This window comes from Natator depressus, chromosome 1 (genome assembly GCF_965152275.1).
Source record: "Natator depressus isolate rNatDep1 chromosome 1, rNatDep2.hap1, whole genome shotgun sequence".
Classification (NCBI taxonomy): domain Eukaryota; kingdom Metazoa; phylum Chordata; order Testudines; family Cheloniidae; genus Natator; species Natator depressus.
Window position 1 is genome coordinate 33,166,124 of NC_134234.1, and position 55,866 is coordinate 33,221,989.

The 55,866-nt window shown below is 43.2% G+C and overlaps 1 protein-coding gene across 1 annotated transcript; it reads right to left on the reverse strand.

Annotated features, from left to right (window-relative positions):
• Positions 1-8,823: 8,823 nt before the first annotated feature.
• Positions 8,824-43,485, reverse strand: TMEM123 (transmembrane protein 123). The gene is made up of 6 exons (XM_074957183.1): positions 43,208-43,485; positions 32,633-32,695; positions 28,275-28,304; positions 20,896-21,072; positions 18,105-18,258; positions 8,824-12,291 (listed from the first exon to the last, which is right to left on the reverse strand). The coding sequence occupies exons 1-6, from the start codon at positions 43,290-43,292 to the stop codon at positions 12,267-12,269; spliced, it is 534 nt and encodes a 177-aa protein (XP_074813284.1). The 5' UTR covers positions 43,293-43,485; the 3' UTR covers positions 8,824-12,266.
• Positions 43,486-55,866: the final 12,381 nt, after the last annotated feature.

The window sequence follows — 55,866 nt, forward strand, 5'->3', positions numbered from 1 at the left end:
TTGTATCGCAGAGCTTGGCTGTAGACGATGGATCGTGTGGTGTGGTCAGGGTGAAAGCTGGAGGCATGTAGGTAGGAATAGTGGTCAGTAGGTTTCCGGTATAGGGTGGTGTTTATGTGACCATCGTTTATTAGCACTGTAGTGTCCAGGAAGTGGATCTCTTGTGTGGACTGGACCAGGCTGAGGTTGATGGTGGGATGGAAATTGTTGAAATCATGGTGGAATTCCTCAAGGGCTTCTTTTCCATGGGTCCAGATGATGAAGATGTCATCAATATAGCGCAAGTAGAGTAGGGGCGTTAGGGGACGAGAGCTGAGGAAGCGTTGTTCTAAGTCAGCCATAAAAATGTTGGCATACTGTGGGGGCCATGCGGGTACCCATAGCAGTGCCGCTGATTTGAAGGTATACATTGTCCCCAAATGTAAAATAGTTATGGGTGAGGACAAAGTCACAAAGTTCAGCCACCAGGTTAGCCGTGACATTATCGGGGATAGTGTTCTTGACGCCTTGTAGTCCATCTTTGTGTGGAATGTTGGTGTAGAGAGCTTCTACATCCATAGTGGCCAGGATGGTGTTGTCAGGAAGATCACCGATAGATTGTAGTTTCCTCAGGAAGTCAGTGGTGTCTCGAAGGTAGCTGGGAGTGCTGGTAGCGTAGGGCCTCAGGAGGGAGTCTATATAGCCAGACAATCCTGCTGTCAGGGTGCCAATGCCTGAGATGATAGGACGCCCAGGATTTCCAGGTTTATGGATCTTGGGTAGTAGATAGAATATCCCAGGTCGGGATTCCAGGGGTGTGTCTGTGCGGATTTGATCTTGTGCTTTTTCAGGGAGTTTCTTGAGCAAATGCTGTAGTTTCTTTTGGTAACTTTCAGTGGGATCAGAGGGTAATGGCTTGTAGAAAGTGGTGTTGGAGAGCTGCCGAGCAGCCTCTTGTTCATATTCCGACCTATTCATGATGATAACAGCACCTCCTTTGTCAGCCTTTTTGATGTCAGAGTTGTTTCTGAGGCTGTGGATGGCATTGTGTTCCACACGGCTGAGGTTATGGGGCAAGTGATGCTGCTTTTCCACAATTTCAGCCCGTGTACGTCGGTGGAAGCACTCTATGTAGAAGTCCAGTCTGCTGTCTCGACCTTCAGGAGGAGTCCACCTAGAATCCTTCTTTTTGTAATGTTGGTAGGGAGGTCTCTGTGGATTAGTATGTTGTTCAGAGGTATGTTGGAAATATTCCTTGAGTCGGAGATGTCGAAAATAGGATTCTAGGTCACCACAGAACTGTATCATGTTCTTGGGGGTGGAGGGGCAGAAGGAGAGGCCCTGAGATAGGACAGCTGCTTCTGCTGGGCTAAGAGTATAGTTGGATAGGTTAACAATATTGCTGGGTGGGTTGAGGGAACCATTGCTGTGGCCCCTTGTGGCATGTAGTAGTTTAGAAAGTTTAGTGTCCTTTTTCTTTTGTAGAGAAGCAAAGTGTTTGTTGTAAATGGCTTGTCTAGTTGCTCATAATGGTCCCTTTTGGTCTTGGTCTATGAATCAAGTGCAGCTTGACAAGTGTTCAAGGGCTTGGGCTAGACAACAGTTGGTGGCAAGCGGGGGTGTCACTGTACCCTGTAGTAACCTGCTGTGCACTGTGTGTGCATGTGGACCTTGCTGCTGCACACTAAACGTTTCCCAGTGTGCTTGGATCTACTCCCATTTCAGTGCAGCGTAGCTCCAAGTGCACTGGGGAACTTTTAGTGCATGCCCACAGGTTCCACCCAGGCTCTTAATGTGCGGCATATTTGTGCAAGGTAGATTTACACCCCAGCTTGCTGTGAACTAAAGGTTGGTGTAGATGACTGTGTCTGTGCCAGTTCCAGGTCCTACTGCTGGGAAAAGCAGTTAGCACTTAGGCAGATATGTGCCTCATGGTGACACTGTTGGCAAGCCAAGTGGTGTAAAATGAAACCAAAAGAGGGGGTGGCTGAAGTCCAGTGCACATCGAGCCCTACAAGACTTTCAGTGTGAAGGCAGAGGGAGTGAGGCATAATGACATTAATCTCTGTATAGTGGAAAGTATTGGTCTGTGGGCCGAGCGGTTTCTGTTCTTTTTATAAACCAAGTAACTATTGTTCTTATTTCACGCTGTACCCGAAGCCTTGTTTGAAAGTTACCAGTCAGCTTTGAAAATGTTTCTGAGTGCTGTCTCTTGGCAGAGCTTCAGTTGCTGATACAATAATAGAAAAGAACAGTTTCTTCTCAGCATTGAACTTCCTTCGACCCTTTGTGCAAGAGGTTTGCCGCCGACAGTGGTAAACAAAAAAGGGACTATAAACACCAACTTCCTATGTAACGCTGCTGCTCAAGAGACTCAAGGCTGTTGTAAAATGTCAGCATTCCGAACCCACTGCCCTTCGTGTACTGGCAAGAGATGTGTTTGGGCTTTTGGGAAATTTTAAAATGATGTCAAACAGCAGCCGTTGAACCTGATGATCTGATTTGTCATCAGCTGAAGTCAGAGGGCAAGATTCTGAACCGCTGTAAATCAGCACAGTTTCATTGACTTCAGTGGAGTGCTGCTACTTTGTCAGCTGAGGATCTGGCCCAGAAAGTCACCAAACCACCAGGCTTTTCTGCTACTGTTTTGGGATGTGACTATCAGGAAGTTGCGCCACAAGTTGTTTTGTGGTTGTATTGAATGTGCTCTCTCCCCTTCCTCATTTCGCCTGTGAGTGCTGAACAAACAAGCCCTTGGCTCAGAATGTTCCATGCTGCCGTCCATGAGGCACCAGCGTCCCTGTACTCAGTAGGCCTGAGACCAGGGACCATGAGTGAGGTACCCCTCTGACCAGCTGAATCCAAGAGCCATCCATGGAAACCTGCTCACACAAACTGAGCATGCTCAGTAACACTGCTGAAACCGACTGCTTTCACTCCACCCCCTCCTTGCCCCTCCCTCCCCCACTATCCGCAGGCACAGGTCATCGCTGTAAGCACAACCCTGGAATCACTGTATGATTTATGGATTTAGAGGAATTCTATGAAATATGACCCCCTGAACTTAATATGCGTCTCGTGGATTGAGCACCTAAGCATCCATGTGTTGCCGGCTGACTGGCAGATCAGTTTGTGGACAGTAGGTCCAGATATGAAGAGACCACCAAGGGCACTGGCCTAAGCATGGGTCCTGAGAAAGAGAACCAGTGGAGGCACCCCAGATATGGGATTCTGATAAACCCATGGGGGTGGGTGTGTGGGGGTGGGGGAACAGCTGACCCCAGTAGGCCCCCCAAGGGAGCTCAAGCACCTGAGGTGTAATATCTGTAGATGAACAAGGATAGAGCAGCCATGAGGCTGTGGCTGGTAACAGAGCCACCTTGCCTGAGGGGGCTGCCAGAGAGGGGGAGGACCCTGCATCCCTGCCACTCCAGACCTTAGGACACCAGAGATATGGCTAGGTTAACAACAACTTTGCAGGGGGACAAACCTACACCAATTCCCCCCAAATGCTCAAAGGGTCACTTCTAGGCAACCACCCATCCCTAATTGGGTGGGACAATCCTGAAAGATACTTTTTCCCAGATTCCCTGCAGCACTGCTCTGAGCCTGCCCAAGGCTCGGTGTGGCACCAGCCTCTTCCTGGTGTGTTTGTGTGTGTGGGGGGAGCTGAGGTAGGTCTTAGCTCCCCACCCCCTTACCATGAGGCCCCACTCCTCCTCTCCCCCACCCACAAGGCCCCGCCCCTAGCCAAGCCAGAGCCGGGCAGTAGTAAGAGCTGCCTAGGGAGCCTGGAACATTGTGGGGAGCCCTGGAGTCCTGGACCCATCCCCTGCCCTGGATCGCATGCCCCAGCAGGCAGAGCCAGAGGCTGTTCTTGGATTGGTTTTACTACTGTCTGGTTCCAGCTTCTGGCCAGGGGGCATGGCCTCAAGAGGACAAGGGGCAGGGCCATGGAGGGGGAAGGATGTGTCCCATTTTTGCATTTTGAAAAGGTGGTCACCCTAGTCACTTCCTACCCCAGCCTAGGGTAAGGATACCCCAGGCTGCAGCCAAGAAGGCTGACACATGGCAGAATATGGGTTCACTTGTCTCCTTGCTCCCTGGCAGATGAGTGGGAGGAGATAATTCTACAATCCATACCAGTTTCAAACCCCAAATTTTGGGTTATCAAAAGGGCTCAGGAGACTGCATGAAAACTCCCCATGTGCATCCTGTTAGTGTCAGCTAACAGACAAGACCTAAGAGAGGATGTGAAACTACTCTATCTTGTGTTATGAAAAGGCAGATTGATTGATTAGAAACTGTGCTGTAAGAATCATGAAAGTACCTGGTACGTCAGTGTGACGAAGGGGAACTGTTCTTAATGTTTCCTCTGAATAGTGTGGGGGTGCCTCAGTTTCCCCTATGCAATTCTTACGTATCTAGGTGGTGGAATAAGGGTGTATGATTGTTGCAGAACCCTAGAGGGCAGGTGTGTGCGGGGGTCTGGACAGACACAATGGCCAACACCCTGTTTCCTGGCAACTGATTGCCTGGGCCCTTCCCCCCTGCAGGTGAGAGCTAAAGGGGTTGGAGAACAAAGGAATCAGGTGACCTCCTGGCCCAGGAAAGGGACAAAGCCCAGAGGAGGAGGGGCTGGAGAGAGTTTCAGTTTGAGGCTGGCTGGGGAGTGGAGTGAAGTGCAGACGTTGTCTGGCTCACTGCCCCCCAAAATGGACCCTGCTGAGGGATCCTATTCTCTGCACCTACAAGCTCTGTTTTAGACCATGTTCCTGTCATCTAATAAACCTCTGTTTTACTTGCTGGCTGAGAGTCACGTCTGACTGCGGAATTGGGGGGCAGGACCCTCTGGCTTCCCCAGGACCCCACCTGGGTGGACTCGCTGTGGGAAGCGCACGGAGGGGCAGAGGATGCTGAATGCTCCGAGGTCAGACCCAGGAAGGTGGAAGCCGTGTGAGCTGTGTGTCCTGAAGACAGGCTGCTCACAGAAAGGAGACTTCCCCAGAGTCCTGACTGGCTTCATGGGGAGCAGTTCCAGAGCGTCGCCCAGGGACTCCGTGACAGTCAGCTACCAAGGAGATGGGAAATATGCTGTGGCATCCATGCAGGGGCATGCAAAGGAATAAAAATATGACTGGTTCTGGAGGGGCATGTTCTGTACCCCTGCCACAGCACCAGGGCCGGAGGAGCTATCAGCTCCTCATGTGGCTGGAGGAACTCACTCTCCCCCTGCTGCCCTGAGGCCAGAGTTCTGTGCCCCCACTGATTATTTGGGGGTTCATGCCCCTGCTTGCCCCCCCTTGTCCATACCCCTCCATCTATGGATAACAATTGTGGGTTCAGACATCCCCAGGACACTGGTTAAAGTGACCCTGCTCAATTCATCCTTGATCAGGGAAGACATGACATGGGAATTTTTTGTAATATTGTTATGAATCCTATGCACGCTTCCATTTCTCCCCATACTGAGCATTGCCAACCAATGGCCCCCCCGGGGGGGGGCAAGAAACACAATTAAGTTTGCTCTCAGGGTAGACTAAAAGACGGTGTAGGAGTGTCACCTCCCTGCCCTGCCCGGGTGGAACGAATAGTGTCATTAAAGAACTGGCTGACACCTACCCAGTTCAGCAGGGGATCCAGAGAGACAATGCAAACTCCAGTGACTCATGCATCAACTCTCAACAGCGGGAAGCTCCGGACAGGGAAGTTGTGAGCTCAGCACAGCACTGCCTGGAGAACAAAAGCCTGAGCTGGGGCCAAGAGTGGATATACAGTTGGCTTCTAGAAGAGGCTGGAAGCTCTGGGCTAAGGTCTAAGGACAGAGGGCCAGAAATGGAATCCATTACGGCTTGGCTGGCTGATGGTACTGGCTTGGCCTCTCTTTGCTAACCTAAGGACTTTCAGTTTCCGTAGTCACGTGACCTATAAATTGTTACCTGATTGAAAAGGCTGGCTGTTGTCTCTGCAAATACTCACTGAGAGCTTTGTGCCTTAATAGGGTACAGTATGAGCCTTCCACAGGAGTCTGGCGTGACTAGATTCGCTGCAGGGAGCCATGGAAAGAGAATGGGATCGCTGGTACTGAAGGCCCTATCCCAGAGTCTTGGATGCCACAAGGCTGCCCCTAGTGGAACTGTGTGGGCCTTTGGGACCCAGCCCATTTAAGCAGTCACTCCCAAGAGACTGGTGACAGGCTGGGGCATAGATCAGACCCTCTGAATCTGTGACAGCCCCTAGAATTACTTATTCTCCAGGGGTGTGACTCCACTCAGGTACTATGTTTTGAGAAGGGAAAAGTTATGTACCTGTAATTCTGTTTCCTTTGAAACTGTTCTGACAGGCTTTTCACTCACCTGCCTTCCTCCCCACTAGCGATGGGGGGGTGGGAGTGTTATATTTATAGAGAAAATACTAGTTGGTTTTCATTTTTTTTTTTTAAAGAAGATCTTCAAGCCTTTTTGCTTGCCTTACTTCCTTTGGGAGTTCTGCCCCTGCCCAATAAGAAACCAACTGGAAAGCTCCAAGGTCAGAGGTTAAGCTGAGCAGGAGGTATGCAACTGCTACATAACTAGGCTCTTGCACCCCACTGTTACAGTGGTTTAGGGGCTCATCTTAACAGTTTGGGGATATGCTTCAGATTTTGCCCTAGGAAGCTGAAACACAGAAGTGAGAATCCTGTTACACTATCTTCAGAGAAGTAAAGTTACAAGTCAGTAATTTTCCATTTCCAGAAGATAAAAATAGAGCAACAGGGTGAAACAGCTATGCAAGTACATGCCTCAAAAAGCAGGAACGCCACTGAAATGCAAGATTAAATAGAGGCCTACAAGAACACTTCCAGTCAGAGGAAAAAAATCACAGCAGCTAGCTTCAGCTTAAGTGTTGGCCTGGTGGATTTCATTATGATAAAGCTGGAGAATGAAAATTGCAAACGGTTTCTAAAAATCACATAATAATTCAAGTTAGAAGGGACAGATTTTTGTTTTGAGGAAAGATGTCCTCTGAAACCTACATAATATAATTCGGTTGAGATCCTGTTCTCCTGCGAGGTGTGGAAAATGGGAATGCTGTGTATATAAGGGAGAGCAGAATTTTCAGGCTATGATTTGGCCACTGGGTCTGACAAAAGGTGAATTTCGTTTAAGTGAAGCATAAACACTTTACAAAAGAAAAAATAAGGCAAACATACAGGGGTTAAAAAAACCCTGGAATAACAAACTCTAGCCCTGCCTGTTTTTTGTTGTTGGCTTTGAAAATTCTTTGCATTATTATAACATCCACAGAGACCCATAATTCTCAGATTCCTTTTGTGGTCCAATTTTGGTCTCAGTCCAAATTTTTCTTTTCTTTCTTTCTTTTTTTACTAAATGGAAGTTTGAGCAAAAACAGATTGCCCTTTTATAAGTTACCAGTGTGGGAAAAAACCCAAAATGTTGTTTTTTCCCCTTATATACATTTTGATTAGAAATTTTGCATACAAGTAATTTGAATAATGTCTGAAGGTAGACCATAGGCTCATTTTGTACATCACATTAAGATCAAAAGCTCAAGCCAAAACTGAAGGAAGTCATTTGAATAGCCATGAGCATTTAAAATCTCAAATCTGATGCCTGCACTGTAGTTTTCTTTCTCCCCCGCTTTTTAAAACGCATTGGATGCAAGGCAGCACTTAACTTTCAAGGCAACTTATTTTAGATTCTGAAAGGAAAGAGTATTTGATGACAAAAGGAAAAACATCTTTCAACTTATTATTCTCCTTCCGGGGGAGGGAGGTGCCAAAATAATTGTGCAGAGAGATTGAGCCACTGTTTATTCTAGTTTTCTTAGACACTGATTCAATAATGCATGTAAATATATGCGTAAGTCCCATTGATGTTAATGGTTGTTAAGCATGTGCTTAAGTGTTTTGTTGAACTGAGGCTTTAACATCTTGTATTTCATTATAAGGCAACCAGTTTTACAACTCAGAGACTACCTGCATATTCTTATAACATTTCCAGAATGGATGCATTGTGAGATCTTGGGAACTTTCTATTGTATGTTCTCACAATGCAGCTATAACATTTCCAGAGTAGATAAGTTCAAACAGCTCTACAATAAGGCAACACAGCCTAGAGGGCTGAGCACAGGGCTGGGATGTAATCCCCTTTTTGCCACAGATCAGCTGTGTGTCCATAGGATAGGCATAGAGGGTTAGCAATGTTCAGACAATCAGGTTAGTTAAACAGCTGTGCATTTTCAGCTGTTCTTAATTCTTCAAGTTACTCCATATGGGTAGACCCCTGCATCTACATGGCGTCCCAATGAATTCAAGTTCACCTGCATCTGGGTACAAGTGACCACAAACATGGAGCAACTTGCAGGACTGAGGTCTATGTATGTACTTTACACATATTATGGTATAGCAAAGAGTTCTGTCATTATCTGACTAGTATTATTAACAGTCAACTGACCACAAGGCTGAAATCCATTTCCCTTTCATTAGAATGTAAATTCTGAACCTTAATGGTGAGTAGGACTCAATTTTCACTTTCTACAGTATACACACACCTAAAGGAATTTAACTTTCCTTTGCATCATTTACTGCTATATCTTAACTGCAGACATTAATATTGTTTTCTACACACAAACTCCAAACAATAAAATAAAATGTATTTCAAACTACAGAAGTTCTGGCAAAAAATTAAACTCTTGTGTTCTATCATCTAAAAAGCGGATCATTAAACACCTGTATATTGTAAATTGACATTTTCATCCAACATTTTTTTGGGGAATGATTCTTAAGGAATTAAAACACTGTTTAATAAAATCAAAAATACATTGGACCTGACATTCTGGTAATAAAGGCAAACATTTCATTTTAATATTTATCTGCACAACAGAGGTCAGAGGATCTCAGTAACTCTACTGAGTAGCACTTAATACAGTAAAACTCTGGGTAACTACAAAAAAAATTCTGTAGAACAACAATTTGCAAGCTGGTAAAGTTTAGCTATAGTCTTTATATATACACATATAAAAAGAAAAAGGCAAGGTTCTCCCCCAAAACAGTGAAATTAATAATCACTTAAAATACTTCAATTTTTTTTTAAACAAGAGAAAAAAAAAGTTTTAATGGCATAGCCCTGCAAACCCTTTCTTCTGGGAGTACGCAAACAAGTAACTCTACTGATTGCAAAGGAAGTGCGTGAGTAAGGACTGCCCACAGCAGGAAAGGTTTGCAGGCCTAGATCTTATCATATACAGAAAGAATTTTGCATTTAGGACAGATTTTTTTTTTTTTTTTAAATAAAATCCTGTGAAAGTGCAAGACTTAAAAGAGTGAAACATTTCTAAACAAAATAGTAACTGGTATAAGACCTGTTTCTACCAAAGTGCTGCATCATACACTAATGGCCACCTTGCATGCAAAAATGCCCCTGGGCAAACTTTCCAATAGCTGTCTAATACCTACGTGGTTGTGTCTTGGATGGTGAATTATCATTAGTAGTAACCACCAAAGCAGCTCTCCATCAGAGGCACTTTTCCATACAGGGCCAGCTGCAAAGGGAAACTGATTGGGATTGAACATTAGCTCACTGCTGCTGAAATATTCTAAATATCCAAATTTGCAGTCTTTGAGCCTCACACGAATCTTCTTATATCAGTGTAAATCAGGATTACATCCACTGAGGTCAATACAATTATACCAGTGTAAACGGGAAGGGAATTAGAAATCAGTGTCAGGCCCCTTCTTTATGACTCCCTATGGATATGAGTCAACAGTGTGCCCTTGTTGCCAAGAAGGCCAATGGCATTTTGGGATGTATAAGTAGGGGCATAGCGAGCAGATCGAGGGATGTGATCGTTCCCCTCTATTCGACACTGGTGAGGCCTCATCTGGAGTACTGTGTCCAGTTTTGGGCCCCCCACTACAAGAAGGATGTGGATAAATTGGAGAGAGTCCAGCGAAGGGCAACAAAAATGATTAGGGGTCTAGAGCACATGACTTATGAAGAGAGGCTGAGGGAGCTGGGATTGTTTAGTCTGCAGAAGAGAAGAATGAGGGGGGATTTGATAGCTGCTTTCAACTACCTGAAAGGGGGTTCCAAAGAGGATGGCTCTAGACTGTTCTCAATGGTAGCAGATGACAGAACGAGGAGTAATGGTCTCAAGTTGCAATGGGGGAGGTTTAGATTGGATATTAGGAAAAACTTTTTCACTAAGAGGGTGGTGAAACACTGGAATGCGTTACCTAGGGAGGTGGTAGAATCTCCTTCCTTAGAGGTTTTTAAGGTCAGGCTTGACAAAGCCCTGGCTGGGATGATTTAACTGGGAATTGGTCCTGCTTCGAGCAGGGGGTTGGACTAGATGACCTTCTGGGGTCCCTTCCAACCCTGATATTCTATGATTCTATGAAATAAAGATCTGATTCAAAGTCTGTTGATATCACCCAATGGGAGTCTTTTCATTGACTTCAATGGACTTTGGACTAGATCAGGGGTGGCCAACCTGAGCCTGAGAAGGAGCCAGAATTTATCAATGTACATTGCCAAAGAGCCACAATAATACGTCAGCAGCCCCCCATAGGTTCCCCCACCCCTGTTTCCAGCGCCTCTCACCCTCCGGCAGCCCCACCGATCAGCACCTCCCTCCTCGCACCTCCCAATCAGCTGTTTCGTGGTATGCAGGAGGCTCTGGGGGTGAGGAGCGAGGGCACGGTAGGCTGAGGGGAGGCGGCAGGAAGGGGTGGAGTGGGGGCAGGACTTGTGGCAAAGCCAGGGGTTGAGCAGTGAGTACCCCCCGGCACACTGGAAAGCTGGCAGCTGTAGCTACAGCCTCAGAGTCAGTGCCTATACAAGGAGCCGCATATTAACTTCTGAAGAGCCACATGTGGCTCTGGAGCCACAGGTTGGCCACCCTGGACTAGATCATAATGTGTAAATACAGCAGCACCAGGTCCTGCAAACAATTTTAAGAATGTAGGGCATAGATATATATTTTAAATGCTATCCTACATATTATATTTTACCACTCGCATTTGGAGAGTTACTCCCAACTCTTCCTAAAATCTTACTAGAAACCCTGTATAAAGCTTCCGAATAAAACAAAGCAGGGATTTTAAATTACATTCAAGCTAGAATAATTTTCAGTGGAAATCTTCATATTCATAGTAGGAGACAAGCCTTTTTAAAAAAAAAATACAATTTTCATCTCAATTATACCATTGTGACTTGCTGGATATGAATCACTAATTTAATTCTAAATAAAACCTGTATATTATAATGATCATCTAGCCCATTTCAACTTGTAGACCATTTCATAAGAGACAAGTACTGTCATGGACTGTATCTCCTCCCCCTCCCAGTTCCCCACAGCTTGATTCTCACTATATTTTATTCTGCAGACCCAGAGGTAATGTGGTGGAAGGAGCACACAGGGTCACATGCCCCTTCAGATTTCTGCCTGGATTTATATGCTCTGCTCTGAACCCCGCTGCATACCACCAGAACCTTTACATTGTGTCCCCCCACCATCAACAGTTACGAGTAGTCTCTGGGAATATGTCCACAGATCACTGATCATCGGTAGACTATATTTTAAGTACGTTTTCTATCATCCTGTTCTGGATAGTTTACGACATTATGAATCGTAATTTGATAAATTGGAATAATCTCACATCCCTTTACTAGCATCAGCACTGAACTGAAATATTTTTGTTAAAAAACAAAGTCTGAGGTTCCCAAATCATTAACAAAAGTTCACCCCAAGTTTCAAGTTACAAATAAATACATTTTAATACAAAATAGTAGCAAAGTCACTTCCTCTTGTAGTTTACCTGCCAAGCCTATTGCATTTTTCCTTAACTGCGACTAGTATTTTTTCAGCCTGTTGTACCCGAAGTAGAGCCACCTGCATTTATGGAGTATGTAGGCAATAATCCAATGTATTCACAATTTTAATGTCACGTGGTATGTTATGGTAATGATTTGGTATCTCAAAGTTTGTATGCATTTATTTTAAAAAGCATTTCAGTTCATCATTAGGTAATGAACGTTAAAGATTTTTTTTTTAATTGCATCAACAACAGGGCATGTTTCTGCAAAGTGCTAACTTCCTCCAGCTCCCATTGCAATAAATGGGAGCTCATGGTGCTTGGGAAGATCTTGACACTGTGCAGGATCAGATCTATGGATGCATTAGAGATTGGGACTATCTTTATGAAAGGAAAAAAACTTTTTCAAATAGATGTTCTAAAAGCAGTGATCGGGTGGAATTTCCCCACTGTCTTCTCTGAAGTATCTTTAAATGATAGCATCATGTTCATCACTGTAACAGAAACACGGTAATTAATCATTTGCAAAAGCATCAATGGTCTACAATACAATATCAAAAGTTTCAGAATGTCATGACCCACTTTACTGCTAGCAAGGGTTATTTGCTAATAAAGGCACTCATCCTGGCAAGTGCTGAGCACCCACAATGCCTGTATGGGATTTTCTGTTAGTGCTTCTCAGAACCAGGCCTGGTGTTAAAACACTTACCTTTCACCACATGCCTTAAGCCTTGCTCAACATATAAGACATTGCAGTGTTTTCACATTTCATTCATCTAGCTAACTAACTACCAAAGTTCACAATGGGTACATTTTATTTTGTCTTCCCTCGCCTATATTAGTGATTGAAGCTATTCACCCTATTTCTTTCTCTTCATTTTTAGTCTCAAAAATGAAATTATTTAAAAACAAACAAGACGATTTTCTGGTGTTAATCCTACATGAATTTATCTACTGGATTGCATTTTTTTAAATAATGGTTTCTGAAAACACCAATCAAATGCAGATACCCTTTTTGGGGCAGGTAAACATTTTGAAACAAATGGCTAACAGTGTATTATTTGGACAAACAAAACACTGGGATTCTGCATGTCTTGTTCACCCAACACTCCTGTGACTTCAATTGCTATTACACATCAAATGTTTTACTTGGTGTTTTATTTACTACCCATAGACATGACCCCAGGAGCTACACAAACTAAGAGAAATAACAAGTATATCATCAGAACACAAAGAGAACATTTTTTCTTGCTGCACACAGCCAAAGAATATAGGATTGGACCTATCTGATGCTCCCTTTTTAAATACATTGGCTTTAGAAAAAGAATGCCTCCATTGACCCATAGATTGTACACTCTTCAGAGCAGAGATCATCTCTTTGTTACGTTTGTATTGTGCCGAGTACAATTGGGGTGGGATCTATAGGTCTTACTGCAATAAAAATAATTATTAATAAATAACAGGATTTTAATATAGGGCATTCTGATAACAAATTTCTTGATGTGTAATAACTGCCTGCATTAGCTGCTTTGCTCATGATGGAGAACTTGTAATCAAAATAAACTGTCTGATGTATAATAATGGTTGACGGCATTGAGAGTTTTGGTGGCAGATCGTCATCTACCTTCTCTTTAATCAATAATTTTGAAATGTTATCAGAAAAAACAATTAAGTTTATTTAGCCTGGTTTGTCGCTATAAACCTGCACTGCTTCTTGCTTACAGTTGTGTTATCCTTTTCGGCCTTGACTTTGGGAAGTGCTGAGCATCCAAAACTCCAATTGAAGTCCAGGAGGGATCTGCTGGCGCTCAGCTGCGCTGAAAATAAGGCACTTGATATCTGTTCTTTATATTTTCTCCAATTTCTTCTAGATTTTCCTAGCATTTGGCCTTAAAGATGCCAAATGGCAACTACCAGGACACCACTTCTGAGAAACACTTGTTTTTTTCCTCCTACTTGTCTAATACTTCTCCAGTTACTCACACCCCTTTCAAAACAGATTTTACTCATTTGATAGGTTCATTAACCAGCCCTTAACTTCCAGGGTGCATTTCACTCACTAATTGGTATATCATATGTTCCAATCGATCAAGTACCTCATTTTACCTGCCTTTTATCAATAGCTTTTTTGACAATGGGGTCATTATTTCCTAAATGTCCACACAGGTCTAACAAGAAAAATAAAGACAAGACCGTTTTTAAAAACAGAGGAGAGTAAAATCAGAGAGGAGTATTCCGTCGAGCGATTCTTGTGAAAGGACAGGGGCAATTAATGCTACAGTGCTTTGAAAAGCAGCGTTGCCAACTCCCAATTTCATGACGACTTCCACAAGATATGATGTTATTCTCAAAGCCCAGCCCCTGGAGTCATGTGAGTACATGAGGCATCTCAGCTTTCATTTAAAACAAAGATGTTTCTAGTCCTCATTGTTGTGGAGAAAAGGTTAAAATGCACTAATCAAAAGACTCAAAAACAAAAGGCACATAAAAAGAATGCCCATTTTTTAACATGATTTTTAAGCTAATCTTATGATCTTGGGGCTGTGGGGGGGAAGAAGGGGCTGAAACATGATTTTTGAATGCTTAGGGTTGGCAATACTGGGAAAGGAATAGCTGAAAATAAGAGCTAGTTGATGATTCTTGTATGTGCTTCTTTGTTTGGAGATGGTTGGTGGAGGCTGGCTGAACAGTGGGGTGTTGGAAGAGTCACTGATAATAAGGAGGGGGTGGAGCCGTGACTCAATGGATCCTGTGACCAGCAAACAGAATTCAAAAGAGGGAGATGTACCAGAATCCCTTGACACTATCAGAGTAACAGCCGTGTTAGTCTGTATTTGCAAAAAGAAAAGGAGTACTTGTGGCACCTTAGAGACTAACCAATTTATTTGAGCATAAGCTTTCGTGAGCTACAGCTCACTTCATCGGATGCATACTGTGGAAAGTATAGAAGATCTTTTTATACACACAAAGCATGAAAAAATGGGTGTTTACCACTACAAAAGGTTTTCTCTCCCCCCACCCCACTCTCCTGCTGGTAATAGCCTATGTTGAATTGGAATTCATTTGCAAATTGGATACAATTAACTTAGGCTTGAATAGAGACTGGGAGTGGCTAAGTCATTATGCAGGGTAACCTATTTCCCCTTGTTTTTTCCTAACACCCCCCCCCCCCCGCCCCCAGAGGTTCTTGTTAAACCCTGGATTTGTGCTGGAAATGGCCCACCTTGATTATCATACACATTGTAAGGAGAGTGATCACTTCAGATAAGCTATTACCAACAGGAGAGTGGGTTTGTGTGTGGGGTGGGGGGAACCTTTTGTAGTGGTAAACGCCCATTTTTTCATGCTTTGTGTGTATAAAAAGATCTTCTATACTTTCCACAGCATGCATCCGATGAAGTGAGCTGTAGCTCACAAAAGCTTATGCTCAGATAAATTGGTTAGTCTCTAAGCTGCCACAAGTACTCCTTTTCTTTTGACACTATCAAGTTCCAACAATTCACTGCAAGTAAAACAAACACCTTCAACTGACATGGAGAATGGAAACCATAGGGAGTAAGGCAATCCAGTGTAAAGATGTTCCAGCTTCTGACCAAGAGGGTCTAACTCCCCAGGGTGAGATTACAGTTTGGGCAGTAGTGCACAATGAAAAAAAGAGAGAAAGCAGCTTAGTAAGAAAAGCAAAAGACATTCTCTGAACTGATACCGTTCAAATATGTCCTGACAAAATAGCTGTTGTTCCCCTACAAGAAGGAGTAACATAGCTCTAACAAACCAAAAATATGCAGTAGCCTGATCACTGACTAAGAAACAAGTACTGCATGGGATTAAAAAAGAAAGCAGAGGCAAGTGATCCTAATTAGTGACTCTACAGCAGGGGTGGGCAAACTTTTTGGCCTGAGGGCCACATCTGGGTGGGGAAATTGCTTGCAGGGCCACGGCAGGGGCTTGGGGTGCGGGGGTGGAGTGCGGGGGTGCAGTGTGCAGGAAGGGGCTCAGGGCAAGGGGTTGGGGCAGAGGAGGGTTGCGGGGTTTATGAGGGGGCTCAGGAAAGGGGGTTAGGGTGCAGGAGGGATGTGGAGTGCAGGAGGGGCTCAGGTCAGGGGGTTGGGGTGCAGGAGGGATGTGGAGTGCAGGAGGGGCTCAGGTCAGGGGGTTGGGGTGCAGGAGGGGTGTGGGATGTGGCAGGGGGCTCAGGGCAGGGAGTTGGGGTGCAGGGTGCAGGAGGGGTTCAGGCTCCGGCCCGGCACCGCTTACCTAGAGCGGCTCCGGGGTGGCAGCGGCACGCACCGGGGCCAGGGCAGGCTCCCTGCCTGCCCTGGCCCTGCGCCATGCCACTCCGGGAAGTGGCGGGCACCACGTCCCTGCGCGGCCCCTGGGGGGGGGGGGGGGAGAGGGCGCAGAGGGCTCTGCATGTTTCCCTCACCCGTTGGTACCTCCTGCGAAGCTCCCACTGGCCGCGGTAACCTGTTCCTGGCCAATGGGAGCTTTGGGGGAGGTACCCACAGGCAAAAGCAGTGTGCGGAGCTCTGTGCTCCCCCAGCCCCACCCCCAGGGGCTGCAGGGAAATGGTGTGGCTGCTTCCTGGAGTGGCGTGGTACGACAGCGGTGGCAATCCCATGGGCCGGATCCAAAGCCCCTAGGGGCCGGATCCAGCCCACGGGCCATAGTTTGCACACCCCTACTCTACAGCAAGGAACCCAGCCCAAGATGTGACCCATATAAAGAAACAGGTACCAGTATGAAGGATCCTAATACTTAGTCCTGCCATGTGTGCAGGGGATTGGACTAGATGACCTCTCAAGGTCCCTTCCAAGCCTATGATCTGATAATGCATGTGATGAGAAACCTGGAAAATGATAGGGGCATTTCCACTAACTCTAACCCATATAGGAACAAGCGAAGGGAGTGTTAGGTAAGACAAACAAAAGACCAAGTTATTTGACTTCAGGGATTTGGGAAGAGACCTGAAGGCAGACTCAATACATGTGATCTCTTGGAGAGCCAAGAATAAGATAGGAGACAAACCAGTGGATGTGCCTATATTGTAGAGGGGAGGATTTGAGGTTCATTTCAACATTTTCAAACACGAGTGCCCAAAGTTAGACATAAGTTTGTAAATGTTGGCTATAGATCATTGGAATGCTTTCTGTGATGACAGATGACTGATTTAGACAGTCTCTGCTTAAGCAGGTGGGGTAATAAACCCTGGATTCAAAACTGGCTTATTAGCCAGTCTGTAAATTATGGTAGACTGTAAGGGGGAAAGAGGGATAGTCATTTAATTCCAAGAATCTGGCATGTGCATCCAACACATCCAGGAGAACATAGAAGGTAGAAATACTCTAATACAGAAAACGAAGAATAAGAAAAAGTACCGTCAAAAGCGTCTATACGCAGATGGAAAGGAATGAGAAACTAGGAAGAAGAAATAAAAGTGTTGACAAATGATTATTTATTGAACATTCAGCTAGTGGGAATGTCACCACAGATAGGTTACAATAAGTACAGGAGGGATAGAGAGGAAAGTAGAGGAAGAGTAGCTATACGCATAATACGAAGAAATGATAGGACTGGTGAGTGTGCAGGTGTGAGGGAGAGATAAGGGTGTTGGTGAGAGAGAGAATTCTTCAGGCATCAGAGTTCATGGAATAAATATTCAGCAGTGAAGAATTCTAGTAAATATTAACATGCAAAATTCTGGAAGAGGGCTGGAGGTTCTAAAAGGCAGCACAATTACAGCGTAACAGCACTACGCAAAAGAAGAATGCAGAGAACAAGAGATGATCAATATATCTTTCTGAGGAACTTCTCAAAAGATTTTAGGGGTAACCCCTCCACCCCCCCAAAAACCCAACCCTAACCCTATAGTGGAAATGGAGAAGGAAACAGGAACAAGATTAGAATCCGTCAGAACTTTCAGGGACATAAATAAGGACAACAAAAAACCAGAATGAATGAATTTAGATTAGCTAAAGGGCAGGGGAGTAAGAAAGGAATTTATAGAACAGATTAGAATTATTATTTATTTGTATTATTGCAGTGCCTAGCATAATGGTGATTGTGCTTGACACTGTACAAACAAGTAGCTTAAAATCTAAGCAAGAAAATCCCCAATAAAAAATAGGCCCCATGAATAAATGAGGATCAGTTGAGGTGAAACTGATGAAGGCTCTAAGCGGCTGAGATACTGGCCTGCCTTTTTAAAAAAAATCTGCATTGAACAAGAAAGTAGAGCATTTTCTTCTCTTCATTTCCAACAAGAAACCAACAAATTAACAGGGGAACACGCCTCCAAAAAACTTACATGGTTCTGTACTGAACACCTCTTCTCGAGTGATATGTTTTACACCCAACATAGAGAATGGCTAGCATTCCAAGTGTCAGCACAATGCCACCGAAAAAACTGCCCACATCAAATCTGGAGGTTCTGGATAGCACAGCTGCAGATTTTGGCGTGGCTAAGGAGAAAACAAAAAGAAAGTTTTTATGACGTTTGTAACTTTTGCTGTAATGTACTGTGACTGCAGTTCTCTCTGTCTAGGTTCTTATATACTCTCTGCCCAATCATAATATCATCTGAGGACCTCAGGTGATGACTTTATACTGTGCTGCTGGTAAAATATCAACCAACTCCACTGGAACCCAGAGCCACATTCTTAAGTGCCAGATTCTGGCCAGCTTCAGCACACACAGTGAGTGAGGAAGATGGCACTAGGAGCCGCTCTGCTCCCTTATACACTTGCACAGGGGCTGGCAAGAGTCCAATTGGCAGGCAACTCCCTCCACCTCAACACCTCTTTCTGCCCCAGTCAGTGGAGCTTGCCGGGCATGGAGTGGAAAGCATGACAAACTCTCTTCAAGGTTGGTGCTTTCCAGAGATCTACAGGAAGGCTGGAATTTTGGAACAGCAAACACAAACTGATCAATCATAATTGAATATTCATTTCCATAGATTCCTGAGCTATGATATATTCTTACCATACACTTTTCCTTAGAAACTACTAGTCTACCTGAATCAAGACTCAGCCTTAACTCCTAACTCAGTGGGTTAGGAAAACTTGGTTTCCCACGTGTAGATACAGCTATTCAGCCCAACAGAAACCTGCACAATCACCATCCACCTATGACAGATTCCTGTCCCAGAGATCATGCACCTGGGTAACCCACCCCACACCTTCGCCCAGGCAGATTCCAATCCCAGAGTGGTTTAACCAATCGAACATCCCAATCAAAAGATGCAATTTAAGCTGATGTGGCCAACCAAATGTGCGATGGCACTTGCTGAGGTTAACAGGCACTTCCCATGTTAAAAGACTTCACCTAACTTGAAGCACATTGATCTGCTTATAAGTGTCAATGTGACAATGGTGAAAGTGGTTTGGGTCAGCAGCTGCCTGCTAGGAAACATTGACACTGACAGCTTTATGTTCACATTTGACAACTTGTACTCATATGAAGTGCAACTCACTCAGTGTGGCACACTGTCCCCCTCTACTGGTGCCTGGCCACACATAAGGGTTCATGAGTCTGTTACAGTCTTGGCTAACAGAGCTAGGTCTTTCAGCTCAGGCAGTAGAGGCTCATGTGTTTAGATCTAGCAGTCCCAAATTCAACCCCTGCCGCCAATAACCCATCCAGGTATGTGGTATTAAATAAGCTCATTAGGGCCTATACTTCCTAAGTGGAATTGTTATGCACAGGAGCTGTATTGGGCGAAAACAGGTTATTTACAATATTAGTTGAGTTCAACTGGAAATTTAGATTTGGCACTTATGATGAAATCCTCTCCCAGACTGAATTATTGCCTTTAGATAAAACAGAACTGAAGGAATGACAGAAAGACAGAAACTGAGTTCTTTAGCCTCCTGCGGAGTTCCTGCTATCTTCTATAACAGGCTTTCACCCAACATGGCTCTCATTTAGGAGAGAGAATGGCCCTTCTTTTTAGCAAACAAGTAGAGTCTTTCTTGGCTTCAATGCCAGCACACTAACAGAATACAGAACTGTATAACTGTTGTCAGATGGTAAGATGGTGTTGTCGTTACAGCTTTTCCCTGTTATTGGCACAGAGATAATTCTTGGAAATTCTTCTCCAGCATCTGGAGGTTGTAAGTCATCAACTAATTGAATTCAACAAGTGTGACTGGCTTAGCTGGTATCAACAAAGAATACTAGAAGCTAGAGATAAGAGAGACTTATCATGTTATCTAATGTGTGTCAACTTTCCAATGCATAGTTGTTACTTATTATGTTTGTACTGATGTTTTTGTTGATTTCAATTTCAATTTTCATAGCAGTAGAGAGAGGACATATTTTGGTCATATGAAGGTCTGATGAACAGCTGCTAAAAAAGTACCCTGCTGGTAGGTCAGTATAAACGATCTAATCCATCATGAACAATCAAGCCATCATATTAGTTAACTGTTCTTGTAAAACACAAGTGCCTCTGAACTCAAAATACTGAGTCACCACTAACACAGTATATGAGATATAATTCCATCCCCTAATACCTCAACAAAAAAAGTCAAATCTTACATTAACCTTTAAGTACACTGTCCTTACTTTAGCTTGAGGATTGGATTTTCAAAATGTCTTCAAGGAGTGGGATGCCCATTTCAAAGTCCCAGGTAACATTTTCAAAACTGACTCAGAGTCCTAAGTTCTTAAGTCATCTTAACAAAACTTCCTTCTTATTTAAGTGTTGACAGGTCAGAATCTGACCTCAATTATACCTGTGTAAATCTTTCTGTGGAGTTACTCAAGATTTACACCAATAACTCAGTAGATTCTTCATTCTTTTAAGGAAATTTTGAATGCTACAGTTCGTAAACAATGGAAAAACATGTCTAAAATGCCCAATCAGATAAAACTACAATTAACTGTAAGTCTGACATGTTTATTTCCTGAATATGAATTCACCAACATGTTGTGCCATTTAAAAACTTCAAATGCACATTGGGTCAAATGGCCTTTTCCTAATGCTAAAGTAACTGGAGATACTTAGAGCAAGCTTTCAAGACTGCAGAGCGATGTAGATAACAGAAGAATGCAAGTTAGCACACTGTGGGAAACAGGCAACAGTCTATAGTATATACCTGTTACGGAGCTGGAAGGAGACATAGTCTTGGAAGTGGTCACTGTGACACTGGCTGTCGATTGTATGGTTGTTGTGGGTTTTGAGACGGTGGCTGATGTAGTTGTCTGGGTGGTTGTTGTCTGGGTGGTGGTTGTCTGGGTGGTGGTTGTCTGGGTGGTGGTTGTTTTGGTAGAATCTATAAACAGTGTACAATAATGATATCACATGGAAAATTATATTTAAAAAGATTATGCTAATTGTGAATGAAATTGCAGCTTTTGATTAACACTATTTTGAAAGATCCCCTATGTCAAAAAATAGCTATTTTTGCTCCCTTACAAAATGGCAGATTATCCCTTCAGAAAGGAGGGATCACGTTAATCGCTTTGGGTATTGTTCTGCTCCCGCAGGCACCTATGCTCCAGCACATTGTTATTGGGTTTCAGAGGCCATCTACCCACATACACTTCCTAAACTGCTAGTCCCCAGTGCTGACCTCCAGAAGTGGGTGACAGGGTCCTCTGCTGTGTAATCTGCTCTGTCTTGTGCCTAGCTAGAGCCCACATTTGGGAGTTCATTACGCATGATGCATTTCTTCATCCTGCTTTTTCTTTTTCTTAACTTGAGCTCAGAGCCATAACAGTGGTTTGGAGGTAACAGGAAGAGAGGTGGGTTTGACTTCCGCAAATTGTTAGCAACAATTGTTCACTTTCATCTGTGTCCCTTTAACATCTGAATTCCAAAGTGCTTGTGAATTCAATTCTGCTCATGTCCATTAGGTGAGAATATTGTAAATAAGAATATTATGGTGGTAAGGCCCCCCCAACCCCCAAAATAGGAAAAATTCTGATCAATTTCACAAGTGTATTTCAGTGACTCTGCTGAATTCAATAGAATTAATTTGGATTTACACTGATCTAAATGCGATAGGAATCTGGCCTTGAAAAACAATTTTGCTATAAAATACCAGTATATTTACATTGTTCCAATTAAAGTCTATGGCAAAACTCCAATGGGCTTCAGTGATTATTCCTAAATTCATAAGTTCCTCTTGAAGTGGTATGTCAAACCCTGTTTATATAAAGAGATTTCTGTGCCCAACCCTACTCCTAATTATGACCTCAATTTAGGAAAGTAACCCCAATCAGGAAAGCCCTTCAGCACATGCTTTCCTGCGGAAGTTACGCAGGTGCTTACGTGCTTTCCTGAATCAGGGCTCTGCGCGAGTGATTGCAGGACTGAGATCTTTTAGAGTTTTCAACATGACAAATCTTAATTAATCCTAGAATCATAGGACTGGAAGGGACCTTGAGAGGTCATCTAGTCCAGTCCCCCTCACTCATGGCAGGACTAAGTATTATCTAGAGCAATGGTTCTCAACCTATTTACCATTGTGGGTCCCATATGCAGCTCTCTGTGTTATGTGGGCCGCAGCCACACAATATATATACACTGTCTGTACAGCTACCATAAAAAAAAAAAAAAAAGGTTTAGTATTTGCTATATGAGAGCAATACGATTCAAATCGATATATAGCTTTCATTTCAACACTGGTAAACGTCTACCAAGAGCATTTTAAATCAGCAAAATGAGTCAAAACATTAACTGTTAAAATTAATTAATTTTAATTTGTAAGGGTGGCATTCCATGGTATATTACCACCCTCACTTCCGTGGGGTTCTGGCAGCAGGGCTGCACTGAGCGCCCGGAGAGCACGGTTGCAGAGCCTGCTTGCAAAGATGGGGAACCCTGGCTGGTGTCGGGCACCCTACAGCCAGGGACTCTCCTCCATATACCCAGCCCCCTCCACCCAGGGGCTGCCCTCAGCCAGGTAACACCACCCCATCACCCAACCCCAGCATCCAGACCCCACCAACACTGGGCTGGCACACATGCCTTTCCTGCAGAGCCAGGGTGCCCTGTCCAGGGCAAAACGCCCCTCCTCATAGGGACTGCTCCCTCCAGCATCCCGTCCCCCTCCCAGGAACTCCCCCCAAGCCACCCCAAAGACTGCCCCTCAGCTCTCAACCCCCTCATCTAGGGACTGTGCCCCAGTATCTAGCCCTCCCCCCATCCAGGGACTGTTGCCAGTCCACCAGTCCTACACCTAGAGTCTGTCCCCAAGGACCCAGCTGCACCCCCCCCCCCCGTGATCCTAGCCCCCTGCATCCTCCTCCCTGCTTCCCACACCCTCCTCCCTACACCCCCACCCCCGTGACCACTGGTCTCTTACCTCGGCAGCAGGTAGCTCAGCCATGCAGTCTGCCAGCTGCTGCTGTCCTAGGGCTGGGGAGCCTACTCCAGCCAGTGTCACTGAACCCGTGATCCTGCAGCGTGTGGGAGAGCTGAGTACCCTGGCCTCCTGCTAATGCTGCTGTGCCCAATCCTGCTAGGATGGGGGGGCTGATGCCACTGGGCCTGATACTGCATCACCCCATTTTTACACCCTCTCCGCTAGCTCTGCACCTGGGGCAGGTGCCCCTCATGCCCTACCTCTTTTCAGCTCTGATGACATCACATTGGCTGCAGTTGTGTGCTGACTGGGCCGTAAGTGGGCCATGGGTTGAGAACCACTGATCTAGATCATCCCTGACAGGTTTTTTTCTAATCTACTCTTTAAAATCTCCAATGATGGAGATTCCACAACCTCCCTAGGCAATTTATTCCAGTGCTTAACTATCCTGACAGTCAAAGTTTTTCCTAATGTCCAACCTAAACCACCCTGGCTGTAATTTAAGACCATTGCTTTTTGTCCTCTCCTCAAAGGTTAAAGAAAACAATTTTTCTCCCTCCTCCTTGCAACAACTTTTTATTTACTTGATAACTGTTATCATGTTCCCCAATTTTTTCTATCTTCCCTCATACATCATGTTTTCTAGACCTTTAATCATTTTTGTTGCTCTTCTCTGGACTCTCTCCAATTTGTCTACATCCTTCCCAAAATGTGGCACCCAGAACCGGACACAATACTCCAGTTGAGGCCTAATCAGCACAGAGTAGAGCGGAATAATTACTTCTTGTGTCTTGCTTACAACACTCCTGCTAATACATCCCAGAATGATCTTTGCTTTTTTGCAAAAGTGATACACTGTTGACTAATATTTAGCTTGTGAGCCACAATGACCCCCAGATCCCTTTCCGCAGTACTCCTTCCTAGGCAGTCATTTCCCATTTTGTATGTGTGCAACTGATTGTCCCTTCCTAAGCGGAGTACTTTGCATTTGTCCTTATTGAATTTCATCCTATTTACTTCAGACCACTTCTCCAGTTTGTCCAGATCATTTTGAATGTTGATCCTATCCTCCAAAGCACTTGCAATCTCTCCCAGCTTGGTATCATCTGCAAACTTTATAAGTGTACTCTCTATGCCATTATCTAAAACATTCATGAAGATATTGAACCGAATCAAACCCAGAACTGATCCCCGCAGAACCCCATTTCATATGCCTTTCCAGCTTGACTGTGAACCACTGATAACTACTCTCTGGGAATGGTTTTCCAACCAGTTATGCACCCACCTTATAGTAGCTCCATCTAGGTTGCATCTCCCTAGTTTGTTTATGAGAAGGTCATGCGAAACAGTATCAAAAGTCTTACTAAAGTCAAGAGATACCATATCTGCCTCTTCCCCCTATCCACAAGACTTGTTTTTTGTATCACTTCTGAAACCACAGCACAAAAGAATAGCTATTGGACATATATTAGACCCAGGATTCCTTATGGTCTTCCCTGTTATGGTGAAAATTAAACTAAAGTAATACTGCATAAAGAACAGCTATTTATACTGTCTCCTCAGAAACGGATGGTCTTGTGGAACTTCAAACAAAGAATGGAATGCTGTTTCACAAGTTCTGACTGACATGCGATCTCTCTAACTTTAATTTCACTTTTACCAAACACTCTCACTCTTAAGAAAGTGACAGTGACGTGTTCAGAATAAAAATACCATAGGGAAACATATAAAAATAGAGGAGAATAATATGCTATATCTGATATAATGAAATCCTGAATACTGAAGTAGAAGAGCAGAAAAATCTTGAGAAAAGGTCATTCCTAAAATAAAGCACTAATGTAAAACACTAAAACATTATATAACTAACATTTCCCCAAACAGATAATATTGGTCAAAAGAGTTTTCTACTTTTCTTCCCAAATTACTATATGCAAAGTTCTATTCATAGCTGGCTACTTTTGCATTATTTATATAACCATATAGCATCTAAGGTTCATCCAGATAAAATGAAATATTTATACTTATCTGGATTAATATTTTAGATTATTCAATTTTACAGTAATACTAATGTTTTCTTGAATTGACTAACAATAAAGTTAATGAAGAAAAATAAACTGGTTTCATTTTAGTTACACACATAAACTGGCACCCAGTTTCCATTCCTTGTTCAGCACCATATAGCCTCTTACAGAATGTCGTTCTTACAGAGAAGTTTTATTTAAAACTTGAGAAGCCACATTTTGATTTTAGGAATGAGGTTCTCCCAAAGATTGAGTAGCACTGCTTCAAATGCAGCTGAGAACAAGAAAAAAAAACAAGAGGCTGCAGTACAGATCTACCAGACTGTGAAATAAACTTTAAAAGGGAAGTGGTAGAAACCTTACTCCTTGAGAAAGTTAAAACTGGACTTGTCAAAATGTTAGAAAATATACGGTAGAGAACACTACACCATCCCCATAATGTATCTTATTTATCACTCTCCTTTGATATTAAGAGATGGCACATAATATTCCTCATGTGCAGTTCAAAGGCAACATTCATTCAGATTAAATATCTGGCGCTGTTCCATTCATGTGCTTACCTTGTACCAATTAGGAAATTCAGCTCCTCTCTGAAGCATGTGTAAAACACATTAAGTAAAATACAGAACACATTTTAAAAATGATATGCAAACCCTCCAAATGGCACAATCATCTGTAAATATCAAAACAGTCCTTACCATCGGTAGTATTTAAGATTTCACTTAGGGCTTGAACTTGCAGGGGAGGGTATAAGCGTTGACAAAATGTAGTGCTGAGCTACCAGAAAGGTTGCTGAATTTTGTTCCTTATAATCAGTACAGTGGAGTAAACTGGGATGAGGCTCATACTGCTGGTAGGTGGACTGGCAAGGACCACTGTTGCCAGTGTATGCTAGAGATAGATACCTTTGGGACCCTCAAGACTTTTTGGTCACCAGCTGGCTTTGCTGGCGCTGGCTTTGCTGGCATTGTCTTTGAAGAGAAGGTCTTAAACACACTTGACAGAGCCACAGCTACCGGGTGGTAGCATGATTAAAACAACTGGTGACCACACAAACGTGCATTCACTGGATTGTCACCCATGCCCTTTCTGCTCACCACATTACACCCTGGGCTCTGACAGTTGAGCTCGGTTCTTACCCAACTCTTATATAGCACTTTTCATCATCAAATCGCAAAGCACTTTACAAATGAAGGCAATATCATTATCCCCATTTTTCACATGGGGAAACTGAGGCACGGGGCGGGGAAGTGATTTTCTCAAGGTCACCCAGCAGGCCAGTGGCAGAGCCAGGAACAGATCCCAGGTCTCCAGAATCCTAGTCCAGTGCTCTCTCCACTACATGACACTGCCTCCAGGTGCTTACATGGCTTCCATCGCCATAGTATCTGAATGATACTGTGAATTTATTCTCATAACATGTATGCTACAGAAGTTGCACTGTCCCAATTTTACAGATGTGAAACCAAGGCACTGGTTGGAAATTGACTTGCCTGGGGCTACACAGGGAATCTGTCACAGAGCCAGAATTTAATGTAGATCTCGAGTCAAAATCCAGAGTCAAACAAGAGCCCATCATTACCAGTAATAGATGGTCTGCAGAGCAAATTATCCCCTGATAACAACTACACCTGCCTTCATATCATCAGTCTAGAGTGCACGGATGCCGCTGAAGCTGGAGTTTCTAGGCATGAGCCAATAGTGCTTACGCATAATAGCTGCAACAAATTCAGTATGGCTATAAGGAAGGTAACCCTTCCCTCTGAATCAGTACAGACCCAATGCCCTAACCTAGTGATGGGGACGCAGTGCTTCTGAAGATGCTGCCTTGTAAATGAGATGTGTCCAACTGTGGTCACTGAGGAGTGATATGGGGCAATAGTCTTCAATGCAGCTACCTAAATTTTGCCTAAATTCCCCGAAAAGGTATAACTGGCTACAATATTCTTCAGCTCATGACCTAGTGTTCCCATGCAACAATAAATAACGGTGATGTCTCACCCCATAGGTGTCTGAATTTCAGTGGTGGGTGAAGTGATTCTTGTGTTTTAAAAGTGTTCTGAAGTCATTTGTAATAAAAAAATACAACAATATAAAGGATGAATTTCTTATACTAATGTTCACTGTACTTTTCTATACAATGTTCACTGTACTTTTCACCACAGAGGAAACAGAAATGGAAATATTAATTATGGCAGTTATTCAGTCGTGAAAAAGACAAAATTAACATATATTCCATGCAACCATCTTGGGTTACTGCTACAACGCTCAGGTTGATAAATCAAACACCGAATTTCATGAAATGGTAAAGTTGAAACCTAACTGTAACTCTGTTCTCTTATGCATATGCCCATACTCCTTAAAATACGGTCTCTCTTTACATATCTGTTAAATAATACTCTATAGTATATAAACTAGAATTCTATATGCAGATTAACACAAAGCAAATTCGAGCACATGCAGCTAAATTCTAAAATGCAAGAAATCTCTAATGTTAATTTTTAAAATTATTCAACCGCTTTCTTGAAACTTGGCTTATTCTTTGGTTTCAGTGAGCTCCAAAGATACAAAAGAGAGCAACCCTGAACTTTGTAGCTCCAGTCGTTTGAGTAATCACTGTACAAAATGTTTCATCAGAACATATAGGGAGAAGCACGTAAGGTTTTTTCCCCATTAAAAACTCAAAAATAACTCAGTGTTTCTATTCAGTGTTCCCCCACCCACACACAAGAAATTTGTTTGAGAAAATCATGAGCAACTGAAGGAGGCACGTATAGAAGCTAGAGACCAATCTAGACAATAGCGTGCTCAACTTGCAGCCATTCTAGCAATACCATATGCTCCTTCACCTCTAAGATAATGAATCCTGTCATGGAATCAGGGTCATATGCAATAAACTGTATTTCACAGATTAATCCAAAACAGTAAGTGGTTCAACCAATCAAATATTATATAAACAAAAATAGAAAATCATAGCACTATTTATACGTAATTTAAAGGGCACAATATATGAACTCCAACCAGATCAACGGTAGGATTTTTTTTAACAGCAAAATTAGTAACGATTAAGAACTTGAATGCACCATTAAAAAGCTTAAAGCGTAATTAAAAAGGGTTATCACACAATTTAAAAATTTAACTCACCTGAAATAGTTGTGAGAGTGACATTTTTACCTAAAAGGAAGAAAAAAAAAATCAATAAATCCAAGTATGCTTAGACGTAAAAATCAAGGGTTTTTTGGCATCAAAATGCATTACAAAACCTCAGTTACCTATTGCTTACATCTTGTTTTGACTTGCAGATGGCAGAGTGCCTGGCTGCAGCTCCTTCTGCCACATAATTAATACATGGTGAAACACTGGTTTATAATCTACACTTGATGTCTTTGTGCAAGTCCCATTAACAGAAATTGGAGCTGTTGGTGTGTCCTAATGTCCTGATCCAAAGCTCACTGAATCAACAGAAGGACTCCCACTGATTCCAATGGGCTTTGGATCAGATGCTAAGGGAAGAAAATACCCCACAGATGCTGATTTTCCTTCAATACCCACAAATAAACCAATCCCCAACACGTGCCACCCCAACAACTCCACTCTGGCTATGTCTCCTATACGATGTGCAGGCTGTACTCTTGAACCCCAACCACGGGGAGAGCAAAGACGATGCTGGCTGGCAATGCAGATTGTCTTTCTTTGAAGGAGCCATGTAGCTCCTTTTCAAATGAAAGACATGTTCTTTACTGAATTCTGGGGCTGAACTGGAGCAGTGTCTCCTAACTGGCTCCTTGTTACAGGAAGGTTTCAGACATCCTCCTAGGAAGATCTTCAGACATGTAGAATTCTATCATACAGCAGTGCTAACTGCTCTCCTACTCCAAAAGATAAAACAAAACAGGAGTCATAGGTTTTTATTTTTTAAAAGTCCATCACTTCCAAACATGCCAAATTGAATAATGTGTAGTAATATATATATGTGGTTCAGTGTGTCTGCTCATGGCCTATATATATATATATATATATATAGGATTACACAGATGTGGTTCCTAGGCCATGAGCAGACACACTGAACCACAATACACAAACCTTGAGTCACCCCCCAAAAATGTCTGTGCTCTTATTCAAAGGGATTTTGATAAAGTCCCTCGGCACGTTTGCACTCTCAGTCCCATTCTGAATGTTTTTTCTCATTGTACCAAGACGATAGTGCTCAGTGACACAGTAAGCCTTTTCTTTGCAGAAAAGAGGTATATTTTTTATACGCCAGCCTCTTGCAGTTTATTTAGTTTCAATCATTTCCAAACGTGAAGGGCGAGCTTTTCAGAGGCACAAAAGGGAATTAGTGAAAGTCAATCTGAGCTGGGCACCCAACTCTTCTTTTGTGTTTTGGGGGGAAAAAAAAAAATCTTATCCGTAGTATTTTACCAACCAATCCAAGATGAAAGAACATCAGAGAGCAACAGAAGAAAAACATCTGTCCTTTTATCTTTCTACTTTGCCTGTTCATTTTCCCCTAAAAGTCCAGCTGTACTCTGATATGCATAATGATAAACATACCTAGATTGCATTATTTCATATTTATTACTTAAAAAGGGAAAACAACTAATAATGCAATTAAATGTCATATGATTTTGTTTTATTTTTAAAAGATGAATCACAATTCTTATGCTGGTATGAGCATGACAGGTTACCTGCGTTTAAAGATATATTGGACACTTTCAGTCAAATATTTAGGGTGAATAAAGAAGGCATCAATTCTGAATACTAATTTTTAGTGCATATTCCGACTCACCACAAGTGTGTAAAGATCTAGTGATACATCCAAATGCATCCATAATTTTAAGCACCATAGTATGACACGTTTAATAATTATCACTCGATTGCCTCTTAAAATAAAACCAGTCCTATTTTCTCTCAAGGAAACAGGATTCTTCTATTCACTGCTAGCAAGTAGAGAAATTTTTCAACACTGTAAAAAACATATTCTAACGAAAAACTAAATGACAAAATTTGGAGTTGAATCACTAATTAATTCAGGGAAGTTCTGTTATGCAGGAGGTCAGACCAGAGGATGACAGTGGTCCCTTCTGTCCTTAAAATCTACGAATCTGTTTCAAACAAGGTGTGTGTGTGTGTGTGTGTGTTAGGGCAGGTCTACACTACAGGGCTCAGCTGACCTAAGTTACGCAACTCCAGCTACGTGAATAACATAGCTGGAGTTGATGTAGATTAGGTCAACCTTTTGCGGCATCTACACTGTGCTGGGTGGATGGGAGAAACTCTCCTGTCGATTTACCTTATGTTTCTCCCGTCAACTCCGGTACTCCACCGGAATGAGAGTGATCAGCAATCGATTTAGTGCGTCTTCACTAGACCAGCTAAATCGACCCCCCAGTCATGCGTCAATCCTCTGGTAAGTGGAGACAAGCTCTTAAAGCTTACCTAGATTGTAAACTGAGCAGAAATGGTCTTTTTGTTAGGTTTGTACAGTGCCTAGCACAACAGGACTTTGGCCTTTACTTTACTTGCTACCACAATACAAATAATAATAAAGCTAGTACCTCTACAGGAAACCTGGATTTAAGAACCATCTAGAGTGTGAACACAATCCACATTTGACAATGGTTTCATATGTGATGTCAAGCTCTGTTGCAGACAGGATACCTGTAAGATACTAATCTCTGTGTTTCCTCTTTCATTCATGCCTATGCTTGCATGCCTGAGTAGGGATTCTGCAAACAATGAAATTAAAACATGCACCATTTCCAACACTACCCAAGGCTACCAGGCTTTGGTAAAATTATGTTCTGTTCTCCCTTTTTTTTGTACCCACTATTGAATCCCTAAGTCAAAATGCTAACGGCTATGGAGAGTGCAGATGGAGTTTTATCTGTATGAATCACCACATTCTTCAGGACAATATTCAAGACCCAACAGGAATTTCTAGTAATGAGCCAAGTGAGAATGTTCACAGCCCACTGCTCACCTCCCTGATTGCTGCAGGTCTCAGGGCTACTTGGTAATCACCAAGATCTACAGAAATAGGAGTACTTGGAACTTATTAACTGATTTAGAAGTAGCTCTTAAAGATATAACAACTCCTTGATTTACAGAGCTCCTTGAGGCAGACACTGTTTTTTTCTTCCATGCTGGTACAGCACCTAGCTCGCAGAGGGGTCCTGGTCCATGACTGAGGCCCCTACATGCTACTACAATCCAAATAATAAATAAGTAGTAATCTACTTGTGATATTAAAGCAAATAATAAGTGACAAAAATAGACATAGAGTGGAAGAAACTAGACTTCCTTCTCTTCCCTCTTTCAAGTGTAAAATTTCAGAGGGCCATGACAACAGATTATTTTCTAATGCTTCTTCAACACACAGTGGAAAGTGGTATGATGTGCTAGCTCTCAACCAACCTTTTACTGACATGGTGAAACATGTCTGTGCCAAGCTCCCACAAGAAACGACTTTTGAGTTTCTCAGTTCTCTTGCCATGATTTGTTCTTTTAATAATGTCACGTTGCAACAACCCAAGGCTGGAATGTTGCAGATCAAATGAGATGGATAATTTGTTTTAGTAGCAGATTAAAAATTGCATAGAAAATTCATACCTTCAGCCCTGCTAAGGATGGGGCAGGGGTCTAGAGTAGGGAAGCATAGTTTTACAAGTTTCAGAGTAGTTTGTTTGTATAAGGTTCTATGTCTACAGCTCCCACCCATTAATTATACACATTGACTTATTTTACCATAATACACCTGGCAATATGAACCCTCTTGCTCCCTCTAACGATAAAGCATTAAAGTCTGAATAACTTGTATTATAAACAAGGATTTGGGGGCCTCCAAGCATGAAGGCTCTTTCCCCAAGGAATGGGATACGGAAGCTGGTGGTATATCTTTAACAGAGTTACTCGCTCCTCCTGCCAATATCTTGTTTGAACTGCAGTGTTTTGTGATATAGGCCCCATGGAGACAGCGCACGTTTCCATGGCGCATCTACCCTGGAGCCTCATCCTAACAGAAATTTCTCTCTCTTTCCCTGCCCCATGACACATGGATTCCCACCTGTTGGTTACATTCACAGGCTACTACAGAGTAGGAAAATTCAAACAAATATCCACTGCTTGCATGACAGCCTATTCACTGTTCTACTGCACTAAAATGGAGTGTGTTTGCTAAAGTTCAGAACAACCAAGAAGAAAATTAATCAAGGAGCTTTAGATTTTGTTTTCTTGATTCTTCTCTTCCTATGGCATTTGGGAGCTCATGGCTTGTGGCCAGCAAGTTACCTAGAATGGTGTCACCTTTAATTTTACCAATAAAATAAAAATCTATCTTGGGAGGTCTCTTAGTTGTGCCATCCCATTGCAAAAATGTTAAAACCCCCATAAAATGCACTGTTTCAATCGCGGTCTATGGAGTGTTGTCTAATTTTTCCGTTTGGGTATTTTTGGTGCTTGCCTATATAGTACCAGCAGGAAAAGGGTTATCAGACACTTACCACACGCTGAAGTATTTGAAGTGGATTGTGCGATTGTGGTTGGAATGGATGTACTTGTAGTCCCTTCAAAGAAAAAAGAAAATAGTGAAAGAATGAACTCTTCTAGCATTAAAAACAAGCCACTTTTGCGCAACCATAATGTACTGCAATTGAATGAGCAAGTCCCAAGGGCATGCACATCTTTTCTTCATGACATCCAACTGCAGGCCACGACTGGGGTCAGGGCAGAAAGCACAGTCACACAAAGGGTGGGTCTTGTCCTATTGCAATTTTGCCATTGATTTCCCTTCCAGCAGGATCAGGGCCACTTTCCTTAAGTCCAGTGACCCCTGTCCTTCATGGGTTGGAGCCCTGCTCACCTGCCTTTTTACTAATTGCCTCTTTTTTCTCCCTTTCCCCCTTCACTTCATGCTCTGTCACAGCTGCTGCATGTGGCCACGTTCTGACTGCCTGGGTTTGGATTTTTGCATTTTGGATTTTTCCCTGTTTTGGTTTTTTCCCTAGTTTTGGTTCTGAATATTTTGGTTTTGTTTTCTCTCATGGCCCCCGTCACATTCTCTCCTCTCCTGCATTTGATTTAGGCAAAGTCTACAGTCAAAATAGTAATGTCAGTTAGGGGTGCGATTTCTAATGAAACTTCTATATTGGCAAAAGCCCTAGTGTAAACAGTGATACTGGCATAAAAGTATTTTTGCAAGTAGGGTTTATTTTGCTCAGGGAACTGGTATACAGTAGTTTATTCTTTTTGGCCATCAGAAGCTTCGTCTACATTGGAAAGGTTTGCTGTGGTAGCGGTGCAAACCTTTTCTGATGCAGATTTGGCCTTACGTCTCCATTTTCTCCTTACCCCCAGTCCCATTTTTAAAATTTATTTATTGTTTGTATTACTGTAGCATCTAGGAGCCCACTGTGCTAGGCGCTATACAAACACAGAACAAAAAGACAGTCCTATTCTTTCAGTTTTTCACTTCCTCTCTCCCAACTCTCTCTGTTTATCCCTTCTGTCTTTTCAGATCTCCCGCTCTCTACATGTTCTTTCCCATGGTCCCTCCAGCCCCCATTTTGGTGTGTCCCCTCTCCAGTCCTTGTGTCTTAATGGGGCTGTTACTCTCCACCTATGTTTGGGGCTGTTCCTTCCCTCTCTTTCCCGCCACCAGTTTTGGGCTGTGTCCCTCTCCTCATTTAAGGATCTCTGAAGCTGTGGCTACCACATGTTCTTTCTCTCTTCTCTCATGTTGCTGGGGCTACATAACCACTGCCCTCCACCTCCTTCCATAATGATTGCAGTGAGAGAGCATACTGTAAAGAGCTGCCTGCGGGGAGGGAGGGCTAGAGGTGGCAGGAGCAGGACAGAGAACCAAGCATGTCCCCCTTAAACGGTCCTGATGTTCCTAAGGTTTGGAATCTCTGCTCTAAACCTCTCCCTTCCAAGTGATTCTGTAACAGCTGCACACAGGCAATTAGTGTGTTAAGGTTTAAAAACAGATTAAGCAAATTACACACAAGCAAGCATGTGCACGCGCACGCACACATGCACACACAGTTTGCTGTGTAATTTTTATAAGACTGACTTCCAGGCATTCTGTTTGGCACATATAGAGCAATAAACAATGCTACAGAAATGCGACACGGGTATCTAATACTCAGAAAAGTGATATTAATTACTGTACTTGTCTAGCCTACTACATTTGAGAAATAGTGTGTGATCATTAATAATTAAACATACAAGGCCTGATTCTTCTTTTGGCTACAATGATTTTACATTTGTGTAATTCCACTGACACTAGTGAAGCCACCCTCACTATCACAGGCCCTGTACTGGGGGGCAGAGGAATGGGTGAGCATTCCCAAATTCTCACTTGTGGAATTTCTTGACTTCTGAGTGATTAACCTGTGCCACCTTGGTACTATGTTCTGACATGGGTTACACGCCCATGCATGGCAGTGAGAATCACCGACACCACCCTACGTGGCCTGCCTGGAACGTGGACCTGGGAGAGCCGCTGTAACTAGAGTAGCTGGGAAGGAAGTGGTTGGGAAGAGCAAGGAAAAGGACAGAGCCTTGGCTACACAGCCCTCCTTGTTGGCCAGTAACAAGTTACAGCAGCAAGGAAACAGGGGAGGAACTGATTTTGGAGTGTGCCTCTGAGTCAAAATGCTGTGTGGAGTAGTGCTGCACATATACCACCCATTAGGGTGGATAAAAATCAATGCTCTAGAAACAAACACAAAAAAACCAAGCAAGAGAAGAATTGTATTTAATTTGGATTTTTTAAATTTAAATTAAACATAGGTTTATTTAAAAAAATATTTATTTAAAATTATCTTCAAGTTAACACCTTATGTTAAGGGTTACATTTATTATAATCTATTCAAATTATTTAATTAAATAAAAAAAATATTAAACAGCACAGTACACTCCTGTTTATCCAGAACCCTATTATCCAAACCTCTGCATTATCTGAACCCCTTCCTGGTCCCCCAACATGAGAGACATGCTCTCTATAACACGTCTCTCATGCTGGGGGACCAGGAAGGGATACAGATAACATGGGTGTTCGGATAATAGAGCAGAGACCCCTATCCAGGATTGCGAGGAGGAGCAGGACAATGAGTCCCTGGCGGCAGCATGGCTCCTCCCTCTCAATTATCTAAACTCCCAGTTAGTCAAATGAAACCCATTTTCCCCAGGCGACTCAGATAATTGGGAATATACTGTACACTTTTGCTGCCAAGTTTTAAAGGAAGTCAGACCACTGAATTGGTGGAAGTCACTGGCTAAGCACCTGGAACCGGGATCTGTTGATGTGCTAAACCAGCTTTTGACTGCAGTAGCCTCGTCTACAAGTGCAGAGAGAATATTTTCTTCATTTCAGTTTATTTAACCAGTTCTGTTCAATGACTAGTTCAGTCAAAGTTAAGAAACCAACTACTCAGGAAAGTTAAGACAAATCAACTAGAGCTGTGAAGTTAATGAGCATAAATTAAATCCTAAAGAGGATTAAGCTATAGCGAGCTAAAACCAGTTCTGAATCAGAGCACCCACACAAGAGTTTAATTCACTTTAACTTCACAGCTTTCACTGATTCATTTTAACTTTTCTGAGCCTCCTCTCTGTAGCAGGGTCAGCCTAGTGCTAGCACATGGGCTACATACAACTGTTAAGAGAAAAGAGGTGAGAGAAAACAAACATGCACGCAATAGAAACTGCTAAATTTGCACAAGTGATTAGGAGACTTCTGGTGGTTACTGATTTTTGTGACTTAGCAAGAAAACAAGGACAATCGAGGAGATCAGTGATCCTGCATGGCAAAACATACTGTTTATTACTCTGACAAGGATAGTTTAGTTCTGATTATATGTGACAACACACCATAAAATATACATCAATGTCCTGTAATCCACTTCAGAAATACAATACAGGCTTAGTAATAATGAAATCTCCATTCTTACTTCCCAGTAAAGATCTCAGAATGATCAGGCTTGCAAATCAGTGGGGTGAACTAGTTCCAGCTGTATTTTAAACCTAAGGTACCCATTCAAAGTGCAGTGTAGCAAGGCACTTTGATATTATGATGGGACTGATGTAATGTGTAGAATACTTATTTACAACAACAGTGAAATTTCCCAGACTGGTTACGTAAACAGCAGCACAGGAGCAGAGTTAAATTTTTTTCCCCTAGAAAGGACCCAATCCTGAAGTTCTTACTCAGAGTGTAAGGGGGTGGGGAGTTTGCCTGAGAGAGGCCAGCAGGGTCAAGCTTCAGTTTCCCTGACAGTCCAAAGAATGGATTTTAATTCTGTTAAAAGTTAATTTATTGTAATAGTTGTGTCTCTGCTAATGTAATGACCACAATTTATAAGTTCTAGTGATGACATTTTATATGCAAGTTCAATCATCTGCTTTTTGAATGACCTACTTTTAATTCTATTAAAAAAGTGTATTCGTTATCTGATCTACCAGCTATTTTATCAGTCACTCTGCTGTTTCCCTTTGCTAGTGTCATCTGTAGATATATCTTGAAACATGACTGTTTGTGGTCTGCTCTGCTGAAGTGGATCAGCTGCATCAAGCTGGCCTAGCCTGAACGAAAGAATGTTTCCTGTGGGGATCTAAGATGGTGTCTGTCACGATGATTTATTCCCATCTCCTGAAAACACTTGTAGTCTATACCACATGCAGTGTCAAATCTCTGACACAAGCTAACTTGGATAGACCAGAAACAAAAACTTTCATACACAGAGAATCAGTCAGTTGTTCCAATTTTATGTGGAAAGGGTCTCCGAGTAATTTCCAACTGCTATTTCTATGAGCGTATCGATGAAATTGAGTGTGATAGCGTATATATAGAAAGTGGAAACCTTCATGTGTGTTAAACCTATGCATAACTAGAGGGTTGTGCACTTTGTTGCTTCTGTAGGCTAAGCTCACAGCACACACCTGGCTCCTTGCATTCTTCCATCCCCGCCACAACCTCCCTGTATCTCAACCTGCCATCCCCCTCTATTTCAGGGACTCTCTGTAACCCCAACATTCCTCCCTTATACAGTAGAATCTTCGAGTTACAACACCAGAGTTTCGAACTGACCAAGCAATCAACCACACGCCTCATTTGGAACCAGAAGTACACAACAGCACACAGCAAGTACAGTACAGTACTGTGTTAAACATAAACTACTAAAAAATAAAGGAAAAGTTTAAAAAAAGATTTGACAGGTAAGGAAACAGTTTCTGTGCTTGTTTCTTTTAAATTAAGACAGTTAAAAGCAGCATTTTTCTTCTGCATAGTAAAGTTCCAAAGCCGCATTAAGTCAATGTTCAATTTTAAACTTTTGAAAGAATAACCATACCATTTTTTCAGAGTTACAAACATTTCTGAGTTATGAACAACCTCCATTACCGAGGTGTTTGCAACTCTGAGGTTCTACTGTACCACAGGCTCTGGTAGACAGACAGACAAAATGCAGCGGAATTGCTTCACTGGGCCAAAAATGTCTGAGATATGCACAGTTCTGTCACTTGCATAAAACGAAGAGGAGAAAAATTTACAATGTGTTTTATTCTGCATATTAAAGAAGGCCCTGATCCTAAACTGTGATGGCCACTCAAACAGAGTGTGCTAAAGCTCTGCAGTTGGGGCTATAATAGACTCTTTTCCTCTACAGATCACTCACCAGCACTTTGTGATTGAAGTTATGATTGAAATGATGACTGAAGGATTACTCCTGCGCTTAAAGTTAAGCATATGTGGAAGCGTTTGCAGGATCAGGGCATGAGTCTGTAGGAGTAATCCAAGTGTTGCATAGAGCTGGTGCTATATATAATCTCACATTATGGGTAGTGAGGATGAAGTTAGTTTTCATCAGAATCCCAATCTAACTTTACCAAAACTGAAGCAACTGGTAGGAGACAATGACAAAATAGGCTAGATTCAGCCCTGAGTCACTCAACTTCTACCAACATAACTCAGAATGCAAGGACCCTGGTACTCCAAAGTTTAACCAGAACAACTTCTGATACTGTGACACCATGTTATAACAGAAAAAAGATATATTAGAATTGGAAAAAGTACAGAGAAGGACAACAAAAATGATTAGGGGAATGGAACAGCTTCTGTATGAAAAAAGATTTAAAAGACTGGGACTTTTCAGCTTGGAAAAAAGACGACTAAGGGGGAATATGAAAGAAGTCTATAAAATCTTGACTGGTGTGGAGAAAGTGAGTAATGAAGTGTTATTCACTCCTTCACCTACCACAAGAACCAGAGGACACCCAATGAAATTAATAGGCAACAGGTTTAAAACAAACTAAAGGAAGTACTTCTTCACACAACACACAGTCAGCCTGTGGAACTTGTTGCCAGGGAATGTTGTGAAGGCCAAAACTATAACAGTGTTCAAAAAAGAAATAGACGAGTTCATAGAGGATAGGTCCATCAATGGCTTTTAGTCAAGATGGTCAGGGGTGCAACCCCATGCTCTGGGTGTCCCTAGTCTCTGTTTGCCAGAAGCTGGGAGTGGATAACAGGGGATGGATCACTAGGTAATTGCACTGCTGTGTTCATTCCCTCTGAAGCACCTGGCACTAGCCAGTGTCAGAAGACAAGATACTGGGCTAGATGGACCATTGGTCTGACTCAGTATGGCCACTCTTAGGTATAAAAACATTGGGGGGAGGGACACCTCTTTCTCACTCCCATCTAGAGATAAAGAAAGGGAAGGTGGCTGTGACCACTCTGGGGCCCTAAGCTCCCAAGTTGAGAATCCACGATCACAGGAGCGATCACAGGGCTTGGTACCAGCAACTCACAAGCAAGTGCACATGTCCATATGTCAAGCATAGCATTGTACAGTAGGGGTATGTGGCTGGTTTTGCCAATGTTGAACGTTTATAATGTGTCAATGTTCAGTTATCTATCTTTGGATGTAGGTGGATGAGGACACAAACACAGAGCAGAATTTTGTCTGATATAACTTAACTCTGCATTTCCACTTTTTTGTTTTTAAATGCAACCATAACTCTGAATCTCTGGGATTTTACACATTCATAAATTGATTTTTTTTATTTTTAAACCATAATTTTCTAATAAAGTTTTCTCCTTAAATATTTGACACATATTCATAACTTAGTAGCAGATTAAAAAAACACGATCAATTTGAAATCACAATTCTATCTGAAAACCTATTTCTCTCTATTTTCTCAGGGCCCATTTACTTTGTGTATTTGACAGCATTTTGAGTACTGTCAGTTTCACACTTTCCAGTGTACTGTCAACTAGTGAATCATTTTCATCCTTGCTGAAATAGACAAACATCAACAGGAAAGCAGAAAAACCTGCCCAACATTTTTGAACAGAATTTAGATTTTTAAAAAGTCAGAACATAATATTTAAGGGGTACTCTATTAGCAACTGACAATGTTTTAAAATTACCTAATATAAAAAAAGGTCTTTACATTGACAGTGTTCCTTTATGTTACTCGTCTTGGAATAGAACTTGTAATTTCATCACTATATCATAGTAACGGCCTGATCCAAAGCCCACTGAAGTCATCTGAATCTTTCCAATGTCTTTGGATCAGGCGCTAATAGCTTATTTTTCTACACAGTCAGTTAAGCACAGCTCATAAATATCACATTTCTCAAAAAAGAAAATGCTATTTTACAGTTCATGGAAAATACAGATAATAAAAACAGAACTATCTTCTTTCAACATTTAACCAATATTTGCCAGTCAGCTTGCTTACCAGGGTTTTATATTGGTTTACAAAGACAAATCATGCTGTTCCTTAGGTAAAACAGAACCTCCTGCAGTGTTTCATTGTATGACAGGGTCATAATGCATTACAAAAAGACAATAGACAGGTTACAGCATATGTTCCTTCAGAAGAGCATTTTTTTATCCAAGGGAGAGTTGTTTTCTACTGAAATGGAGACTTTAAAGCCTGTCATATTCCTCCACCTGCTTTTTTAATTCTATTTTTCATTGCAGTTTCACCAAAGTAAACTCAGTGTAAAAACTTTTACTAACTGTTTCAGAGTGGTAGCCATGTTAGTCTGTATCAGCAAAACAAAACAAAAAAAAAACCGCACCGAGGACTACTTGTGGCACCTTAGAGACTAACAAATTTATTTGAGCATAAGTTTTATGCCCAAATAAATTTGTTAGTTAGTCTCTAAGGTGCCACAAGTACTCCTCGTTTTTTTTTTTGTTTTTTTTTTAAACTGACTGTGTATCTGTAAGACGAGAAACAATTCAGGATTGCTAGACCAAGTGATATTTCACTTTAGTTTCTGATGTCAGGTTGCTTTTTTGCAGATTATTTTGGTTACTTATTGAAACAAAATTGTTGTGTTTGTGTGGGACTCCTTGAAAGTAATTTTTCTGGGATTCTATCTGTCTAGCTTTTTACAGCCATCCTTATGGTATGAGTGTTTTCAGAGGGTTATCATCAGTGTGGACTGAATCTGGTGCTTTCACAACTTGAGTTAAAGAACTCATCTGATGTGAGACGGCAGCAATCTGTATACTTGCAGGGATCAGCCACTTGAAGCAAACATTATTATAAGCACCAGACCAGTGCAAGACAAAAAGGGGCCCTTCCTTACATAGAAGAGTAATCCCACAACTGCAGAAAGAGCAGCAGATACCAGTCTTGCCATAAATGTAGCACCGCCTTAGGGCATTTGCTGATCTTCAGCTGGGATCGGGAAACTATTTCCTCCCTCCCCCAATTTATGACACTATACTACACAACCAGCCAGGAATATTATGGCTCCCTCCTCTCCTTTCTCTGACATCTAGTGTAGGCCCCTAGGATAGTTCACTGGAAGGACCTTGATCTAGGCACCTTGTTCCATTGTTCCAGTTGCTTCTGTCAGCTATGGTTTCGATTGTACTGATCTCGTATATGAGTATCTTCTCTCCCTATTTCGTGTCCACATAAATTAGTATTTTTCTTTGTTGAAGGGAAGAGGGGATAGTGGAATTCAAAGCTGAACAAGAAAACAAAATCTAGGGGAGTTGTTTCCTTTTCTGCTTTCTTGCAATGTACAAGAAGGTTTATGGGAATTTTTTTTAAGGAAAGAAAGGGAGGGGGTTCTACTTGTTTTTTCACTTTAGCAGTATCAAAAATGTCAAATCTTGTCTCCCGTTTTGTTGGAGGTCTCCTTTAGAGGAATCAGAGTTATGGATTGAGAGCTTTCAGCTATAAATTGAAGGGGTTAGGAATTGATTCTTTAACAAAAGACCTTTCTCTTCCAATCGTTTGTTAGACATTTGAATCAAATGCATCTTAATAGAAACCAAAAAGAAAGTTTTAAACACTGTGATTAAGAGGGGAAGTGATTTTTATTCAGTCATGTTTTGCATCCTTAGTATCTGTGAAATCAAAACCTACTAGACATCCATAGGATCCTCCAAGAAAAACTGGGAAGATATGACCTGAATTTCCATTGTAAAGAAAGCAGCAGACTGATTTTTATTATTATAATTATTTTAAAAAAGGAATACACATTTTGGGCCTTTTTATACATCAAAACCACTTTTCTTTTCCTTTGCAAGACACCTTTAAAACAGACAGATGGCGATTCTCTCCAATAACATAATTTTTTGGTCTGGTTTTCTGAGCTTTTGCTTCTTTACTGACCCAATGGCTAATACAATTTTATTCTAATACAATTTTATTCCGATTTCAATTCCTACCCTAGACATCTTGCAGGTCATAGAACAAACAGGTTATGAGATTATTTCTGCAATCTCAGTGCCATGGTTCAGATTTTATTAGGAAAAAAGTTAACAATGTAACCAAACAGTAAACATGATAAAACCAAAGGTAAACTGTGTGTTTGAAATGAGGGTAATTTTGGAAGTGTGCACAACAGATTCCCAGACTCTGTACTTTAGCTATGTTTCAGAGTAGCAGCCGTGTTAGTCTGTATTCGCAAAAAGAAAAGGCGTACTAGTGGCACCTTAGAGACTAACCAATTTATTTGAGCATAAGCTTTCGTGAGCTACAGCTCACTTCATCGGATGCATTCCGATGAAGTGAGCTGTAGCTCACGAAAGCTTATGCTCAAATAAATTGGTTAGTCTCTAAGGTGCCACTAGTACTCCTTTTCTTTTTGTACTTTAGCTAATCCATCTGAAGTGGGCATTGCCTGAGGGTAAAAGCAAACCTGGTCCATTCCCTCCCTCCGTCCCTAAGGGAGTAAAATTTCTATTTGGACATAGCTTAGCATGTCATCACTTACAGAGTGGATAAGATGTGCACAACTGAGCCAATAAATATGATACCATCACTCAGTAAATGCAGATCGTAAATCTTTCTGCACACTGTAAAACTGTAATCCTGATTGCAAAGTGTGATTTTGACATAAAGTAGCCATCTACGCCTTAGATTAGATCATCCTAGAATGGTGAAAAGCATCTTTTGCAAGTGTCTTTGAAAGGCACAACACACTTCTGCTATACCTGTATTTGATCCCTTATCTTAAAAAGCCCCAGTGTGCAAAACAAACTAAGATGATGACTGCTCTAGTTAGAGACTAACACCCCCTTAGTATCCGTGTGGTATGAAAACTTGCTTTTATACACCTGCATGACCAGAGGCTCCCGGGACTCTAATGAAAGCTGGATTTACATCTCTCCAGGCTATCCCAGGCTTCGGAAATACAAGACCGTTTTAACTGGGACCTCAGTACAGCGATACCCGAACAGCAGCCAGGCAGTTGTGCCAGGACGAAGGGCTAGGTTTCTGAGCAACCGGTCCTTGGCATCTCTCGGACACAGTTTAGGAAGGCAGCAAGCCGGTCCCTGCTTTCAGAAAAGGTTGAGGAACACTGAGCTAGGTGAGCTAAGGCCACTTCCAATGTCCGGGCAGCCCCTACAAGGAGCACTCGCCAGACTGCTAGGTCTCCCCGGTGATTTGCTCTGCCAGGGGCCCTTCACCCACGTGGGAGGCGAGCAGCCGTCAGGGGCCCGGCAGGGGGCGGTTCGGGTCCCACTCGGAGCACGGCGCCGGCACACAGGGCAAAGCCCCTTCTGGGCGCACCGTTACCCACGGCTCTGACTTACCGAGCGCGGCGAGACAGGAGGCGGCGAGCAGCAGCAGCAGCGCCGCCGCGTGCAAAAGGCTGACAGCCCCCGCGGATCGTCTCATGGTCCTGGGAGGGAAGGGGGGGCGGGGGTCTGCCCCGTGCCTAGCCCTAGACAGCCCCCAGGGCAGGAGGCGAGGGCCGAGCGCTGCTGCTACCTTGCGCTGGCCGGTTGCGCCCGCCCCAACTCCGCGCCTCTCTGCGAGCAGCCAGGCGGAGAGCGGGGCCCCGCGGCAGGGAGCTCACGTGGTGGAGCTGGCGGGAGCGGAGGGGCGCGGCGCGGCGCGGCGCGGCCCGGCGGGGGGGGGACAGGCTGAAGCGGCGGCTGCCTTGGCGGCAGGGGGCGGAGGAAGCGGTTCCCGCCCCGCTGCGGGGAGCCGCGCCTAGGCCTGTGGGCTAGGGACCGAGCCTGGGAGAGAGGCCGCCGGTGGCCTTCCCACGGGCGGCGCGTCCCCTTGGGGCTGGGGGGGGCTTCGTTTCCGCTCTGCTCCCCCCTGATGTGCCCCAGCCGCGTTAGGGACGTGGCCACAGGCAGGTGGGCACGGGGAGGTGGGGTGCAGAATTCATTCCCTCGGGGCAGGATTCAGGGTGAATGCAGCCCCTCTCCTTGGAAACTTCCTCTCCGCTCTGCCTGGCAGGAGCCAGCCTTCCCTCCCTCCCTCCCTCCACCGTCCCGCCCGACCAGCCCCGGTGGAGGCTTGTCAATCCCCACCGCACCTCAGAAAGAAAAGGAGTACTTGTGGCACCTTAAAGACTAACAGATTTATTAGCGCATAAGCTTTCGTGAGGTACCGCTTATGCTCAAATAAATTGGTTAGTCTCTAAGGTGCCACAAGCCCTCCTTTTTCTTTTTGCGAATACAGACTAACAGGGCTGCTACTCTGAAACCACCACACCTCAGTCCTTGATTTCCACCCCCATGAAGTCAGCCAACCCTGGAAGGCAGCTGGCCAGCGAGGATCAGCTGAGTGCTGCCTGCTACTCGGCCTTTGCGGGTATGTCTACGCAGCGTTTTGGAGCCAGCCTCAGTCAGGGTGCTAGGTCTCTCAAAATAGCTGTGTTATAGATAGTACTTTTGGTGTGGTCTGGGCTCCAGCTCTGAAGTCTCTGTCCGCTGGGTTTCAAAGCCCCATCTCCAGCCCAAACCACAACTTCAAAGCGCTGGCTGCGTACAGCTCTTTGTAGAGCACTAGCCTGATTCCTGCTAGCCGAAGTCTGTTGACGAGGCTGAGAGGGTGGCTCCAAACTGCTGTGTGGCCCAGTAGGTCTAAAACTTTTTTTTACTGGTGATCCCTTTCACATTGCAAGCCTCTGAGTGCGAACCCCCCCCCCCCCATTAAGTTAAGCACACTGTTTAATATATTTAACACCATTATAAATGCTGGAGGCAAGCGAGAACCCCTGGGTGTAGACATACCCTGTCTGCCTGCTCCGTTCAGGTTCTCTCTCAATATGGGGACTTGATCCCACAGATCCTCCTGTCCAGTCTGAAGGCAATATTTTTTGTGGGATAGCACTGATCAGGCCTTTTAATGCACTGCAAGGGCTCAGCATATATTGCATCTACCATGTTAGCAGTATTTCCAAACCCAAGCATTACAAAAATCACAGGTCAGGCCTCAAAAAATCATTAGTTTGGCTTAAAAATCATGAGATTTTAAAGAAATAATTTAATCTTGGACTCTAATTTCTAAATTTTGAGCCTTTCAGGTGACCTCAGGTCATATTTTCAAGCTTTTCTCTGCAATCATGAAGGCTAGAAACTTACTTTTTAAAGGCAAAAACTGACTCACACATAATCATGAATCCAAGAGCTAGGGCTTTGAGGAACAACAACAAAAACTGAAAAAGTTGGCCACACTGGTTGTTAATCACATGGAACCTTGTCCTGAGAAATTCTCAGCATCTACAACTCCCACTGAAGGCAGTGGAAGTTGATGACACTCAGCCTTTTGCTCATTGCTTAGCATCTCGCATGCCGGCCTTGGGAGTTTATGGATATAGATTGAGAGCAACAGATCAGCAAGTGTGTGAGTACATTTCAAAATGCTAGCTACTCCCTGCCTCAGTGTGCACCATAAACATCAGGAATGTTAGGAAATAAAACTATTTTAAGTTGTATTTCCCAATGGTTATATTCCTACAATTTGACTCTCCAGGCATGTATTACTACACATTTTTATGGCTTGCGTCTAGGATGGGTCCCTTCCTTTGAGTAAGCTTTATGTATGTCACATCATTTCTTTAAAAGAACAAACAAACTCTCTGGGTACTGTGTATGCATGCATGCGTGTGTCTGATCCACCTGGGTGGAGCTCTCTTGATTCCTTCTATCTGTGTAGAGTACCACTGAAACAAATATAGACACACAGATCTACGTGTGTGGATCATTTTTCAGGATTAGGGCCCAGATCCATAAAGGTATTTAGGCTTCTAACATCCACTGAATTTTCATTCTGGGCCTAAGGCCCTAAGTCTTGGTGTCTGCCACCTCGGCCTGAGTTGGGTTTCCTCCATTGCAAGTATACTACGAAAGACATGGCATTTTCCCCCCTACTTCTACCATTTTCTCTGCCTAAGTCATTTTCTCCTGTTTTTTGTTTTGTTGCTGAAACTTTGAATTCTCTCTTTTCTTTTTTAAATATTGTTTTGAGTTTGAGAATGCCACCTGCCATTCTCTTTTGTTCTACTCTTCCTTCACCTGGCCTGACTGTCATTGCATTGAGTCAGCTCTTCCTAGTCTCGCCTGTTTACATGAGATGCTGCATTAAATGATGCAATACAGGAGGCAGTTTGTGTTGGCCTACGTGAGATAGTGTTATATGAATGAATTTTTTAAAATGTGTCACAGATTAAGAAAATAGTTAAAGGAGCCAGTGCCATGTTAGAGAAGATTTATCTGCAAATTGTGTTTTCCCATGAGTGCTGATTGATTTTAGGAAAGCCAGTGTTTATGAAAGATATGGGGAAATATATTACAGGGTATTTTTCTTTTCTCTACTACTATTACTACTAACAGCAGCATAGAGATTATTTATCTTGGAAAGTTCTAGACCAGTAGTCACCAACCAGTAGATCGCGATTGACTGGTTGATCGCAGAGCCTCTGCCAGTCAATTGCTGTCTCTGGCTGCTAAAAGTCCAGTGGTGCAGCAGGGTTAAGGCAGGCTCCCTGCCTGCCCTGGCCCCACTCTGCTCCCGAATTGGCCGGCACATCCCTGCATGGGGAGGAGGGGGTCTCCGTGTGCTGCTCCCACCTGTAGGCACTGCCTCTGCAGCTCCCATTGACCTGTAGGGAGGGGCAGCACCCAGAGCCACGTGCCCCCCTTTCCCCAGGGGCTGCAGGGACATGCCAGCAACTTCTGGGAGTGGTGCGGGACTGGGGCAGGCAGGGAACTTGCCTTAGCCCTGCTGTGCCACCGCCCAAGGTAAGTGCCGCCCGGTGGGAGCCTGCACCCCTTCCACACCACAACCCCCTGCCCCAGCCCTGAGCCCCCTCCTGGAGCCTACACCCCAACCCCTCTCCTACACCCCAACCCCCTGTCCCATCCCAGAGCCCCCTCGTGCATCCAAACTCCCTCCCAGAGCTTGCACCCCTCACTACCTCCTACACCCCAACTCCCTGTCCTAGGCTCAGCCCAGAGTCCCCCCCCCCCTGAACCCCTTGGCCTCAGCCCAGAGTCCGCACCCCCTCCTGCATACCAGCCCCCTGCTTCAGAGAAGGGGCGGGGTAGATCCTGGGTTGCACTTAAATTCAAAAAGTGATCTTATGCTTAAAAAGGTTGGAGACCACTGTTCTAGGCCTTGATCCTACAATGAGCTGCACATGGGGGCAAGGGTCCTCCTGCCCAAGCTCAATACAGGATTGGGGCCATGTTATGTTTGAGTATGCTCTATGTTGTAGTGTTATAGAAGACAGGAGAAAATATTGGGTGGCTAAGAGGTGTGTGAAGGGGATATTGACATATCATAGTGATATACAGAGAGACTAGCTAGGTTGTACATAAAAGGAACCTATGTTGTAGCTGTAAACATTTGAAGAGAATGCTGGAACAGCTAGTGCGTGCATTTGTGTGTGTATGCATGTACCCATGGAAATGAGGGGGTAACTGAAAGTGTTCAGAGTGGGGAAGGAACCTTGACAACTCTGAACTCTAGGGTACAGATGTGGGGACCTGCATGAAAGACCCCCTAAGCTTATTCTGACCAGCTTAGGTTAAAAACTTCCCCAAGGTACAAACTTTGCCTTGTCCTTGAACCCTATGCTGCCACCACCAAGCGTGTTAAACAAAGAACAGGGAAAGAGCCTACTTGGAGACATCTTCCCCCTCCGCAAAATATCCCCCCAAGCCCTACACCCCCTTTCCTGGGGAAGGCTTGATAAAAATCCTCACCAATTTGTACAGGTGAACACAGACCCAAACCATTAAATCTTAAGAACAATGAAAAAATCAATCAGGTTCCTAAAAGAAGAATTTTAATTAAAGAAAAGGTAAAAGAATCACCTCTGTAAAATCAGGATGGTAAATACCTTACAGGGTAATCAGATTCAAAACATAGAGAATCCCTCTAGGCAAAACCTTAAGTTACAAAAAGACACAAAACAGGAATATACATTCCATTCAGCACAGCTATTTTACCAGCCATTAAACAAAAGAAAATCTAACGCATTTCTAGCTAGATTACTTACTAACTTAACAGAAGTTCTGAAGAGCATTCCTGACCTGGTCCCAGCAAAAGCATCACACAGACAGACAGACCCTTTGTTCCCCCCCTCCAGCTTTGAAAGTAACTTGTCTCCTCATTGGTCATTTTGGTCAGGTGCCAGCGAGGTTATCCTAGCTTCTTAACCCTTTGCAGGTGAAAGGGTTTTGCCTCTGGCCAGGAGGGATTTTATAGTTCTGTATATAGAAAGGTGGATACTCTTCCCTTTATGTTTATGACAAGAGTGGATAAAGGCTGCTAAGGACAGAAGGAAACAAAACTGTATATAAGCAAATCTTATTGGAATCATTAATTAAGTAACCTTTTCTCAATAACAGTTTCAAGTGGGTCACTTAGGCCTCAATAACGAAATGTAAGTTTGTTCTCCTCATCAATAGGGCAATATATTGTTGATCGAGAACAATAGTAAGGTGCAAATACCCTCTTTCTTCATCCTTCTTAAGAATATTTTGAACCAGGATTGCAGTTTTCATACTTTGCACACCCTGTTTAAATTGGCATCGGCTCTACAGACTATTGTAGTCTGTTGTTGTTGTTTCATGCCGTTAAGCAATCAGAACAAAAGACGTGTGATGTGAAAGTATTGTGAAATTTCTCTGCGTACTCGAGAGCGTTGTACATCACTCGCTATTATACTATATGACTGAATTGTAGTCATTCTTCTGTCTTCTGTAGAGCTAAATATACTGTATAACGGGTTCTCAAACTTCATTACACTGTGACCCCCTTCTGAGAGTGAAAATTACTACACAACCCCAGGAGGGGGGACCAAAGCCTGAGCTCTGCTGCCCTGAGCTGGGGGTGGGGGGAAAGCTGAAGCCCAGGTGGAGGGCCTGTAACCTGAGTCTCGCCACTCAGGGCTGAAGCCCTCAGGCTTTGGCTCCATCCCATGGGGTCCAGGAAGTCTTACGCCAGCCCTGGCGACCCCATTAAAATGGGGTTGCAACCCACAGTTTGAGAATGGCTGCTTTATAAGAATAGCAGAGAAAAAAATCTTTAGAAGTCCTTCCATGACTAATTTTGCAAGAGTATTTCTTTAAAGTTTTTTCATGATACCTATAAATTTGAAGATGATGTTAACATTTTTGTGGAGGAAAAATATAAAAGTTAGGTAAGCATGCCTTATTTTAAAGAGTGGAATGTGTGTAGACTTTTATAGAATAGAAAGCATGAAAAAGTGTCATTCCTTGCTAGCAAACTCATAAATTAGAGGAGAATAATTTCTATTTATGTAGGTCATTGTATAGCTCCATCAAAGTGACAGCTGACTGCATCACAAATAATGAATATTTTGTCACAGCACCACTGTGCTGTGCTATCTCAGTTTTGAAGATTGGGAGTTGAAGCACAGAGAGATTAAGTAACTTATCCAGGATCACACAAACAGTTTGTGGCAGAGCTGGGAGCTGAATTCAGATTCCTGAGTCCCATGCCAGTGCTTTAACCACAAAACCATCCTATCTTCTTTTCACTCACTTTTGTTCTCTGTGACTAAGCCTCATCAAGAGCCTCTAGTAAATTAAAATGTTAAAATAAAATTACATTTTTGTTATGGGGTAGTTTGGATATATAACATGCACCAAGTCAAAATAGTTTACAGTTCTATATTTCTGGCATTCTGTTATTTCTCTGATCTGCTCTGGTTCTTGTACAGCTTTCATAATTGTACTGAGTACCTTCCAGAAATGCATCTCCCCTGTGTTTTTATGGTTCAGCTGAGAAGACAGCAAAACAAAGCCCTTCTCTGTAATTTAGATAAAAATAGTACCTGAAACTACATTGGCTAGGCTAAAAATTAAAAACACTAATAATCTCTTAGTTTCTCAGTGTCACAAGGTGACTGGCCTTTTAAAAGGAGATGGACCCAGCCCCACCAGAGAGTAGTTAGGTGCCTTCCAGCTGAAGCTGTAGGGCCTGATGATGAGCACCTGGCATATGTAAAACAAAAGCTCAGCTGAGGAGGACAGCTAGAATGGGGATGCATTACAAGGAGCAGGAGGTCTCTAACAGATGCCCCTCATGTAGGGGAGAGGACTAAGGTGGCTAACTTTCCAATTTGTGAAAACCGGACACTGAGCGAACTTCCCCTGCTCTGCCTCTTCCCTCAAGACCCCGCCCCTGCTCCACCTCTTCCCACCTAAGGCCCTGCCCTGCTTTGCCTCTTCCCTTGTGGCTCTGTCCCCCGCTTCTCTTCCCTCCCCCATCGGTCGAAAACCAGATGCCTGGAAACCCTAGAGAGGACCCAGGCTGGGGGGGGGATTCCAGAGAGAGTATAAAATGACAGAAACTGAACAGCCCCCAAGAGGGGTTGTCGAGTTTCCTTCCCCACTCTGAACTCTAAGGTACAGATGTGGGGACCTGCATGAAAGACCCCCTAAGCTTATTCTGACCAGCTTAGGTTAAAAACTTCCTCAAGGTACAAACGTTGCCTTGTCCTTGAACCCTATGCTGCCACCACCAAGCATGTTAAACAAAGAACAGGGAAAGGGCCCACTTAGAGACATCTTTCCCCAAAATATCCCCCCAAACCCTACACCCCCTTTCCTGGGGAAGGCTTGATAAAAATCCTCACTAATTTGTACAGGTGAACACAGGCCCAAACACTTAGATCTTAAGAACAAGGAAAAAGCAATCAGGTTCTTAAAAGAAGAATTTTGATTAAAGAAAAGGTAAAAGAATCACCTCTGTAAAATCAGGATGGTAAATACCTTACAGGGTAATCAGATTCAAAACATAGAGAATCCCTCTAGGCAAAACCTTAAGTTACAAAAAGACACAAAACCAGAAATATATATTCCACCCAGCACAGTTTATTTTACCAGCCATTAAACAGAAGGAAATCTAACGCATTTCTATCTAGATTACTTACTAACTAACAGAAGTTCTGAGACTGCATTCCTGATCTGTTCCCGGCAAAAGCATCACACAGATAGACGAACCCTTTGTTTCCCCCCACTCCAGAGTTGAAAAAGTATCTTGTCCCCTCGTTGGTCATTTTGGTCAGGTGCCAGCGAGATTATTTTAGCTTCTTAACCCTTTACAGGTGAAAGGGTTTTGCCTCTGGCTAGGAGGGATTTTATAGTACTGTATACAGAAAGGTGGTTACTCTTCCCTTTTTTTTTTATGACAGGGGTGGATTGCTTAGCCCAAGAGGAGCAGAAAATTTTATTTTTGGTTTGTCTGGATTTTAATCCCCTGGAAGGGTTGACTCTTATGTGACTTAGTACAGGTCTAAAGTCACCTCAGCAGCTGAGTGTGCTGAAAGATGTGTGGGATGGTGAAGACAAAGGACAGGAACTGAGGCAAGGTGTCTGCAGGAGCATGCTTCACCACAGCGGGGAACGTTCAGAGACTGCACCCTGCTACACTGGACTTATAGGCCCTGATTCCAAAAAGCACTTCTAGTCAGGAAAGTGCTTGGGTCCCACTGAAGTCCTGAGGAGGGGTGCCTTGAGTGCATGCTTGACTGCTGTAGAATCATGACTTAAGTGAGATCAGAATCTGGTCAAATTTTAACCCATTTCATTAATGTGTTGTGCGCGTGTGCTCACACCCACACACGGAAATTGCTCTCTAATTCCACTCACAATAATAGGATTGAGGTGCTTTTGTGATTTCTTCACTGCTTTGTGCAATGCTTTTACTTCTTCCACTTTCTCAGCGGTCTTAGCTTGTTTACATTTTTCCTGTAGTATTCTTCTTTCACAGACTTGACCAGCTTTCCTCTGTTTGCTTACAATTTCCAGTTACTTCCTCCACTGCATTTTGTGTTGTGTCCTTGAATAGTTCCCATCCATTCTGTAGTGAGATTTCTTCATTGCAGAGTAATGGCCTGAAACGCCCCCAAGTACTACTTTGTATGCCTCCCTCACAAGGTTATCCTTTAATTTATCAAGATCAAATTTGGCTCCAGTTGCACCCATCATTTTCTCAGACTTTAACTTAATTGTAACCTTTCCCACTAGTAGTTCATGATCACTGCCACACTTGGAGGTTAGTGCCAACGGTGATTGTCTGTGCTTTTTACTGATAACAATGTGGTGTCAGGAGTAAGGCCCTCAGCTGCGCCACATTCCTGGCACCCTAACAAGCCAGCTAGGCAGCTTGATGGACCGCCCTGCCTGATTGGCTGAAGAAGTTAGCAGGCTGGTTCTTAAACTCAGCAGCAGCAGTAGCTTGCTGGGTGCTCAGTGCCCATGGATTCTCTGCCTCCCTGTGCTCAGCTCTCTCTAAGCCCTGTTCTGCCACATCTTCAGCCTAGATCCTGTCCTACACCCAGCCCTGCTCCTGCCTCAGACCTAGCGCTGCTCCTGTCTTCCCTGCCCCCAATGATCTGGTTCTGACCCTCAGCTCTGATTCCTGACTCTGACTCTGTCTTGATTCTTGGCTCTGGCATTTGGATTCTGACTCTAGTTCTGATCTTTGGACCTGCTTCTTGGTTTTGGCTCTGTCTCAATCCCTGGTTCTGACATTTGGACTCTCACCACTAGGCATGACTCTCACTCTGACCACTATGCCTGACTGCCTACAACCCAGTCTCTTGACATGTGGTCAGTCTGATTTGTGGTTTAACCATCTGCTGAGTTCCATGTAACCTTGTGCATGTCTTTGTGAGGAAACCAAGTATCACCACTAATCAGTGCATGTTATAGCACAGTGGTTCTCAAACTGTGGGTTGGGACCCCTTTTTAATAGGGTTGCCAGGGCTGGCGTTAGACTTGCTGGGGCCCCGGGGCTGAAGCCCAAGGCTCAGATTACAGGCCCATCCCACCCAGGCCTGAAGCCCTTGGGTTTTAACTTTGGCCCCTTCTGGCCCGGGGGAGCCAGGTCTTGGGTGGGCTCAGGCTTCGGCCCCCCTCCTGGGGTTGCATAGTAATTTTTGTTGTCAGAAGGGGGTCGTGGTGCAATGAAGTTTTTGAGAACCCCTGTTATAGCAAGTTCTTACCTTTTTCTATTATCGTTTGCTATCCTAATGCCTTGTGGTCCAGCTCTGTTCATTTGCTTATCATATCTGCCACAAATCTTTGCATTCATATCTCCCATTATCAGGATCATAGCTTGATCAGGAATCTCATCTACAGTGCTATCTAGCTGTTGATAAATCTGTCCTTCTCTTTCTCTTCTCCTGCTTCTGTTTGTGTATGTAACAGCAGATCACAGTTGTGCATAGTTTATTGTAGGTAGTAGTAAACCTTGCTATGACAATCTGCTCAGACAGTTTGTTTGATGAAATTACTGTTCTCTTGCCCACTGCTGTAGCAACCTTATCTCTATGCTTCACTTGCCCACTTGAATGTCCAGAGTAAAGGACAATATAATTTCCAAGTGTCGACTTTCCTGCACCTAGGCAATGCGTCTCCTTTGTGGCAGCAAGGGAAACTTGTGACAAGTATCAGGGGATAGCCATGTTAGTCTGTATCCACAAAAACAACAAGGAGTCCGGTGGCACCGTAAAGACTAACAGATTATTTGAGCATAGGCTTTCGTGGGTCTGAAGTGCATCTGAAGAAGTGGGGTTTTTACCCACAAAAGCTTATGCTCAAATAAATCTGTTAGTCTTTAAGGTGCCACCAGACTCCTTGTTGTTTTTAAGGGAAACTTATAACTTCCTTAACTCCTCTGTTACTAGCTGAGCCTGGCCTGACGCAAATAGAGTTCTATCATTCCAGCTCGCAATATGTGTTTAGCCGTTATCCGAAATCTATGACCATTTCTATTTGCTAGTGGATCAGAATCCATTATAAATCAGTTTGGTTCGCAGTACTGTTTCTATAACAAGTGAGTTTCAGATGTAATGTCTTGTTGGGCCAGTCTGCCCTGTCCAGGTCATGGGAATGCCATGTCAGAGCCTACTGGCCTGCTAGGAACAGGTATCAGCAGTTCCACCCTCATCAGCTTGCCTTCCAAAAGCATTGCACAAAGCAGTGAATAAATCACAACGATTGGACAAGCAAAAATTTTGGAAGGAAGGGGCTCAAAAACTAGAGGAGGCATGAAGAAAACAATATACAAAAAGGTTAAATTGCATGGAAACACAATCAGGCCAATGATGAAAGCAGTAAGAAAGACTACTGGTGAACTGAGAACAAAAGCCAAATAGGTGCTGAGAGTATGGAAGGAGCATTTTGACAAAGTGCTGAACCCTGTCACTGATCCAGATGCAAGCATTTTAGGCATCCTAGAAAACAGGGCAACTTGCAAGGCAGTGTGGATATCAGCACTGAACTGTAATCAGAAGAAGAAATAGGAAGAGCAGTGAAGCAATTAGAAAATGAGAGGTGCAGGAATATACAATATAACTGCTGAGCTGCTAAAACCTGGTGGGACGAGTGCTATCAGAGCATTAGAAAAAATATTCAAGAAGGTATGGGGGCAAGAAGAGATACTAGCTGAATGGTACAACTACTGCCTTTAGACAATCATGAAGAAAGGAGTTACTGATGATCCCCAATAATTATAGTGATGTAAGCTTATTGTCAGTACTGGGAAAAATCATGATGAAAGCAGTTATTAACAGATTAAGGCCAATTTTAGAGGAAATAGGCGAGGAACAGCGTGGGTTTAGACCAGGCCAAAGTTGCATTAATCAGATATTCATGCTCAGATAGTTGATGGTGGGGGAAAATGAAAATGGGTTTTAAAGATGTTTGCAGTTTTCGTTGACTTCACAAGCATTTGATTCAGTTTGGGGGGAAGCATTATGGAAAGTAGCAAAGTCATATGGAGTTCCAGATAAGATAACTGCAATTATAAAAGCTAAGTACTAAAAGTTATAAGAATTGGTGGAAAATTGAAGCAACTGGCTCAAGTCAAATGGTGTAAGATATTCTCTTCTCTATTTTGGAGAATTGGTGTAGTCAACTTGGACTTACAATAAATGCCAAGAAGATCAAGTGGTTGCATGTTGGAAAAGGAACAACGGATAGTGTTGAAATATATCAGTGGTGAAGTCATAGAACCTGTAAAATCTTGTATGTACCCAGGAAGCTTGATTAGTGCCAATGGAAGTTAAAAGGAGGTGTGTCTTAGCTATGAGTGTTGCACAGAAACAGATGAAATTATGGACTGATAAAAACATTGATTGGTACCAAAGTGAAAATTTATCAAAGCAGTGTACTAACAACATTACTCTATGGTCTGGGAGCAGCTGCATTAAATGAAACAGACATCAGAAGGCTGGAGGAAGTAGAGATTAGAGTTCTTTGAAAGATGATAGGTGTAAAGTAGAAGGAGCTTAAGAAAAATGATGTTAGGAGAGTGGGATGTGAAATCAGGGTACAGGATTGGCTAGAACCAAAAAGATTGCAATGATGGGGACGCTGTCAGTGGTATAGTCCTGAATGGGCTGCACACTACTGGAACACCCCCACTGGAGTGACCTCACACAAATGTGTGGAGGATGCCATTTGGCTCTCCAAAATGGTATCTTCCATGTGGCGTGACCTTGCATGTATGGTAAGTGTGAGATGACGCTGTGCGGAGGGTGCCATTTTGAAAGAAAAATAGCATCCTCTGTGCAGCAAAAGTGCCAGAATGCTGTTCCGGCTCTGCTACACCTTGGGACACTGCAGAAGACAAACAGATGATAGGATGCCAAAGAAAGCGCACACAACCAAGCTCAGTCCAACCTAGATCTGACCATCAGCTAGATGTCAGGACATCATATGCAGAGACATGACCAGGCTGGGCTTAAAGAAGGAACAAGCCATGGACAGGAATTAATGACAATGCTGAACTGCTCCCTTTGTCTGTAAAGATGTTTAGGGATGAAAAGAAGGTTTTGTGACTTAGCAATTCGGATACAAAGAACTAAAAAAGTATAAATGCTTACGTGCAGCTGTGTGCATTTTGCCTCTGGCCTTCAAGTGAACAAGTTATGATGAAAATCTGACCATAATCCCAGAAATTCCAGTTG

Bases quoted from the DNA above. Each gene is read 5' to 3' on its own strand.
- TMEM123 (XM_074957183.1), bottom strand. From the start codon at position 43,292: ATGAGACGATCCGCGGGGGCTGTCAGCCTTTTGCACGCGGCGGCGCTG. The intron at 32,696-43,207 runs GTAAGTCAGAGC...TTTTCTTTGAAG, and splicing joins CTCCTGTCTCGCCGCGCTCG to GGACTACAAGTACATCCATT. The intron at 12,292-18,104 runs GTAAGTTTTTTG...TTTCTGTTACAG, and splicing joins GGTGTTCAGTACAGAACCAT to TGATGAACATGATGCTATCA.